The following is a 72,089-nucleotide window of genomic DNA, read 5'->3' on the forward strand; positions in this document are numbered from 1 at the left end:
CAAGTTTCAGCTTTCACAGGTTTGGTTCTTTTTCCTCTTTTACCCTCGCAGTCGTCGTAATTCCTCTATATTACTTAGTTGTTCTGTCTGAGTCTCCCCACCCTATCTCCAGTGGGTGGCGTCCCCGAGCTGATATGGCTTCGAAACGAAAGGGCACGGCAAAAATCTCGTATCAAAGAGCTGGTCGAGAAAATTAAGAGCGAAGCCAAAAAGTGGGACGCTCGGGCTGAGGGATGGCGCGCAAGGCATGTTCAAATGGTTGATATGCAGAATCTGTATAACCATGACCGTACTTTGTTCAATGGTACGCTGCTGTGGACACGTGAGAATCTGCGGGAATCCCGTGAGCGCACTTCATTGTTGGAGTCTAGGATACATCTTCTGGAAGAGGAATTACGAAAGGCTCGCTCCCTTCCTTTTCCGGGAGTTAAGGAGAGCATGTGTCTTACCAGAGAAAGGGACGATGCCGAGCCGAAGTTGGGGCTCTAAGCAAGCCCTTGCTGCGTCTCGCGCTGAAATAGCTCGCCAGGCTGAGTCTGAGAGAAATCTTGAAGTATGTATGTACAGACTTAGCAAAGGGGTATCAGAGATAAACAACGAAGTCAACCACCTTCGTCACATGGATTCGATGAAGCAGGTAGAATTAGATGCCAGTCAATTTACTCTCACCAACCTTCAACTAGATTATAAGAAATTATCCGCGGAATATGACCATCTTGATGAAGCGCGAGATGCGGTTGTTAATGAGTATGAAGAGGCTTCGGCTTGTGTCGAAGGTATAACCCTATTTCATCGAGTGTGATTGTGTCTTTTCTGTGCTAACTCCCTGGTGTTGTTTTTTCAGAGCTCGAGGGACAACTCCGCGTTGCAAATGAAAAATTTGAAAAGGCTCAATCTTCCTTAGCGCAGCAGGGAACAGACTAATCATTTTAAGAGTTTGGCGGCATCCCGCGAGGAGGCCGTTGGTGCTGCTTCTAAAGAAGTGAATCGTCTATCTTCGTTGTTATCCCAAGCCCACAGCGGACGACAGTTATTATGCATAAGGCTCGGTGTCAATTGGCTGAGGAGACAAACAAGATGCTGGAGAAGATTGAGCTTGGCCTTAAGACCGAGCATGGCCTCGTGAAGAGCTATCCGCGTCGTCCAGTACCTGCTCCTTGCCTGGCTCCTCGGGACCCTCATCTGGTGGGAGCGTCCCTTCAACTCTTCGGAACAACCCTGCTGATGGGGCGGCATCATCTAAGTAGAGACGCGCGGCATCATTATCCTTCCGTTAGATTTTGCTAGTATTTTGTAAAAAGAATATTTTTGATGTGTATTCCTTGTATTGGCCTTGCCGCTTTTTGTAACCAACCTTTATGAAATGGATCATTTTTTTGATATACCTGCAATATCAGTTTGTTGTTTATTTTAAGCATTGTGATGAAGGACACTAAAAACAAAAGAAGAGTTTTTTAAGTGTTTGGGTGCGATACCGAAGGGAGGTACCTTCGTGATCGTCTTGAGACCTGTCACCCCGCTGGCGAACCCTTGGCCAGAGGATTCCCAGACGGTGGGGGCCGAGGCAACGTTCTAGGATATGGGGTTAAAATATTTACATACACCCATTCCGTCGACCCGTTGCCTTAAGATTGGTTGGGTATCTCTTTCTGCTGGGTGCCTTCCCCCTGGTCTTACACTTATGGACACTGATGGGGGAGCCCTGAGAGATTGTAGATTAACTACTTTCCCCAATATTGTTGATAGGTTTTGTTTACTTGAATTTTAGAAAGCTTGTTTGATTGATAGGTTGAGGCCTGCAATTCCTCGTCCAGAGATAGAAACATGTAGAGCGGTCACGCTGCCTTCTTCTTCTGGTCTTCTTCACGCAGATGCAAAGCTGCGTTGCTCCTATGGGTAATATGTTTAAGCCACTTAGCATTCCAAGGATGCCGGAGGACCTCGCCTTTCAGATTGCGAAGGTAGTAGGAACCGTTTCCCGCAATGTCGTGTATTATAAAAGGTCCTCCCCACGTAGGTGCTAACTTTCCCCATCTCTTTTCTCGTTGATACTGTGGGATTGTTCTCAACACATACTGCCCCTCTACAAAATTTCGAAGCTTTACCTTTTTGTTGTACTCCCTTGCTAGTCTTCGTTGATAATTTTCCATCTTCTGCAATGCTGCTTCCCTTCTTCCTTCTAGATCGTCCAATCTCTCTAACATCATGTCTGTTGTGAGATTTTTCTCCCATGCTTCGGTCTTTGTGGTTGGCATGAGGATCTCTGTTGGGATGACTGCTTCAGCTCCATAAGTGAGGAGAAACGGGGATTCCCCAGTGGCAGATCTTCTTGTTGTTCTGTATGCCCATAACACATTATGCAACTGTTCACACCATCGCCCCTTATGTTCGTCTAATTTTTTTGAGGATAAGGGCGAGGGTCTTGTTAGTGGCTTCCGCCTGTCCATTGCTTTGAGGGTATATGGGGGTGGATTTGTTCTTCCTTATTTGAAAGTATCGAAGAGCATGTCTATGTTTTTCCCCTGTAATTGCTTACCATTATCGGACACGATTTCTGCTGGTATGCCGAACCTGCAAATGATGTTCTGGAATATGAAAGTAAACACATCCACGTCTCTGATCCTGGCTAAGGCTTTAGCTTCCACCCATTTACTGAAGTAGTCCGTGGCTACTATCAAAAATCGTCTTTTCCCTGACCCTTCGACGAAAGGCCCGACGATATCTATGCCCCATTTTGCAAATGGCCACGGGCTATCTACAGAATTTAACATTGTTGCCGGCGCGTGTATCTTTTTGGCGAAGCGCTGACATTCTTCACACCGTCGGGACATCCTTGCGGCATCCTGTATCATTGTGGGCCAGTAATATCCTTGCGTGCTTTTTGCTTTGTCGGCTAGTGATCTCATGCCGCTATGATTCCCTGCGTCACCATAATGGATCGTTTAGAATTCGATGCCCCTCTTTCCGGATAAGCATAGTAACGGTCCGAGGAAGGATTTCTTGTACAGGACCCCATCCCGGAGATCATATCTTCCTACTTTGGAGAGTATTTTCCTAGCTTGTTTATGATCCGCGGGTAAGCTTCCCTTTTCGAGAAACGCATGGATCACCATTCTCCAATCATCTTCGTTGCTGAAGTCTTCGTCTTGATTTGCTCTTGACAGGATATCTTCTTCGTCAAAATCGTTATGGATGTCTTCTCCTACCTGGTCTTCGATATTTTCTTCCACTGTATCTTGATTGGTAGCGAAGGAGAATTGAGATGCAATCGAAGGCTCGTATACCCTTGTTATTTTAATAGCTTCGACGCTTTTATCCTTCAGCATGGATGATATATATGCTAGGGCATCCGCGTGCCTGAGATCCCTTCTGCATAAGTGCCGGAACTTGATGTTCGGAATTTGTGATGCCAATGTTTGGACCAAGGCCATGTAAGCTGAGAGGGTGTCATCGTACACATTGTACTCGAGCCCTATTTACCGTATGACAAGCTGCGAATCACTTGTCAGTCTTACATCGGTTACCCCCATTTCTATTATTACACGGAGGGCATGTACGACTTCCTCGTATTCGACGATGTTGTTGGTATGCTCTTTGAATTCTAACCTGAGTGCCTGTACAATCCTTTCTCCGGTTGGGGTGGTGATGACAATTCCTATTCCTGCTCCTTCCTTATTCTTGGAACCGTCGACGAAAACTTCCCATTGTCTTTGACTCGCGGGTTCGAGGATATCCATTGGATCCTTGCTTTCTTCCTCGGCTTCTGGTATTCCCTTAATCTCTTCGTCATTGTCCAGGGGGAGGTCTGCTAAGAAATCCGCCAAAACTTGGGATTTTCGAGAATGTTGAATTTCATGAATGATGTTGAATTGGTCCAGGTGAGTGTTCCACTTGGCTATTCTGCCCACTTTTCCCGCGCTTTTTAGGATTGCTTCCAGTGGTGCTTTGCATGGGACCCGGACGAAGTGAGTTAGGAAGTAGGTTCTCATCTTTTGAGTAGCCCATATGATAGACGCATTTATGTGTCTAATATAGCTCATTTGTATATATTGTTAGTACTCGATATTGTACTTATTTGGTTATTTTATGTCTTTGTAGGTTTTTTGGAGAAATAAGCTTTTGCGGCGAAATTGGCTAAAAAGTGGTTTTTGCGCTCGTGGGAGAAAATTACTATACGGACTCTCACTTTGGATAAGGGGTAACCTAATTACTAAGGGGCACCCCATTTCAGGGCATGTACTAAAGGGACACCGGAACTGGATAGGGGGAGGTCATCTTCAAAGTTTCAAAACTGGATTTTGGCGGGAAAAAAGGCAGCAGCGTCAACAGTTTTGGATCAATGATTTGAGCGACCTAGGAGGCGATTAAATGGGAAAATTTGGTACCCACGGACTCTACAAGACATAAGGGACCTGTTAGAAGCGATTAGACCCATCTAATTGGGCTGGATAAGTCAGAAAATCCACAAAGTCAAGACAGTGCACACGTTTTCTGTTTAGGGTTTGAGATTAGTTTGAGAGATTTATGGGATATCTTGCGTGGGATATACATCAAAACAGGGGTAAAAGTCCTAGAAGATATTTGAGACGAGAGAATAGCTAGAAAAAGCCTGTAACGCAACAAGAAGAAGATTATTCTTCAAACAACCCGTAAAGAATAATGGAGATTTCCAAGGGGTTTGATCGAGTTTCAAGGGGATTTAAGCCTATAAATAGTTGGTTTTATGTCAGAGAAGGGGGATGGAGAGTTAGGGATCGATTGGGAGGCCAGCAGAGAGGCGCAGGAAGAGTTGCAGGAATTGTACCTGCTGCTGCTGCTGCCATTAACAAACCTTGAAGAACACGAAGAACGGACTGCTCAGAGCAGTCTTATTTTTGCAGCGTCAACAGCATCTGGGTGTCGTTGTTTTACTGCAGCTCACTGGTATCGTTTCTTTCTGGACGAATTTTGTGGGTCACAGAACCGCTGTTTTATATTTTCACTCTTTAATCATATTTTGAGCATCAAGTATGTATTTTGAGAACATGATTATATGAGTAGCTAAACCCCAATACTGGGATGATGGAGGAAACCATTCTTTATGCATGAGTAATTTTATTTAATTCTTTTATGACTATTTGCACTATTATGAATGGAATTATGAATTTTATTGATTATTTGTGATTTTGTCTGATGATGTATGCTTAATCCATGAGATTCTTGATGCATCATGCTTATGATTTACATATAATACTTACAAAATCTATTTTTGGCAAAGTAAGAGTCGATATTTGTTATCAAAATAAGCTTTAATTGTCTAGAATTAATAATTGAATCGCATGAGTATAAGAATTGGTGAAATCCTGAGTCCCGGTATCTCTTGATCCTGTGACAATTTTGTATATATTTTTGTTTATAAATCTATTCAAGACCGAGCATCGAATCCGTATTTACCGCAATCTTAATATTACAACAAAATGGCGCCGCCGACGCGGACTTGTATATAGATTTGTTTTTAGGTTTAATTTTTTTTTTATTATTATTTGTTCCTTTTTACGTTTCTTTTTGTGTTTTTGATTTACAGGCTCGAAGTGGAATACTAAGGACTTGGGAACAAAAAGCTTAAAGCTAAAAGCTAAAAGCTAAAAGAGAAGAAAAAAAGACATAATTTTCTTTTAGGACTTAATTTTTATTATTATTTTTTTTTGTATATAGTTTTTATTTATATTTTTTAGAATTTGTAAATAGGCTTTATTTTTCATAATTTTTGTAATTTTTGGACTTTTTATTTGGACATTATTCTGGACTTTGGACAATTTATTTTAATTTTAAACTCTACAGAAGGGTATCCTTAAATACAAACTGTTTGCAGGGAAGGACGACGATTAAGATATCGTCTCGGCCCCTCGGGTTCGCACACGGCATAGGAGTCGTGGCCCGAGTCGACGACAACGGTTCATCGCCCGTCTGGTACGGGAGGTAAGTCCATCGAAACACTCGCGAATCCCCTGTAAGCGAGTTACTGTATTCCTTAAGGTGATTCATTGATTGAGGACGAATTCGGACTGTCTTTATTTTCCTAGTAAAGGGCAAGGCCTGGCCAAATCAAGATAAGGACTCGGATTTCATCACCGTTTCCTTCTTGCCCGCCTTAGGAAAACGAAACCAAACGCAAACCTAAGCCTAAAATTTTGAATAGAACGAGACCAATAGGGTAACGAGCTTAATAGTAAACTCGTTCGAAAAATATTGGTTGCTCTTTAAGCACATTTCAAAGTTCATGATGGTTTCTGTGAGTTGAATGCGTGACTGCGCCGCCTTGTGATAGCGGTGAGGCCTTGGGTATCAAAGCTCCACTGAGCTTCCCTCGCCTCGATTCAACTTACATTAGCTCGGATTGATTCCAGAGGGGTGTGCTCAAATTGTAACGAATTCCTTTTCGAAGGAATAGAAGCTGGTCTAGAAAACAATCTAAGTGGAGCCATCATGCTTTTTGTTTGCTAGATTCTATAGGTTTGATTTGTCGAGTCGGACTTGTTGTGATTGCGTAGAATTCCCCTGCAATTAAGAATGTCGAACTGGTATGATAGAACCAATACATGAATATCGACCTGAATTTGAATATGGACATCATCAGTATTATGACCATAGTGAGAATAGTGACTGGGGACGCCAACCTTTTCAAGGTTATGGTTCATACCATGGTGAGCCCAATTACTATCCGCACGCGCATCAGTCATACGAGCAAGAAGATTATAATACTAGTTCTTCGTCTTTAGAGGATACAATCAAACTTTTGAAAAGTAGTCCTTATTATGATCCTTCAGTTCCTATTCCTTCTCTAGAAGAGACTCTCAGGAATTTAGCTAAGTCATCACGTCAGTTAGCTGAATCGACGTATAAATTAGATGAGGTGAATAATGTAGTTATGGACGAAAGAACTGCAACAACAACTGAATCTGTAGAAGATATCCTCAATAGATTAACTCAAAACTTAGATCCTACACTAAGGGAACTTTCTTTGGAAGAGACCCTTGAGAGGATAGCTGAGTCGACACGTAGACTTGAGTTAGAGACGAATGAAAGTATTGCTCGAAATAACTTGAATTGCCAATATAGTGTATCCAATAATACCCTTGAGAATGAAGATACTTTTTCACATAATCAAGATAACGAGGTTATAATTGGTAACACTACTTATTTAGATAAGGTTCAATCATCTTCGTACTATTATGATGATGAGGATAGTAGTGATGAAGAATCTGAAACATGTAGGCATAGTAATCAGGAATCTAGTAATCCAATTGAGCTTTATAGTGATTATATTATTTCTACTTCAAATCCAAATAATTTTTATGATTATTCACCTATTCAAAAGGACGAGGATTTGATTAGGGATACCACCGTTTTAGACGATGTAGTTTTTCCTTTTGATTACGAAGCCGATAGTGGTTTAGAGGAACGGGTTCATTTCGAAAATACTGTTTTAGAGTCTAGCGACTTAGAAACAATAGTCTTGGAAGAAGAAGATAGACCCGTAGAGATGAGTAAAGATGCACTACCTGATAATAACTTAGAAGAATCTCTTGAATATTTTAAGGACTCTGAAGATACGGAAATTCAAGAAAAAATTAGAGGTCTATCTAGAGAAACTGAAAACTCTAAGTTTGGGGGTGATTATCACTTCCCTAGTGCCTTACCTTTAACTCTCAGAAAGTCCCCACACTTAGGACTTGACATCAATGCCTCAACCATTTTACAAGATTACTTTCATACTCGTTTTCCTGAACCTAGTGATGTCCATAAGGAAGTTCAGTTGTTAGAAACCCATCCTCTGGTTGATGAGGTTAGACCAGGCTATGATACTAAGATCGACTTTGTTTTCCCACCAAATATTTTTCAAACAATTGTGGGAACGTATAAATTTCAAATGTGTCAATTATTAAGTTCTGAGACTAAACCTAATTACTTTAGGATATTAGAATCGACACATTTTCTTAAGAATGACCACTACTCTCACTGTGGTCAATTATGTAAGTCAAACCTGATTGACTTAGAGGATCCTCAATTATTTAGGTTATTATTTTGTGCTTCTAAGTTCTTATTTAAGTACTTACAGACTCTAGGACCTAATAATTCGGATCTCAATTTTGAGGAGTTGCAGCCTAAAGAAATATATTTAGACCCTTTTATAGAACCTGAACCTGAACCACAATTAGATATAGATATCTTAATCAGGAAACTAGGTAAGGGCATGCTAGTCTTGTACATTTTCTTGGTTCACTGCAGTTTCCTTTTGTCAGCTCTTTTTGGTGTTAAAGACCCACAGTTATTCCGGCTACTGTTATACGGTTCGAGTTGACTAATACTTTTCTTAGTCTGGCTGAAGACTTTAAACTTAGCACTTCTTGGGAGGTAACCCAATCTCATGCAACCAGGTAATATCCTTCCGTAACTCTTTCATTTCAAATGGTAACAGTTTCTCCTTGTTCATGCTTTTAATTTCATCTTTAGAACATTGAGGACAATGTTAGGTTTAAGTTTGGGGGTATGGGAGAAACTTTTTAGTATGAATAAATAAACTCCAGAGCTTAGAAATTTATGCCTATTGAGGATTGCACTAACTAATCTAAGTGGATGGAAGCATTTTGATTGTAGGAGTTTGAGGAACCAATCTGATTAGATGGAAACATCTAAAGAGTCTATTCATAAAAGCACAGAGCTCAGGTGTTAGAAATAACATGATAGTTTCACCATATCTCGTTGAGTCCTTTTCACTTCTATTTTTATTTTATTTTGTTTTTAAACTATGTTTCTCTAAGTGATAGGTGGGGCCCACGATTCAAGTTGTTACCAATGCTAGGGTGAATTAGAGTGATTGAGATGAAAAAAAAAAAAAAAAAAGTTGAAAAAAAAAAGTGAAAAAAAAAAGATGAAAAAAAAAAAAGATGAAAAAAAAATGGTAGTTACCAAAAAAAAAAAAAAAAAAAAAAAAAAAAAAAAAAAATTGAGACCAGACCATTTGACCAAAAGGAATAAATTCAATAAAGTCGACCACTGGTACCCTTGTATATGCCAGTTGTGTTGACCTAGAGTTAGGTTATCGACCACTGGTACCCTTGTATATGCCAGTGTGTTGATATTAGTCAGACTAGTATCTCAATCCATTAGGATAGGTTCATTTTGGCGGAGGCCTTCAGACAGATATGGGAAACGCCGTTCACTTAGTAAACATCAAAACCATCTATGTTTTCTATATCCATCTTCTTGATCTATCCATGTGATTAGTTTAGACTCCGAATATGATGTCCATAGTGCAACTATCTGAGTAGAGCTCTGTCACTGTATATGAATTTTAGTATGCTTGAGTGCAAACTCGTGTACAACAATTGGAATTTCGCATCAGGGTACTTCTTCCTGTAGTCAATAAGTATGCCAACCAAGGAGATTCTTTAGTGCCTTCCAAGGTTCTGCGTAGATAGCTAAGCTCTGGAGTATTAAGGTTTTGTGGGTACACCTCTGGTAAACCCCTCGGAGACAACACTCCTCCACTAGGGCCACCTAGTGGTTTAACGGCTTACTGCACGTGCTAAGTGTAGTCATTTTATTTTAGATTAGAGTTGCTCGAGGACTAGCAAATAATAAGTTTGGGGGTATTTGATAGACGCATTTATGTGTCTAATATAGCTCATTTGTATATATTGTTAGTACTCGATATTGTACTTATTTGGTTATTTTATGTCTTTGTAGGTTTTTTGGAGAAATAAGCTTTTGCGGCGAAATTGGCTAAAAAGTGGTTTTTGCGCTCGTGAGAGAAAATTACTATACGGACTCTCACTTTGGATAAGGGGTAACCTAATTACTAAGGGGCACCCCATTTCAGGGCATGTACTAAAGGGACACCGGAACTGGATAGGGGGAGGTCATCTTCAAAGTTTCAAAACTGGATTTTGGCGGGAAAAAAGGCAGCAGCGTCAACAGTTTTGGATCAATGATTTGAGCGACCTAGGAGGCGATTAAATGGGCAAATTTGGTACCCACGGACTCTACAAGACATAAGGGACCTGTTAGAAGCGATTAGACCCATCTAATTGGGCTGGATAAGTCAGAAAATCCACACAAAGTCAAGACAGTGCACACGGTTTCTGTTTAGGGTTTGAGATTAGTTTGAGAGATTTATGGGATATCTTGCGTGGGATATACATCAAAACAGTTGGGTAAAAGTCCTAGAAGATATTTGAGACGAGAGAATAGCTAGAAAAAGCCTGTAACGCAACAAGAAGAAGATTATTCTTCAAACAACCCGTAAAGAATAATGGAGATTTCCAAGGGGTTTGATCGAGTTTCAAGGGGATTTAAAGCCTATAAATAGTTGGTTTTATGTCAGAGAAGGGGGATGGATAGTTAGGGGTCGATTGGGAGGCCAGCAGAGAGGCGCAGGAAGAGTTGCAGGAATTGTACCTGCTGCTGCTGCTGCCATTAACAAACCTTGAAGAACACGAAGAACGGACTGCTCAGAGCAGTCTTATTTTCTGCAGCGTCAACAGCAGCATCTGGGTGTCGTTGTTTTACTGCAGCTCACTGGTATCGTTTCTTTCTGGACGAATTTTGTGGGTCACAGAACCGCTGTTTTATATTTTTCACTCTTTTAATCATATTTTGAGCATCAAGTATGTATTTTGAGAACATGATTATTATGAGTAGCTAAACCCCAATACTGGGATGATGGAGGAAACCATTATTTATGCATGAGTAATTTTATTTAATTCTTTTATGACTATTTGCACTATTATGAATGGAATTATGAATTTTATTGATTATTTGTGATTTTGTCTGATGATGTATGCTTAATCCATGAGATTCTTGATGCATCATGCTTATGATTTACATATAATACTTACAAAATCTATTTTTGGCAAAGTAAGAGTCGATATTTGTTATCAAAATAAGCTTTAATTGTCTAGAATTAATAATTGAATCGCATGCGTATAAGAATTGGTGAAATCCTGAGTCCCGGTATCTCTTGATCCTGTGACAATTTTGTATATATTTTTGTTTATAAATCTATTCAAGACCGAGCATCGAATCCGTATTTACCGCAATCTTAATACTACAACACCATACCAATGCTAGGATAAGCTGTTTGATCTTTGTGTAGTTCCTTTCCGCATAATTGAGGGTCTTACTGACGTAATAGATAGGCTGTTCTATCTTCGTATTGGTTTTGACCAACACTGCGCTGACGGCGTCTTCTGTTGCTGCTATGTATAATGCCAAAACCTCATCAGAATCCGGCTTCTGCAGGATCGGAATTGAAGCTAGGTGTTCTTTGATTTTTTGGAAGGCTTCTTCGCATTCTGCGGTCCATACAAACTTGCTCCCTTTTTTGAGAATATTGAAGAAATGTTTGCATTTGTCCGAGGATCGGGCAATAAATCTGCCCAAGGCTGCTATGGACCCATTGAGTTTCTGCACTTCTTTTAAATTCTTCGGGGATGGCATTTCTACTATGGCCTGAATCTTCACTGGGTCTACCTCAATGCCCCTTTTTGTTACCAGATACCCGAGGAATTTCCCCGAGGTGACGCCGAAAGTACATTTCTCTGGATTCACTTTCATGTGATGTTTTCTCAATGCTTCGAAGATATCTCTCAGATCCTGGTGGTGATCTTTACGCAGCTTACTTTTGACGAGCATATCGTCAACGTAGACTTCTAAGGTACTACCAATCCATGGCCTGAAGATAGCATCGACCATTACTTGGTATGTTGCCCCTGCGCTTCGAAGTCCGAAGGGCATTCTAGTGCAGCAATAAAGGCCATGTGGGCTGTAGAACGCTGTGTGTGGCTGATCTTCTTCTGCCAAGGCTACTTGGTTGTAGCCAGAATGTCCATCCATGAATGACAGTTCTTCATATCCTTCTACTGCTTCTACCAGCTGATCTATGCTTGGCAGGGGATAGCTGTCCTTTGGACATGCCTTGTTGAGGTTAGTAAAATCGATGCATATTCTAACCCCTCCATTTTTCTTAGGAACGACGACCATGTTAGAGATCCATGTAGGGTACTTGACTTCCTTGATAAATCCTGCGTCTAGTAGTTTCCGAAGTTCTTTTTCCACTGCCTTATGATACTCTGGTGCAACTTTTCTAATTTTCTTCCTGAACGGGGGTGTGCCTGGTATGATGCGTAGCTCGTGTTGGATTACTTTCGTGTCAATCCCCGGCATATCTCCTAGCTTCCAGGCGAATATATCCGCGTATTCTTTAAGTAATTTGGTTAGATAATCTTCTCTTCTTTCGTCCATTATGGTCCCTACTTTGATCATCTTCGGGTTTTCTTCCGTTCCTATGTTGATTTCTTTTACGGGCTCTACTGGCGTGAACACCGGCTTCGGGTCCCCGAGGACTGGGACGTTCTTTGATTGCTATTTGGTATGTTTCTGTCCTTCGTTGGCCGCTGAAGTACTTGTCTCTGTGCTTAGTACATTATCATCTTTTGTCAAGCCCTTTCCTGTAGTTTCGTTGAGGAACAGGTCTATGGCCTTCTCTTTTGAGGCTTCTTTATTTTTAATTCTTCGGGTTTTTCGCTGCTCTTCTTGTTCGTTGTTGATACGATCCTGAGTGGCTTGGCACTCTCTTGCAGAGACCCGATATCTCTTGATTTCCTTTACTCCCTCAGGTGTTGGGAATCTGAGATATTGGTAGTACGTTGCCGCCACTCCCTTGAGTTTATGTAACCATTTTTCGTCCAATAATGGCATTGTAGGGGGATGGGGCGTCCACCACGCTGAATCGTGTTTCTAATTTCATGGGTCCAGCGTCAACTTGCAACACGATGTCTCCCAATGGCTTTGTGGGTGCTCCATTGAATCCGTAGATGGTGTAATAAGAGGTCATTAGATGTTCTTCATGGAGATTCATTCGTTTGAATGCGTCGTAGAATAGAACGTTCACTGAGCTTCCCCCGTCTATGAGGATTTTTTTAAGGTTACATCCAGCCACTGGTAGTGTGAGGACCAGGGGGTCGTTATGGTCTTCCATATCTTCTTCGATATCTTCAGCATCGAAGATAATAGGTGAGTCCATCCACTCCTCGTGCTCGTCCACCTCTATCCCATCGATCTTATACAATTCGCAGCGGTCTTCGAACTGCTTCCGTAACCTCTTTCCTATTTGTGCTGTAAGTGAGGGCCCCGCGGCTTCAGAACACGAGATGGTGTTGACTGTGCGGTTCCCTTCTGGAAGTTGGACTGGCTTGGTTCGTTTGGATCTATCCTCGGCGATATCCTTTTGTACGTAATGTTTGAGCTCGCCAGCATCAATTAATTTTTGGATCATTATTTTGAGGTTTTTACATTTTTCGGTCTGGTGTCCGTTGAAGCAGTGATATTCACAGTAATCTTTAGACTTCTCGGTTCTCGGGGGCTGTTTTCCCTTAGACCATGGCCATTCCAGATTTTTCCTTCCTTTGATCTCTCGCAGGATCCGAGCATAGCTAGCGTTGAGCTTCGTGTAAACTTGATCCTCGAATTTTCGGTCGCCTGTTCATCGTTCATCCCTTTGTTCCTTCCTGTCTTCGTGAGGCTGCTCCACTGAGCAATTCCTTTTGTCCCCATTGGTTTGTTCTGCTGAATTGGTACGGTTAGACCTCTGCGTGTACGCCCTCGGGTTTTCACGCTGGATTTCTTCAAGACGAGCGTGATTTTCAATAATTATTCGAAGATCTCCCTCTGTCTTAGGCACGCTTCCATGAATCTCAACAAATAGTGGACTCATTCGGTCTAATCCCCACTTGTAGCATTTGATACTTACCACTGGGTCCACACTTCCTATGGCTTGGCAGATCTTGTGCCATCTGTTAGTGTATTCCCTCGTGGTTTCCTTGTAGCCAATTGCCAGTGAAAAGAGCTTATCCATTCCGGTGTTAACAGTCTTGTTGTACATGTAAGTTCTTAAGAACTTCTCTGCGAGTTGGTCGTAAGAGTGGATGGAGTCTGGCGGAAGATTATCAAACCAAGACAATGTCGATCCCTTCAGGCTTGGCAGGAAGTATCTACAGAGTACGGCATCGTTCTGACTCCATATAGCTAAGACACGGCTATAATACCGAATATGTGCAGCGGGATCACTGGATCCGTCATAGCATTCGAACGTCGGGACAGGGCATTTCAGCGGAATAGGGGTGTTGGCCAGGCGATGAGTTAGGGGCGTGGAGTTAGCCTCTCTCATGAACTCTTCTAACCTTCCCCCGCCTTGTCTACTTTTTAATTGCCTGATCTCGGCCATCATTTCATCACGTAGCTCTTCCATCGCGCGGTGATGCCCTACGCTCTTCTGCTCGTGATAGTCTGACTCTCCGTCATTGTAATCTGGGTCAGATGCGCTACTTCCCCTAGCCGTGTCTCCATTGGATGCTACGATGACTCTTCGGTCTCGATTTGGTTCTGGTGCCTTTGAATTTGCCTCATCAAGTTGCTGGCTGGTCTTCGTGCTTAGGGAAATCCGGTCTTTTAAATCTTGGTTTTCTCTGGCCAGCAGAACTACAACATCTGCGTAAACCTGCTGGCTCTTCTTCAATTCTTCAAGCTCAGCCATCAGTCGGTGATTGGTTTGACCCCTGATTAGGAGTCCCCGCTCGTGCTACTACGACCATGGTGCTTCCTTCTATGGTTTGTACTAAAGGTGGTGGAGGTTCAGCTTTGGTTGTTGGCAATTCCAAATCGGGCGGAGTGCCCACCGGCACAGTTTGATTCTGTTCATTTGTTGGTGGCATTCCGAAGGTTGGCGGGTGCGCGGGTTGATGTGTTCTGGATTCATCCACCCTTTCTTTTGGTTGGTGAAATTGATTCGTAACAAGAGTTTTGCTGGCTTCCGCAGCCTTTGGGGATGCCGCTGCCGTACTGTACTTCGCTGCCGCTGCTCTGAGGGCCGCGGATGCAACGGAGTTAGCGTTCATAGGCGAAGTGATTTCCGCAGTGTCCTGTTTCTGACTAGTTATTTTGGCTTTCTCTCATTTCTGCTTGCTCCGGGTGATGACCGGGGTTGTCCTTGGTGCTTCCTTTGACGAGGCTTTGGATTTTCCTGCTTCCTGCATCTTTTCAATCGTGCTGTCGTTTTCTTTCTGCACAAGGGAATTTCAAACAGCGAGAAACAGAAATGTCCGTGCGGATCGGGTTAGTTTACGAAATTTATTACTCCAAGACAGAAAAAAACTGCCCGAGGGCCACGGAGAACTTTTAAAAATGCGGGTTCATTGAAGGTATGTGGATACGTGAAAGGATCCCTTTGAAAATGCACGTAGATCCTTTTGAAAATTTTCAAAAACCCACCGGAAAGACAAGTCCGTACGAGATCTAAAAAATGTAAATTCATGGATCTAAGCAATAAATCTTTTAACCAGTTTGAATTGCTTCGACAGATACTGCCAGAGCTAATGAAGTAGAGCAATCATATGCTAATTTAATATGAAATCACAAGGAGCGTTAGGCGAATATAAAGTGCTGAAATGTAAATAAGACTGAGATTTACGTGGTTCAGCACTAAGGCCTACATCCACGGGGTTGTTGTTTCACTATATACTTGATGGTTACAGGGATAATCGAGTGACTTTGGAGTTTACATAGATCTGTATATTGTAAAGGACTAACTTACACTCACAATCTTTCTCTCTCCTTCTCTCCCTGATTTTTCCGATCCCTTCACTCTTGGTGGAGAGGGGGTATTTATAGGGTTAGAGTGTGGGACCCATTTCTGAGGGCCGTTGGAACCTTATCTTCTTGTGTTTTGTGTCCATCACGCGGAGGTCTTCGTTCCTTACTTGATCACGCAGAGCCATCCTCGTTCGTTCCACGGGTTGATCGACACGTATACTGCTCGGAGTGTTTAATGCGGGTAGTTGAGGCGCCTGCTCGTGTCAGACAAGTGTCTTCTGCCCCTGTCACGTCCATGTCAGTTAACTTTCTCTCCACCGTTGATCTTATCTTCTTTTGGGGATGAGATAAAGTAACTCTTCGGGAGTTATTCGGTGCTCCGCAGTACATCGTGTTTTCGGTGCATCTTATAACTTCTGCCCTTAGATTTGTTCGGGCAAAGATCCGACGTCGCCGGGATAGGCTTCTTGGCTATGGGCGTGTGTCATCGTGTTTTGATGACTTTGCCTGCATGCTCTCCACGTATCTTCCTATATACACGTGTTCGACAATGAAATATGTACACACAGTTGTAATATGTATAATCATAGGTCCAGTCGCAGTACAGTAGCAACTTTCAGTGGGATTTCTAGTTAAGATTTGACTGATCCCTTGGTATAGCTTATGCTGGGTCATTTTGTTTAATTAGTCTATACTGCTGGTCATCGGTAACTTAAATTAACCAAGTCCATGTTACCCAGTGGTCGAAACAAGCTCCATTGGCTTGGATGTTCAATGATTCCGAAACTTACTTTAAAAATTGTCAGTTTACAGTATTCCAAAATTGAATTTGTACAGCACTATAAAGGATTATATTTTTATTTTGTGCTCACCTCACTTCCATTTAAAATATTAAATATATTATGTCCTTGTGTGCCATAGGGTGTTCGTACATTTCTGTTGCAACTGATAATGTACACTTGCTCTCTAATTCAGTAGTTCCTCTTCAAGACTTTAATTAATGACTACTTATTGAGGTTGGGTTTATAGTTTAAAGAAGGTCACTTGAAGTTTCTGCCATTCACTGGGTAAGGCCGTAAGGGTAAGGTTGGCTCTAATAATTTGTTTATCTAGATTGTATGGACAGTATGGACTGTACGTTCACCAACTTATTTGATTTTATAGCAGAATGTATTATTCCGACATTTAGCAGATAATTTATTATTGTAAGGTGGCTAACTGTGCTCCAAATTAAGTAGTGTGTAACCTGTGAAATGTCATGGTAATGACTAGCATGTTACACAGGTGCTGGCAATAATAGCACTGTTTAGGGTGTTAAGGTAGGGACAGTTGTTGCGATGCATTTCATGCTATCCGATGTAAGAGGTAGTTTCTGCAAGAGATGATTACTACTCAAAGTAGTTCATATCATCTGGTAAGATAAGAGATAATTGCTACGGCGGGTAGTTCATATTATCTAATAAATATATGATGAACTACGGTCGTGCTTGATCCTTTCGAGCAACAGAGAGGATACGTAGGCAGCCGCTTTGCGGTTCAACACATCTCTACGAGGTTGTTCATATCGTCTGGGTAGGTTGGATTGCTGCTTGGCAGTTCATACCGTCCACTCGGAGATGATTGCAACCTTGACAATATATATCTCGTTAGTAGAAGTAGTTGCAGCACTGGTTGTTCATACTACCTAGTGAAGAGATGTTAGTTGTCTCTCTGAGATAATTCATACCATCCGATAACTGTACAACCCATAAAACAAGGGATGATTGTTACTGTTCGAGGTAATTCATATCATCTGTCTAGGCTTGTGAGATAAAAATGGTTATTATCATGAGAGGTAACTTACATGATATAAAAGGGATGGTTGCTGCATATGATAACAGTTCATACCATCGACCTAGAGATGATTGCTAACTCTTTGAGCAGTTCATATCATCTGAGAAAGATATTCGGTTGAGCTTGAAAGAGTATTGTGAACTGCCAGGCCAGAAATGGCACCCCACCTACGGGTGGCAACCCGGAAGACCGTTTGTTTGATAACGGTGGCTGGTATCGGACTACCCTGGCATTGAATTACCGTTTGTTTGATAACGCCGCGTTCTGTCGGGCCTTAATTGGCACCCCACCTACAGGTGGCAACCCGGAAGACCGTTTGTTTGATAACTGTGGCTGGTATCGGACTACTCTGGCAAGAGACATTGTGTCTTCACAATAAAGACGATGGAAATCAATTGTCGGTCTCGATGACCATGGAAACGAAAAATTTGTTCAGATGAACTCATTTGTGAATTTATTGGTCGGTTTAAATAACCCTGCGAAAAATTGGCTTCTTTAGTGGCGTATCAGAAAGTCGGAGCTTGCTAAGCGGGTAGTAACCCGACCTGTTAGAAGCGAAAATTTTCTGATCCGTCGGACCGTAGAAATGATACACGGCCTGGGTATGTAGTTGTAACCAGAAATTATTTTCTTTTTGGGTGACCAGAGTAATATACGGCTAGGTATTTCCCAACCGTAAACATACTACGGATGTTTTTCCTAACCGTTTTTTGGGTAACGGCCGGGAGTTTCTAACCGAGAACCTGTGCAAGTTTATTTGACAACAATTATATGCATTTACGGTTAGGTTATGTGAAGCATCGACCTAACCTAAAGTACCCAAAATTTTCAATATTGATGGTTTTTTCCTCATGGTTCTTAGATTGCAAATGGAAAGACTAACATTCATTCATACATGCAAAGTTATAAAAATTCATTCGTCCAAATCCGTAACCAAACAACGAAAATAGTAAATGACAAAGTCTTAGATAATAAAAAATCCATGAAGTAAAATACTAAAAAGCTACTGAATAGTCATTCACTTGATTCCTCCTTCGAATCCGAGCGCAAAAACGCATCCGGATCGTCGTCCTCTTTCTCATGTTCCACAACCTGTTTTACAACTCTAAGTTTTTTACCTCTTCCACTGCCACCTTGAATTGGAGTCTTTTTACCTCCACCACGTCCACCTTGAGCACTTGTTCTAATACATCCACCTCTTTCACCTCGATCACGGCCACCTTTTTCACATTTTTTACCTCCACGTCGACCGCATCGACCACCTTTTCCTTGCTTTGATTGAACTTGCTCACCGGAGGGAGTATCCGAGTCGTCGCTAGAAGAATGACACCTATCCCTCTTAGCTCTCCTTGGTCGGTCCTCTTTATAAGCATATAAACCCCCTTTCTCAGGGATTATTATTCCTTTAACTCGATTCCGGAGTAATCTTTGTTCAGGGATCGTACTTCTCACCCGAATTAATCATACGGGTCATGTCCTTGATCACACAATTAACTCGTTCAACCTATTTTTTTCATATCAAATACACATACTGTAATTATTCATAGATAATTAAAAAAAAAACACATATACAAACATAATTAGTAGTATACATACCACCATCTCCTCCCAATCACTTTCTTCATTCCTTGATGTCCTTGATTTTGAACTTTCTTCCTTCTTGAAGTGTCTCTTCGCTTCCGGATCCAAATTTTCCACATAAGGATGAGACCACTCTTGATACAATTCCATGTAATTCGCATCCGCTTCGGAAATGCCATGAGAAGATTCAAGAGCTCTTCTACTCATTTGGTTTACTTCTTCGGAATGAGCATTCCAAAGATCGATCGACAGTGCTGGTTCATAGGTCAATCTGACATCTTTGTACTTAAATTGGGAGTTGGCTACACTCAGTTTAAAATGAGAGTCTTCAGGTACTATTTTATGGACAATACTAATTTGGCGGAGCGTTCTACGAGGATCTAAAATGATGAACCCAGTTGAATGAAACAAAGGTCCCACATTGGTCGCCACATCAGAAAATACTCTATCACCAACTTCATCTTCTCCGTCCTCATCAAGTTTCAAATATGGATCAAAAACCACATCATCGATTATAAAAGCATTCAACCTTTTCCCCATTTCGACCATTTCCGTCTCTTTAGCCTTGTGTTGGGTCCCTCGAAAAGGGTAACTTCCTCCTATAGGTTTCTCTAGAGCCCAATTCTTATCCTGAGAAGGCCTTAAGCATATAAAATGGTCGTAATCCCATGACTACGGGGGAAAAAAAGAATTATAAATAAGATATCACACACGAACCAATATATAAAAAAAATAAACATTTGTTATATTAAAATAAAAAGATACCTGGATAAGAGCAACAAATCCCATAATTTGTGTTTCATTCCACCTAGAAGCTTTGCAAAGATTGTCCATCACACTAACAAGGAGGGCGGTGCTCCATGAGTACCTAGGTACCTCGTTTGTTTCCAGATGAGAGTCTTCAACCACTGCAAATAACAAGCATTTACCTTATTTCCTGATAAATCGGGAAAAAAGACGGTCCTAAGAGCGTGCAACAAGTAAGCTATAGATGTATGTCTAGCTATTTTTTCCTCCATAACCACCTCTCCACTAGTAGTCTTGCTGAAAAGGCGAGGGTACCCAAATATACCTTAAGCTAAAACTTTTCCTACCTATAAGTCCTTTCTCCGAAAGTGATTGTCTATTGATTGAGTCGAGACAACGCAACTAATCGGTTCACACTTCGTGTGATCGTCTATGGTTACGAGATCGAGACAATACAACAACGAAGTATGTTTACTTAATAAAATGGTTCGAACTTAACCAAGCACAATAGGATTGCTTATCAAGTAAATAAGAATTAATGTTTGTGTAATTTACTTTAATTACAATAAAACAAGATTCTGTTAACGAGGAAACCACAAATGCAGAAAAACCCTGGGACCTTGTCCAGAATTGAATACTCTCAGGATTAAGCCGCCACACAAAATTAAACCAACTTCGTATAGTTGAGACCAAGCAACTAAACCTATAGTTCACCTAGTTCCGTATGTATTCCCACACCTCCAACTTATGAATAAGTCACGTACTTGGAACAATTCCTTTGGTTCGTATTCCAAACATTAAAGGAACAACAAATCTGTTTGGCATCAACTCTATTCAACCAAGTGATGTGAGTCGGACAAATGCTCTTCTGTTTATCTTAACATAAACTCCTTCCCCAGGTTATTAGATCTATCTTATGTTCAATCACCGAAGTAATTGTTAAGATTTTGCAATCAATACTTTTAATCACAAAGAATTGTATTGATGCCTATATGCATAACTAATCAATCCAATCTACCACAAGGATAAACCGATTATAGTTGGATCCTCTTATACCGAAACAAGTATTGTGCACACCAAAGGTTATGAACCCCAAATAAAAAATCTGTAATATCTTCTTTGTCTTTAAATCTTTTTAGGTCTTCAATAAACACCTGCACACAACAACTTGAATCTCTTGTGATCAATCGCGCACAGAACGGAGTTTGTTAACAATGGATTATCACAAGATAATCTTTAGCATTAACAACAGTCTAAAGATCCCTGTCAAAACTTCGATCTAGTTTGAGTGAATTTTATATCAGAAGAGAAGATTCTCAAACATAAACAAAACTAGGTGCAATCAAAGTTAGATCCTCTTATACCGAAACAAGTATTTTTCACACCAAAGATTATGAACCCCAAATAAAAAATCTCTAATATATTCTTTGTCTTCAAATCTTCTTAGATCTTCAATAAACACCTGCACACAACAACTTGAATCTCTTGTGATCAATCGCGCACAAAACAGAGATTGTTAACAATGGATTATCATAAGATAATATTTAACATTAACAACATTCTAAAGATCCCTGTCGAAACTTCGATCTAGTTTGAGTGAATCTTATATCAGAAGAGAAGATTCTCAAACATAAATAAACTAGGTGCAATCAAAGTTCAACCACCGTTAGTCAATCAAATCAGTCGAAAACACAAGATAAACAACAATTATCTAGTTTCCCACCAACGGTACTCGTAGAGCTTCTCAATCCCAAAGAAGACTTTAAACTGAGCGGCCGTAAGAGATTTCGTCTAATTAGGTTACTCTCCTCTGCAAATGGGTGGCTACATCAGTAACAACACAACCGAGGAAGTTTGCTGTCACGAAGGATTAGTTTGCTAGAAATGCAAACTTCAAGTATTTATAGACAAGGAAGTTTGGACACCAAGGAATTTCCAAAACCGAAAATATTCTCAAAGATATTCAATATATTCCAAATTTGGTTTCCATAATTCCTGGAAACGCTCTATCCAAAATAATGACCGAAAATCTCTTTGGAAAATCTCGACTAGTAAATGCACATTACTAATTCTCATTTTCCTAAAATAAAATTAACAACCTTAATTAAAAGATCCTTAGCTTATTTATATTTCGATCCTCGGATTTTCTTCCTGCAGCTATTAAGGAATAACTTTGGAAAATAAAAGATAAACATTATTGCACGTGTTCAAAGTATGTCGACATCCTTACTTTGTAAGTCCTCTTTCATACTTACAACCTTTAAAACGATTTTCCACACTTCCAAACAAGTTTATCATTGGTTCATTTGACTTTCAAGAACTATGTGATTGATCAAGAAACACTCAATCACAAATCATGGGTTTAACGGTTCAACCAAAACAAGTTTCGTTCTACCTCCATGTGAGTATTGTGCATAGTCACACTAGCTTTCCAAAATTGGGATTACTAGGTACTAGGATCGGTTCCCCACATATATATGGTATCTAACTTATATGTGTTGCACATGTCCATAGGATCAGTTCCCCTTTTCCTAAAAACGTGTTGCACATGTCCATAGGATCTGCTTCCCTTTCTGCTACAAACTTGCTGCACCTCATACAAGGATTGATTCCCCTTTGTGATGTATTGCACCTATTCATAGGATCGGTTCCCCTTTACCCAGATTCGGTTCAACAAATCACAAACTCGATCATACCATCTCAGGTGATTACTTAAGATCCGTTTCACTAATAAAAGTCATACCAATACATAAGTCAGGCCTTTGTGAATAGTTTTACCAAGAACACAAACAAGTCGTGAGAGGTTATACTAAATCACACATATTGGATGTTCACAAGATATGCAATGAATAACAATCCCAATAACGCTTGGCGATTTCCTTTTCGATTCATAAACAAGTTTATGAACTTACTTCCTTAAAACACATGTAAAAACATTGTTTCCTATGATAAAATCCTCACCTCATACCCATACATAATCACGATAGTATTTAAACGATTATGTCGATGTCTTATCTACAAAGTTTAATGGTTAAGCAATAAACTTCATATTGTATTCCTTAATACTATGTCTATCTATAGTGTTCATGCTTCGCAGTTTCGTTTTCAATATGCACGACTTGAAAGATACGTTAGGAAATGAAACAGTTCAAGTCAAAATCACTAACCTCAAGTAGAAGGATGATGTTGTCGTTGTAGCTTCTTACTTCTTCACTTCTTCAAGTCTTCGCAATACTTGTAATGTCTCATATCCTAATACTTTCAAGCTAACATATATGAAGTTGACTCTAGTACATAGTCAAGCGACTCTTAAAATGAGTTTGGATTCACTAAAATATGACAACCAATCTTGATATACCAACGCTTGGTGGGTTCAACCAAGCTATGCTCTAACAATCTCCCCTTTTGTCAATTTTAATGACATAACTCTTACAATCATATGGATAAACAAATTACAATAATTCATTACACATACGCTTTATCCCGAATTCAACAACAGAATAACCTGCATTCATTCAATCCTTAAATGCCGCTGTTGACATTATAATAACAAAGCTAATACTCCCCCTAAAGGTGAGACGGGTAGATTTCATCAATCCGCACGTCTTTATTATACCAATTAATATGATATGCTACTCCCCCTTAGTCTATGCTTTCACTCTTTCGTTAGATAAACGTTTAAGCACAAATGCTATTTTCCTTAGTAATACCAATCAATATAAAATCAATACCAGTCTCACTTGTTTACTCCATATATTTCTCTCCCTTTTTGTCACAAAATGACAAAGAAACGAAAAAATAAAGGACAACACGAAAAGAATCTTACAAATCTCAAAATAGACTTGCAAACCTATAGAGTTAAGCACGAGGGTTCCACACACCACTTTTGATAACCAATATCAAAAACGAAACTATAAAGTAATTTGTTTTGATATGTTATCAAGGAAACAATTGCCTGAAGCAATTTTCCCAATTTAGTTTAGCAAACCAAAAATCAACTAAGCAACTTAGTTCCTTTGCTAAACCGATTGTACAAATACAACCGCTTCATTCGATAAGACCAAAATAAAGATTAATCTATTTCTCTCATCAGGTTCTAATTATCCATATAACTTAGACCTTTAAGTTTTAAACAAGACAAGTACTAGGTTAGTTAACTAGCATTTCTTGTTAAGGAATTCGATTAGACTTGAATAACCGAAACCTCCACTTTGATAAGTTTAACTAAGATAAACTTAGATGCTCTTACCCGGAATCGAATTGGGCTAAACAATCCATCCCGTAAACCTTTTCTTTTGTTAATCCATAAATAATTCATACAAACCAAATAAATCAACTTGCAAAATTATTCACCTCAATCGGAAGCAATTGAATCAACATAAGCATTAAAACACCGCAATTGCACCGAAATTTTTATAAGCCTAAACAATTGATACCACACAATAAAGAAAGATAATAATAGTTTTTCTTAACCGAAACCAATTGAATCACACACACATCGATATACACATAATGGAATAAAACATCAATTGTACCGAAATTTTGTTAAGCAAAAGCAAAATATATATGAAAGAAAAATCAGGCTTTCCTTAAATAGGAAACAATTAACTAACAACATTTTTACCTCAAATTTCACATCCACTTCTCCAATATGTTTGCATCTTCTTCCAGGGAGAATTGATATAGAAATATCATTATGTTGTCATTCTTATGCAAAAAAAAATAACAACAACAACCAACCTTTACAAGAGAAAGGTTGAAAATCGGTTTTAACAATTGCAAGCAAAGGTTGAAAACCGTCGAAACACATATGCTTTTATGTTAAACCAAAACCGATTTAACATATTATGACTTTTTCACATATTGTTTCTACCAGAACCCCTCATGATCCTTTGATAAAGCCTACCAACATGGGATAGAACTTAATCCTGCTAAATCAATAAGTCACCCAAACCATAAGAGTTTACAATATTATGAGATCGAATATCAAGGTAATAAAACCAAAATCAAACATCCCATAAAAATCCATAGCAATAACAAAGCATTCAAGCACAGGCTATGTGAATTAAAAACCATCACAAGAAAAATTATAAATCAACTAATTTTATTCATAATAGTTTTTATTCATAATAGACCTAATACAATCACTGAAAGAAATCAAAAATTGATGTCTATTTCCTTTTTCTAAACTCAGCCTTTTAGATCATCCTTCAGGATTGAAACCGGATCAAAGGATTTCACCGGATTCCAATCATCTTCTATAATTATTAGTCTTGATTCAAGACTAATAACATTGTCATTGACTTCCTTAACTTCCTTTCGCAAATCCTTTTCCATGTTCCTTACTCACATAAAATTAGATCTAATTTTAGTGAAATATTCTTGAGGAGATTATCATTTAGAGAAGAGATCTCTTCATTAGGAATATCCTGTTGAAGTTTTGTAGATGAATCAGAATCCCCATTAGAAGATTCGAGACAAAGTTTCTTGTTGGGAAACAATATAGTCCAGACTTTTTCGGTTTTGCGAGAGCTGCAACTAGAGGTAGAAATACTGTCAAATCTCTATGAAAATGAAATAAGAGGTTTTCCCTCTTATAAGTTCTAAAAAATTTTCTCAAAATCTTTGAGAATATTATTTCACTTAAATTCTTAACCGCAAATCAATTTTTAGAAATATATTTTTTTCAAAAATATTTACATCTATATCCTCGTTGTATACTTTTAAGGGTAACAAGTACGGATCCATGATAACCAGTTAGATGGTCACCTTTTGGTTGTTGAATTTCTTCCCTTGAAAATTTCAACATTCTTACATGGTTGAGGAGACATTATGTTTGAACTTTTAGGTTCAACTTTTAATCTTGATGTAAGATCATGATGTTCGAAGAACTTATTCTCCCGTTTTGAAGAGATCTTTGATCTGCACTTAGATCTTGATTTTTCGGTTTTATACAGTCTTTCTCTCTGCTTAGTATCAGGACATTACCTTTGAAAATGCCCTTTTTGCATGCACAAGAAGCACTCACCAGAATTGTTGCGTTTTCTGGATCTAGATTTCACAGACTTATTTAGAATTACCTCCTTGTCTCTTGATACATTCATACCATATGAAGATTTATTAAAGCGATTGAGTCTATTTCTCATTTTCTGATTTTATGATTTTAACTTCCTTATCTCATCTTGACAAGACTTAATATCGAGAATGAGTTTAGATACTTGTACCTTTTCAGAGCATTGAATAACCTTGATTTTCTTTGGTCGCTTGTTATATTTTTCTTTATCATTCAGAAGACTCACTTTTAGTTGATCAAGAGGTGATTTTATTTCAATGATGTCAGATTCAAGAAGGTGAATTCTTTTGTCTTTACATGGAAATAATTCTTTGAAAATCGATGGAGTAAACTCTTCTTCAGTATCTAGAGTCGGAAAGACTTCAGAGTCATAGACTTCTGCAATAGTTGCAACGTGATCTATCTCATTAACTTGATCATTCTCATTAGGACAATAATCAAGTGTGGAGTGTAAGCATTTCTTTTCCACGATGTGTCCTTGGTTGGACAGTATGGAGAGATATGGCCGAACCCTCTACATTTGTAGCATTGAGGAATAATATCATCATCATCCCGGGTGTCTTCACGTTTATGTGGAGGAATAGTTTTTCCTTTTGACAAATATGATTCTCTTTTTCGATGTCTCAACAGTTTCTTGAATCATTGAGTAATAAGAGACAAAATATGATTTAGTTCAGCTTTATTTTCAGCAGTTAAATCTTCCTGATCTTCGGAATCTTCCGAGTATTGAGCCGAAACCCCTTTTATGGTTTTATAGGCCAGATTGTCCTTTTGTTTAGACAAATATTCTTGATCAAATATCTTCAGTTTTCCAACTAGGGAACTTCTAGATAGGGACGAAAGATCATTAGCTTCAGTGATTGCATGTTTTTTAGAATCGTATCTAGATGGCAACGATCTGAGAATTTTGCATATTATATCCTTTTCAAGGATAGTCTTTCCAAGAGAGAAAGAGGCATTAATTATCTCAGAGAGTTTAAGATGAAACTCTTTAAAGGTTTCGTTGTCATCCATCCGAAGGGTTTCCCAATCGGACGTAAGAGTTTGAAGTCTAGCTTCTTTCTCTGAAGTGTTTCCTTCGAAAACGATCTAAAGGTTATCCCAAGCTTCTTTTGAAGTTCGACATGTTGATACATGATGTTGTAGATCACGGCTTACATCATGTATTATAGCATTCAAACCATCTGAATTCTGCCTTGCAAGTACCTTTTGTTCGTTTGAAAACTCCACTAAGCGTTTAAACTCAGTTTCCGAATTTTCTACCATTGGGTAAATAAACCATCAAAGCCTAATAGCCATGTATTAAAGTCTCGTGATTAAAAAAAAGATTTCATAGAAGATTTCCACCATAGATAGTTTGTTCCGTCAAATCCTGGCGGTACGTTAATTGAAGTCGATTCATGAGAACTTGAGTTCATTCTTATAGGTTGGATCGCACCAAACACAGATTGTTAGATATTTTCGTGTTTGCCTGCTCTGATACCAATTGGAAAGGCGAGGGTACCCAAATGTACCTCAAGCTAAAACTTTTCCTACCTATAAGTCCTTTCTCTGAAAGTGATTGTCTATGGACTGAGTCGAGACAATGCAACTAATCGGTACACACTTCGTATGATCGTCTATGGATACGAGATCGAGACAATATAACAACGAAGTATGTTTACTTGATAAAAAGGTTTGGACTTAACCAAACACAATAGGATTGCTTATCAAGTAAATAGGAATTAACATTTGTGTAATTTACTTTAATTATAATAAAACAATTATAATGAGGAAATATAAAGTAAATGACACAGAAAGATTTTGTTAACGAGGAAACCGCAAATACAGAAAAACCCCGGGACCTTGTCCAGAATTGAATACTCTCAGGATTAAGCCGCTACACAAAATTAAACCAACGTCGTATAGTTGAGACCAAGCAACTAAACCTATAGTTCACCTAGTTCCGTCTGTATTCCCACGCCTCCAACTTATGAATAAATCACGTACTTGGAAAAATTCCATTGGTTCGTAGTTCAACCTGTAAAAGAACAACAAATCTGTTTGGTATCAACTCTATTCAACCAAGTGATGTGAGTCGTACAAAGGCTCTTCTGTTTATCTTAACATAAACACCTTCCTAGGATTCTTAGATCTATCTTATGTTCAATCGCCGAAGTAATTGTTAAGATTTTGCAATCAATAATTTTAATCATAAAGAATCGTATTGATGCCGATCTACACAACTAATCAATCCAATCTACCACAAGGATAAACCGATTATAGTTGGATCCTCTTATACTGAAACAAGTATTGTGCACACCAAATATTATGAACCCCAAATCAGAAATCTTCAATATCTTCTTTGTCTTCAAATCTTCTTAGATCTTCAATAAACACCTGCACACAATACCTTGAATCTCTTGTGATCAATCACGCATAGAACAGAGTCTGTTAACAATGGATTATCACAAGATCGTCTTTAGCACTAACAACAATCTAAAGATCCCAGTCGAAATTTCGATCTAGTTTGAGTGAATCTTATATCAGAAGAGTAGATTCTCAACCATAAACAAACTAGGTGCAATCAAAGTTCAACAACCGTTAGTTAATCAAACCAGTCGAAAGCACAAGATAAACCGTAATTATATAGTTTCCCACCAACGGTAATCGTAGAGCTTCTCAATCCCAAAAAAGACTTTAAACTGAGCAGCCGTAAGAAATTTCGTCTAATTAGGTTACTCTCCTCTCCAAATAGGAGGCTACACCAGTAACAACACAACCGAGGAAGTTTGCTGTCACGAAGGATTAGTTTGCTAGAAATGCAAACTTCAAGTATTTATAGACAAGGAAGTTTGGACACCAAGGAATTTCCAAAACCGAAAATATTCTCAAAAATATTCAATATATTCCAAATTCGGTTTCCATAATTCCTGGAAACGCTCTATCCAAAATAATGACCAAAAATATCTTTGGAAAATCTCGACTAGTAAATGCACATTACTAATTCTCATTTTCCTAAAATAAAATTAACAACCTTAATTAAAAGATTCTTAGCTTATTTATATTTCGATCCTGAGATTTTCTTCCTGCAACTATTAAGGAATAACTTTGAAAAATAAAAGATAAACATTACTGCACGTGTTCAAAGTATGTCGACATCCTTACTTTGTAAGTCCTCTTTCATACTTACAACCTTTAAAACGATTTGTCACACTTCCAAACAAGTTTATCATTGGTTCATTTGACTTTCAAGAACTATGTGATTGATCAAGAAACACTCAATCACAAATCATGGGTTTAACGGTTCAACCAAAACAAGTTTCGTTCTACCTCCATGTGAGTATTGTGCATAGTCACACTAGCTTTCCAAAATTCGGATTACTAGGTACTAGGATCGGTTCTCCACATATATATGGTATCTAACTTATATGTGTTGCATATGTCCATAGGATCGGTTCCCCTTTTCCTAAAAACGTGTTGCACATGTCCATAGGATCGGCTTCCCTTTCTGCTACAAACTTGCTGCACCTCATACAAGGATCGATTCCCCTTTGTGATTTATTGCACCTATTCATAGGATCGGTTCCCCTTTACCCAGATTCGGTTCAGCAAATCACAAACTCGAACGTACCATCTCAGGTGATTACTTAAGATCCGTTTCACTAATAAAAGTCATACCAATACATAAGTCAGGCCTTTGTGAATAGTTTTACCAAGAACACAAACAAGTCGTGAGCGGTTATACTAAATCACACATATTGGATGTTCACAAGATATGTAATGAATAAAAATCCCAATAACGCCTGTCGATTTCCTTTTCGCTTCATAAACAAGTTTATGAACTTACTTCCTTAAAACACATGTAAAAACATTGATTCCTATGGTAAAATCCCCACCTCATACCCATACATAATCAAGATAGCATTTAAACGATTATGTCGATGTCTTATCTACAAAGTTTAATGGTTAAGCAATAAAATTCATATTGTATTCGTTAATACTATGTCTATCTATAGTGTTCATGCTTCGCAGTTTCGTTTTCAATATGCACGACTTGAAAGATACGTTAGGAAATGAAACAGTTCAAGTCAAATATCATTAACCTCAAGTAGAAGGATGATGTTGTCGTTGTAGCTTCTTACTTCTTCACTTCTTCAAGTCTTCGCAATACTTGTAATGTCTCATATCCTAATACTTTCAAGCTAACCTATATGAAGTTGACTCTAGTACATAATCAAGCGACTCTTAAAATGAGTTTTGATTCATTAGAATATGACAACCAATCTTGTCATACCAACGCTTGGTGGGTTCAACCGAGCTATGCTCTAATACTTGCGGTCAGAATCCTCAAACTTCTCCCTCAGACGAACCATGTTAATCTTCCTTGCCATGTTAACTGTTTCACAAAGTTCACCCGGTAGACTAAATTCTTTTTTAGATCTAGGCACGGATCCGCCACCTATCTCAAACTCTTCTTCCGCTTCATCTTTGCCCCACCAAGACAGTCTTTCGCCTAGACGTAAAGTTGATCAAAAGGGATAGAATTGTTGAAACCCTCAAACACAGCCTTTCCTTCCAAAACAAGACCGGTGATTTTCTTTGCATCATCCGGAGTCATTGTCATCTCGCCGAACGGGAGTAGAAAAGTCATGGTTTCGAGCCAGAATCTTTCTCTAAACCCACAAACTGTCATAACATCATAGGTCTTCCGTAAAGCCTCGATTCCAGACCATAACCCCGAAGCTTTTACCAAAGCTACCACATTTGGATTCTCTCTGTCCAACGACCAAAACTTTCCTTATTAGCGCTTTAGTTTAGGGACCGCTTTATCGGGAAACTGCAAAGAATATAAAATTTTGATTTTTATAATTAAATATCCATAATAAAATGAAAATAACATATATTAAGTTTGATTTATTACCTTTGCGTGACAAACCTTATCAGCCCATGATGACTGGTAACCAAACAAGACGGATATATCTTTTGGCTCACCCCAAGGTCTCCCATTCTTCTTGGGAGGTAAAAACACCATAGCATCAATGATTTGTCTTGTCGTTTCTTTTGGTGCATACTTATTCTTTTCCTTCTTGTCCTCATCAACTACATATTTACCTTTATCAATAGCAACACCACTTGTTTCGGCCAAGCTTTCTTCTTCTTCTTCATTTGGGTCTCCATCATTTCTTCTAGAAGTGCCAACTCCAGCTTCAGTTCCTCCAGTAGCAACAAATCCACCTTCACTTCCTCCACCAACACATATCACGTGAAGATAATGTGATGCCCTTTGTAATGGTTGGGTTTACACGTGTCATCACATGTCAATCTACCAGAAAATTATAATCAAAGAACCAGATTTCATCCCTTTTGGAGCGGTCTTCTTCTTCAGCTTAACTTCATATAAATTACAGAATAAAAGCCTCAATTTTCTCTTATAAATAATCTCAAAAATCCCCAAAAAATCTTCAATGAACGCACGCATAAATATATGAGCCAAAGTGTTACAAACTCTCTAGGTAGCAGTAGTAGCAACATCAGTTACAAGATAAGTTTCAAAAAAACCTAATTTCATGTTTTATCTGTGAATATGGAATCCATGATCCAAAGTTCTGTCCTTGAATTTATTCCAGGTGCAAATATATACCATGTAATGGTATATGGCAACTATTGTGCTCAAAAACAAAAGATACAAATAGAAATTTTTTTTTGAAGTGTTCAATTCCAACCTGTACATACTTAGAATGGTTTGACGATGCCATTGATCCTGTCAAATGCAAGATGGTGAAGTTACCACTAGAGAATGGTTGTTACACTTGCAGAGTAGTTGGTCACTGCTTCAAAAATTGCCCACTGCAAAATCAAACCTGCAACAAAGATCAACTCAAATCAAATATGGAAATGAAGTTTTGCAAAAATGAACACAACAAGAACATAACATACTTCACTTGCACATATTGTGATGGTTTTAAGTGGGTTTCAGATGAAGTCTTCATTGCTGCCAAAAACTTGTTAATTCAAGATTACATCTAAATGTCATATGTAAGGAACTTGACAAACTGAAAATGTAATCTGCAATATGAAAATGTAAGAATAACTAAATACTTCATTCATGATTATATCCCGAAGTCTACAAATATACTAATTAACAGAAACATTGTCTTAACCCAAAAACAAAAGACTGCAAACACAAACAGGAAAGAGTATAATAATAATAATAATAAAAAAACATATCCAACTTAGGGAATATCCATGTAACACCCCTTTTTTTTTATCATGGTGCATGCTCAAAGATGCACCATGGCTTGAGATGAAGCTTCATCTCAAGTTTCTGTGACGTAAGAGGTATATTGGCGTAGTGCCAATATTGCGCCAATTGTGGCGCAATGTGAAAGCATATTGTCCAAAGGCCAATATTGCGTCAAATGACACATTATGTTGGGCATATTGGCCTAGGTCCAATATTGCACCACTAATGGTGCATCACGTGATTTTTCCAAGAGCCAATGTCGCGTCATCATGATGCATTGGGCCAGTTGGGAGGATGACATTGAGCAAAATAACGCTACCATAGCGCAATACGCAGGTTATTGGCCTACGGAAAATAATGCATCACAATGATGCACCAGGACAGAGCAGGATGGACGAATAAATATACAACCATCATGGATGTAAATATTGGAATTGGCCTAAGGCAAATATCGCAGCACAATAGTGCATCATGCCGGAGCAGGCTGGCCGAGGCAATGTACAACCATCATTGCTGGACACTGGAGTTGGTCTTTGGGACAAAGTTGGAAATACAACAATCATGGCACTTCAAAGATCTTAGCCATGGAAACGACCATGAATAGTGAAGCAAGCACCTCAAAAACGTGACTCGGTGAGTGTGAAAATGGTCCTCTGGTTTAAGTTGTAAAAATTTCCTTAAGATATATATAGGGAGATGGGTAGTTGGTTGAAGGTACATATGCAGACTATGCACAAGTAAGATTCAGCTTAGTCGGAAGAGCATAAATGATGCTTAGGCCTCATTTATAGCTGCGTAGTCTTTCCAATATGGCATATGATGCGAAGGAATCACTATGCCATGCGGCAAATTAGGTGACCTTTGTGCATTTTTAGGGAACGGCCAATACAGACCAAGCCATTATTGCTTTTCCACGGCCTTGCAACACGAAGTTGGCTTAAGTTGATTGTCCCCTCGTGGATGAACTAAGGTCGGTGCTTGATCCTTTTAGAGTATAGAGGGGTACGTAGGAAGTCACAATGAGTTACATCATTGTCGGTCTATCGCTTTGTCTCTCATATCCTCTAATTGCGAGATGATTATGGCATATTGGCCTCACATATCATTTGTCTCGGTATTGCGATGCAAGAGATGGTTGTGGCTAAACATGGTGAGGCAAGTTGCATTCTATTCCTTGGATGCTCATACTTCTTATAAAGGCGTTCGACGTAAGCATGCATAAATGGCGCATTAGGCATGACCGAAAAAAGTAAGCTATATCGGTATGCAAGTAGCAGATCTTGCATAAGCCTAAGAAAAATAAGACATTATCCTGATTAATGAACCCTTGGCACGAGCAAGATTAGTGCATGCTTTCATAAATGTTGAAACTAAGTAAGGAAGATGGATCTAGGCCTATGCGCAAGTTGGAAGAGTGTGGAAGCTAAGTTGGTTGCATCATGCTTAACGAGCATGCATGCAAGGGAAGATGATCGTGTATTTTCCTGGTGCGAAGAGGATTTTTAAGGCCCGGTTATTAGCATCAGAGTGGCACATCAATTTTCTGGTCTGTCACACTCCATTCACTTGCATCATTTCCTAGCCTTTTTGTTTCTCTTTCCTTGTTTTATATATTGAGGGATAGATACAGTGCCAAAAAATTCTGAGAAATGCTAGGTCATGTAGAAATTGAAGTAGAAGATGGTGCTCTAGTTATTTGACTGCTAGGTCGTGTTGAATATTGACCAATAAATGATGCAGTTCCCTTCTTCTTGTTTGACTTTGTGCACCTTTAACTTTGGTGGTTTGAGTTTTCTGTGTGTTGGTTAAGATGAATTTCTCTGCATAACATTCTATACTTGCCTTCATGCACACTGATATGGTATATTGACTTTCTTTGCAGCTAAAAAGTCATCCTTGATTTTATCAGGGTATGAAATAACAATTTTAATCCCATTCTTTAACTAATCAAGCACGAAATCCTTTATTAATGAAGATCAACAAATCTATTCTTATTTTTGTGTTTCCCCTTACACACTTGTGTTCCAAACCCACTTTTCTTAAAACAAAAGTCTTCTCACCCTCCTTCTTGCTAGCATACATAAACCATTTACAATCATATTATTTTTTAAACCTACGCCTACCCTTATTTCTCCAGGAAGGATTCCTACTCAATTTATATTGACACCTATGAGAAATACAATATCCTCTAAGATGTTAGTAGCTCTTTGTTTCAGAATCTATTTTTTACCTCCATCTTGGTAAAATCAACTAGAGTAAATACCTCACTTTCAGGGAATAAATCTACTTCACGTTCATCCTTTATGTACTCACCAAAAACATCTTCAAGTTGATCCATGTATGCAGGTTATTCATCTACATCCTTATTTGCACATTCTGGATTACCATCAAAACCACACAATAACCCTAAATAACCAACAAATCAATAATAAAAATAAACGAAATAAGTTGTAAATGAAATATACCTTCTTCTTTGTCTTCTTCTTCCTCTTCATCATCTATCCGATACTCATTGTCTTTATCAGTTTCAAATATTGGAGGAGCTTCTGGATCCTCAATTGGGTGGCATTAATCTATATTGAGGTTCTCTAACTGGAAATTCTATACATCTTCAACAAACTTAACTATCTTTGTAGCTTTGACCCAATAGGAAACATCAAACATATCATCATCAAGGTCAATATCTTGGGTTGGTTTTGACTGACTACTACCAGCCTGACAATGTTGGAAATTGGGTACCTCTTCAGCTTGTTTTAAAAGATCACTGAAACTCAGCTTTCTTGATGCACCTTGTGGTGATTTTTCCATAGTTTTTAGCCTTGGGGATCTTTTCGGTGTATTTTTTAGAAACTGTCTTTTTTGATGTATTCTTCGGAGTCCCAAACACTGAATCCTCCATCCCCATCCACAAACATATATACCCTTCATCATTCACCTGAGAATCCTTCCAAAATTTATCAAAATCATCATTCTTTATTAATGGCTCTAGCAGATATGGATCCTTAAACCAAAATAAAGAAATATTATTTTTAACATCCAAAGACAAACTCATATACACCATATACTCAAGCTTCCTCAAGTATGATTCATGTCGATGGAAATTAGGAAATACCAATGTCTCATTCCTTGACTCCACATATACACTAAGTGAACACTTGAGATATAAACACAAGTAACCCTAAAATTAAAACCTAAATAACTCAAATAAACCCTAATTAAGCAATAATTCATAAAAACAAACACTCAATCATGAAAAGTATACCCTACTTAAACCAAAAATTCATGAATTTCAAATATATCCTAATTACAAAAGGGGGAAAAAGCAGAAACCCTAGAAACACAAATCAATTGATCAATTAACTATCATAACATGGTTTTCATCCATACTAAGTTACAAGTTTTAAGAATCGTACCTAGATTTAGAGTATTTCATCCCTGATTTGTGCCTCATCTTCACAACATCAAATGTGTCTCTGAAACCCTAAATATTCATAACTTGTCTTCCAAAAATACCACTGTTTTTCATTAACATCTACGTCTTTAAGAATAACGATTCTTCTCTAATAATCAGTTCAATCTCTAACCCTAGTTTTGAGAGAAAAGAAAGAACGAAAAAAAAACTGAGAGAGAAAAAGAGACTGAAAGAATGAGAGGAAATAACACCTACCCGTCTTTTATTTGGGTAAGATTATGCAAAAATTCCAGATGAACCGTCATTTCAAACTAGTTAAAAACCGCACAGACTCACACCCCACAAACGGACCCCCTGTTTTTCCCCAACAGGACGGGACCCACCTACTTTTTGGACGGTCTGTCCAGAACTACTCAAGATTATGATGGTAACCTCTTGAGGCGAGTTTGATTTTTTCGGTGCCTCTGACCAATATCTGGTGGTCCAGCTGTGAAATCTAACAGAAAGGACATTTAATAAAAGGTTTAACATTTTTGGACGGTTTATTTATTTGGGGTTCGGAAATTGGTCATTTTCTTAATTTATCAAAAATGCCCTCACCTTCTATAAGGATACTAATTTATTTATTTTGGTAATTCCTTTTTTTTTAGTAATTCCATAAATGCCTATTTTATATCTGATAAGCTTTTAAAAAAAACGTCGTCAAATTATTTCGTTTTACATGTCAGAGTCAGTTATTTATATTTACTCGGTTTGTCTGCATTTTTATTTTTGTACTTTTTTGAAGCAAGAACTTTTTATTATATGTGCTTGCATTTATGCTGCAACAATATCTTTCCATGGATTGTAATATTGTAATGACTACAATGCGCCTTGCAAAAAAAACAAAATGATTCTTTACCTCCCGTCATTAGGGGCGACCCCGAAAGATTTAGGGGCGATTAATAAGATAAAATAGGGTCACCCAAAATTAAAATAAAGCCACCCTTTATCTCAATTTTTTTGAAATGTCTAAAATACCCTCCATAATCAGTAGACAATGCTACAATCAGTAGTTTTATTGATGTATGTTGGTTTATGTTACGAAAATTATAATTGGTGGTTAAAAGAGTAATTTCGTGATGTTAATTTGCTACCGATTATGGTAGTATCCCCAAATTCAAATTTTTCAAAAATCAATGGAATTTTGAATTTCTCTATTTGCACAATTGGTAGTTTCGTGATGTTTATTATCTACCGATTGTACAATCGGTAGTCTCGTGATGTTCTTTTATTTACTGATTAAGGTAGTAGCCCCAAATTCAAAATTTTCAAAAACCAATAAAAAGGGAAGCACAAGCCAAAAGGACAGCACAAGCCAAGAGGAATGCTGAACAAAAGAGGGCTCGTACCTGTGGTGGTGGTAGTGGTCGTGAAAATACTAAACGGGGCCATGGTAGTGGTCGTGTTCGTGGTCGTGAATGAATGCATTTCTAATTTATTTCTTTATGTGGTAGACAGATGTTATGGTTAACTGTTGGACAAATGTTTTTTTCAGGTTTGTGGGACATATGTTTTCTTATTTTGGAAAAATGTTGTATTTCTAGTTGTTGAATCAATGGTTTGTTTAGCTATGTTAAGTTTCAATAGTTCAGCCGGCATGGTATTGAGTGAATGTTTTGTTAAGTTACAGTCCGGACTAAACCAGGGCCGGCAAGGTTGTGAACTGCCAGACTGCGCGCCTTGACAGCAGAAATAGTGTAGTTATCAGGGTCGGCAAGGTAAGAAAATTAATACCTTGTCGACGGTATAACAATCGGCAATGTATTAAATTATAGACCCTGCCGACTATATGCAGCATAAAATGAACTTCTCCTTATGCCTAAAATCATAAGGTCGGCAGGGTAAGAAAATTACGACCTAGCCAACTGTATAAAAATTGACACTCTAATGTCCAAATACTGTGCCGACTATATGTAGCAGAAAATGAACTTCTCCTGATGCCTAAAATCATAAGGTCGGCAGGATAAGAAAATTACGACCTAGCCGACTGTACAAAAACGACACTCTAATATCCAAATACCATGCCGACTATACGTAGCAGAAAATGAACTTCTCCTGATGCCTAAAATCATAAGGTCGGCAAGGTAAGAAAATTATGACCTTGCCGATGGTTTGTTAGTCGGCATATGGGGAAACACACACCTCGCCGGCGAGTTCAAAACTCAAATTTTTGCAAGTACAACTGCATTGATTGACTATCATAACGGCCAAATTTGGGCACCATCCTATAAATACACTAGTTCTCTCTACAAAACAATACACACCTATTTGCATATACTATCCAAATCTCATATCATCATATACTCCATCTAACTCTCCTAATACCTCTACATACAACAATGGAATCATTTGATTCAAATGAACATCTATCCATCACCAAAGCATGGTATGCGGAAACTCGAGTTAGAAATCAGTCCTCTGTAAGGGTGGATGTCGTAACCTTTTGGGCAAGGGTATACAACAAATACATGCAAGAGTTTGAGAATCCTAATGGAAGAAGTGTTCAACAAATCCATGATAGGCACCTAGGCATGGAAAATGCGAAACTTGCTTTTTTAACTATCCAAAAACGGATTTTGAAACGCTACTCACTGTAGCTACTCCATTGAACGATTTTTAAGTATTTTTGTGGTTTATTTTACGTAATCCATGTTATTTGATCTTCCTACTAAACATCACTAACAAAGTAAATTCGTGTTTTGTTTTTGTAGCATGAAGTCGTCAAAGCGCGCTACTTGGAGGAAAAGTAGGAAGCATTCACATTTGATGCAAGCTATCACTTCATGGTATCCAAGATTTCGGAGTATGCCCCGGAGATGATGGTGGGTGAATCAGGCTCGGATTCCTCCGACGAAGATTGATGGTTTTAGAAGTTTTTGTGTAGGTTTTGTGGGTACATCTTTATGTAAACCCTCACGAGATAATAACTCGTCCACTAGGGTCGCCTAGGGGTTCAAAGGCTTGATGCACATGCTAAGTGCATTCGTTATTCCAACGATAAGGAGTTAGATTTTATGTTTCAATCAATTTAGTAACAAAAATTGCATGAATAAAGTGAATTGCAGCTTTCAAGAATCTGTCTTTTTTTTTTTGGTATAGTCAAATGTCGGCAAAGTAGTAAGATTACTACAATGTCGACTATAACTTAGTCGTCAAGATGAGAAGTTAAATAGATGCCGACTAAAGGATATCCGGCAAGGTACGAAATCAATAAAATGCCAACTATTGAAACATGTACAAAAATACTACAGTCGGCATCTTCGTCATTCATAGACATTGCCGGCCAAATCTAGTCGGCACTTCCTTCATTAGTCGACCATACCGGCCATAGTTAGTCGGCATTGTCTTAAATCGTCGACCTTGCCGACATTTCACATTTTCAGAACTGAAATTGTTGACTGAACTCATGAGACAAAAGTTTTAATATATCCAATTAATCAATCTAAACTCAATTAATTAAGCTAATCAGATTTTTAAACAAGGATATATTAGCCATTTAGAAAATACAAGGTTAAGGGATGTCATATTTTACTTCAAAATGATCCAGATTTTGTCTCATTAGGTATATCCCAATTAATCTGGGTATACCCCAATTTGGGCAAGTTAGTTTATGGCCATATTACATTCTAAAACTAATTTTTAAATCCCTGATTTAATCAAATCTAACCTAATCATGCAATCAAAAACAAACAAAAATGGTGGGTATTACAATTTTTAATCAATTACAGTTGTTATTGGTTAAGATAATCGTCGTTGAATGAGAATGAAAGTGAAAGAAGAGGCGTTGGATGAGAATGAAAGTGAAAGAATAGGCGATGAAGGAGAAGAAAAAAAGAAGAGGAAAAGGAACTGGAAAAGAGATGGGTTTTTTTCTTTTTAGGTTTTTGATTTTAATTAGATTTAATTTTTTATTTTGATTTTAATTAGGCTTAGGATAGGGTATTTGGTTAGTTTTCAAAGGGTACTTATGTATTTTTGCTATATATTAGGTCCCCTCGTACACATTTAGGACATTTGAATTCATAAGAGCCCTCAAATCCAAATCTTTTGAGCCCCTATAATAAGTGTGTTTTTTTTTCTTTCTTTTATTAAGCACTACTGATTTTGACGTGGTGTTACGGTACATCAAAGTTTTGAACTAGCTCTATGGATTTGACATCGTGCAAACTCTTTATAAAAAGTCTTTGAAAAGTCCAGTGCATGGTTTGACCATATGAGAAATTTATATTTGAATTGGGTGTTGGTGTCTTCTTTTTTTTGGTAGAAAAATGAGTAATATTAAAGAAACAATTAAGACAAATTACACATAGTTTGGGTTGGGTTGCAATCACTGATTTGTATCCTTTCTCTATTGAGAGTTCCGAAAATGTAAGTAGGAGGAGTTCCATGATAGCCACAAGCTACTGTTGTTTTGGGTATCTGACCCAAATCAATAGCTGCCTGGTTTTCTCCTTTAGTTACAATACATAAAAGAAAGTGTTTTCCACCGATGTTTGCATTTATTATTGCTCGTTTTCTTGCTTCTGGCCTAGCTACAGCTTGCCAAGATATGTTTCTTTGTGTTCCGCTTATCATCCGATGTAGGTTATTGCAGTTTGTTTCAGTTTGGATGCTAGTTGCCTCCGGATGAATTCCCCAACTCCAAGCTTCCACCACCGAAAGCACCTCCCCCTTCCTCATTGGTCTAAGTGTGAGCTTTTTTCCTTGTGATCAAACTGCACACACCCAAACAATCACGTAAAACAACAGAGAAAGTAAATATTTTAGAATTTTTGTCCCAATAAGAGGCAACATTTATTTTAATTGTCCCTGACATGGGGGCAATCTAGGTCTTTGTTTCATTAACTGTTTTGGTTGTCGTTGTTTGGTTGGTGTTGAATTCTCCTATATCAAAGATTTTCTGCCCAATGTCGCAGAGCTCTAATGTAAACTTGTCTAGGTTCCTGTTGAGTCCCTTGGAAAACTTTGTCACACATATATACCACACCGTTGAGGCACAAAATGCATTTCAAGGACCTGTTTCTGAATTCCAACCTGCGGGCATTATGCCAGCCAGTTATCCAATCTTTTATTGATTGAATAACATAACCTAGTGGGAATGGGTTTAAGGGAGAAGCAAACCACACGCTTATCGCGAAGGGACAGTTAACAAGGACATGCTCAAGGGTTTCTCCAGGCTATGAACACATTGTACATAAATTTGGAATATCTATAAACCTTGCCTTACTATCATTTGTAGGTACCATATCCTGTATACATTTATAAACAAATAAAACAGTTCTCGACGACGATTCAATTGACTATATTTTCTCTCAGTTAGAGTTAGGAATGGTCTCAAAAAAAACCTCCTCAGTACTTCAGCTAAAATCCTCTCTTTCCTCTATATAGATAGATCGGGCGAAAAGCATGAGTCAGCTCGGTAAATTCCCAATCAATTCCTGATTCTTTCTACTCTGATTATGTTTTTTTATACCTTCTAATCTACTATTTGTTATATATACAGTTTACTTAGATTACTTAAATGTTAGTTTAAATTGCATTTAAAATATTCATCACGGAATTTGTTTTGGTCGTTTCAAATATTATTTCTCATATTCTTAATACTATGCATTGCTAATCTCTCTGTCTCTCCATCATGTGTATGCAGATTATTTATGCTTTAATGAAGTTTTTTTTTGTTTGTTGTGATTAAGGTGTTTACTGAGTTGGTCTTCAAGCGTTTGCTTTTCAGATATGTTCGTGATGGTATTCATGGTTTCTCTGGTTTTTGGTGGTATGTAAATCAGCTCCGATTCAACTCTCTTCACTAGATAAGAGATCTATCCCACGTTCAAAACGGCTTCAAAAAAATCAAAATTCAAAAAGTTAGCATTAAATGGAAAGTTAGTTACCTTTTCTTTTTGGTTTGTTAATATCCATCTTTTACTCTTTCCCTACCTATTCAAAATATGGAATATCTTTATTCCATGATTCTAGACATATTTTAAAGAATTCAAGTATCCTGAATATACATTCAAACTCTAAACCATATATCAACTCGTCTGTAATACACTTTCATAATCACATTGGAAATTTCAATTCAATCTGTAAAATAGAAGCAGAAAACTCAAACCAGGTTGGTGATTTGGTTAATAAGTTTCAACCGGCGACTCTGGAATTGTGGTGATTTGGTAAATAAGTTTCAACAAGCGACTCTGGAATTGGGAGATACTAGTGAAATAGTTGTCTTTCAATATGAAATGGTTAATGAAGAAGATGAATCGAAATGAGAGCCATGTACTATTGGAATGATTTTATCATATAAGGAAGAATGAGTTATGACACTATGGAGAAGTATATCAAATTTTCCCTGGCCATTTATAACTCAGTAGGAGTTAATAATCATTGAGATTAAACCAAATCTGATGATATTCAAGTTTAGAAGATGGGATCTTCTTAATACGGTCATAGATGAAAGACCATGGAGTGTTAACAGACACCTGTTGGTAGTACATGACTATATTCCTGACATGGTATATACTAAGAAGCACTGGGCTTATCAAAAGTTCTTGATCCATCTCAAATACATGTTGCCTGAGCATATGATTGTTTACTCAGTAACAAATATGGGTGAGATAATGGAGAAGGTGACAGCAATATAACCCAAAGATGCAATTCAAATTGGAAGTGATCTTGTCAAAGTCTGTGTCAGTATAGATTTCTCAATTCCACTGAGCAGAAGAGTGAAAACAATCACTAATGATGGTATTTCAAGATGGCAAAAATTCTTTTATGAGAGACAGCCAAGAAGTATATGCCCAATATGCTATGTCACTAAGCACTCAAAAGATTCTTGTAAGGATGCTGCAAATTATCTAGCTAAGGCTCGTGAAAAGCCTTACTTCTTTGTCAAGGTCAACAACTCGAGGAAAAATATTATAAATACTAAATATACTGCTACTCGTGCTACTAAAAAAGCTCAAAAAAGTTTGCGAAAACAACAGTTTTCATTCCTCCAAAGGATGGGATAGTAATAAACATGGATTTCCTACTCAACTGAGGGTGCTGAAGATAACAGACTTGGCAAAAGACACTGAACTTCTGAAGACATCAATAATGCTGAAAGTTCATCAGCAAAAACCATCTCTCCATCACAGACACTCAACCATCTCAACTAGTCATAACTGGAGCAAAACAATCATATGCAGATCCTTTCTTGGAATATTCAAGGCTTCAGAAAAGATAATACTAGAAATCATCTCAGTGACTTGATTAGGACTCAAAATCCTGACATAATATTCTTATGTTAAACTACTATACATGTACCCAAATTATGAGTTTATTGAAACTGAGGGTCTCTCTGGAGGCCTTATTCTACTCCAGAAAAATGGCGTTCAATGTGATATTGTTGATAAAAGCAATAACATATTTAATCTTCTTATTCAAGCTGATCCTAGTAAGCCTGAGTTCCTTCTTACTTTTATGTATCGATATACCAATTACAATTAAAAGAAGAAAAGAATATATCCACCAAATTAGTAGTGCTAACTCTAGCTCTTGGATTGTACTAGGGGACCTGATTTTCATTTAGCTGACACTGACAATCAAACATCTTCTTATACAGATTGGTGGTGTGGATGGTGGTTTTTGGTTTAGGGCGAAAACAGTAAAAGTCTGTCTACCTGACTCAGCATCAAAAGTAGTTGACTTTGATATGTCCATATTCCACAAGGAATTAAAAAATATATCAAAATATGATGAGTGCATATGCTTATCTTTCTGTATGTGTATAGATATATTTATGAGTTTCGCCCGTCTGGATTCAGAAAATATATGTACACATATACAAATTGTATTTACTAAAAACTCAGTATTTGCATGTACGAAAACTATCAGAATAATAATGCGTATTGCAGTATTCCTAGGTATTCTATAATTTTATGGTATTGAAACTCAAGCTCCTAGATGAATTATTCAATACTTTAAAGCCTAATGATTTTTTACGTTATGTTGTGTTCCCAGTTGAACCCTTAATGATGACATGACATGACGATTAATGATTAACTCTTAGCTGAGTAGCATGAATCTCCCAAAGTGTCTTAATTAAGATATGCATGAAAGTACATGCGCGAGTTGTGCCAACAAGACCAGAGCTGCGCTATTCGCAAGAGTATAAAATTAGTAATTTTGTGTTAACGTACAAAATTCATCTAAATTGATTAATTTTGTGTCAATTCACAAAATTCAATTTTTAATCTAATTTCGTGTCAATTCGCGGAAAATTAGGTTTTATGTCCTAAAACGGAGCATGCGTAATATATTAATCCTTATTGGTCGAGAGAAAACCCATGCAAGCTATGAATTAGCCCGCCAATGTACGGTAGGAGTAAAATCCTACCAGGAGTCGAAAATTGGGGAAAAGAGGAAATTGCGACTAAACCCGGCGGTAGCAAAAGGAGCATAACTGCGCCACTTGACCGGACGGTTTTCCCTAACTGACGCCTACCTTGGCAGACTGATCATGTCCCCAGTCGTTCACCTGGATCTCCTCTTTTCTTTCGACCAATCGAATCTTTTTAAAGCAGCAGGCTCCATATTATCTATTGAAGGGACCTCTATTATTTCAGCCAATCAGATCGCTTATAGCTTACCTGCTCCACTCCATCCAATCTAACTAGTCTATATCCTCCTATGACCGGACAAGCATGTCTCATGGTGATCACATGTCACCAATCTTCTATTCTGACCAATCAGAACACTCGAAGCTGACCTGACAACTTGGTTTCACACCGACCAATCATTTCTCTTCAACTTGGTCGGACGATAGCCAAAAGGTCATCATGGCTAAAAACTGATAGAATTCTTCCTGAGTTTTTACTGTCAGGATGTTTTCACCTCCTAAACGAGCTCAAAACCTAAATATTCCCTCGTCAAAAGATAGGAAATTCTTTTCTGATAAGAATGGGGGGGTGCATCATCAAAATCTGAGTTCGTATGAGAATTCTACATCAGTTTTAGTACGGGTCTCACATCTGAATTTTCTGATTACGAAATTTCACGAACTAACATAAACTTCCGCAAATCCTCTCAACCATCCAACTTGGCTAGCCGATTTAATCGGCTTAGATATAATTTGAGTCGACCAATGAGATGTCATAATGGCTACCGGTCGTCCTTATCATATGAGGACCAGTCATCTCGTCCATTTATACAAACAGCTCCTGGAAGCTGCCTAAAGATAGCTGGTCATACTACTTTTTAATACAATGATATTTCAAAAATATCGATTTCAGGAATAATTTAATTATTTAACCTAAAAGCACCATATGCGATTTTCTGAGCACTGACTCGCAGCAAGTCCCATTCTTATGACTTAACTTACTCGAGACATATGGGCCTCATCCAAGTAAATCAAATTATACGAGTAGGCTTTTACATGGAATCCTTAGTAATATAAATCATGCCAGTCATGACTAAGTGCAATTTTCTGCCAAAATACTCGAGACATTAAAAAAGTCACAACTGGGAGATGTTCATTAGGGTATTTGTCTGGAGGTTTACAGTGTGCGGTGTGCAATACGCCCATTAATATAAAGTGTCTGGAATAGTGGATAGGTGACCGGTAGAGGAGTAGTGGGAGTACAAACCATCCAGTCTTCCCATAACCATAAGATACGGTTTTTCGCCATTCACCCATGATCTCCACTACGTACTTCATAACTCCCACTTCCAACGAGATAAGTGTGTTCGAATATGACTTGTATAAATAGGTTTTTTAATATATTTCAACCAACAACATTGGTTATCAATGCAAGTATTCAGAAACCACCCAGAATTTACAGCTTACACTTTGCATGCAGATTCTATATTCTGATACAAGTCATAGAAACTACAATTTACATAATTCACTATTCTGATCTCAACACCTTCTCTGCCTCCCTCCCTAAGACCAACCCTTCTCCTTCATTTTGAGACCGAAGCAAGGCTGGAACGACCATTTCTTGGTTTAGAACAGAATTGTACATATTGATCTCTTGAATCTAAATTACTCCTATGCAGTACATTTGTTTAGGGTCTAGACTCGTTTCTCATCGACACACCCAATTTACTATTTTCAGCAGGATCAGTTTTTACCCTACTACAAATTAGCGACCATAGTGGGAGATTAATCTCTCGGTTGTAAAAATCAATTTCTCAATTTTCATTTCAATTTTCATTTCAATTTTATTAATTTCAAAATGGCGGATCTTAGGACTGGGTCAGTAACCAATCCGGTTGCAATTGGCGCCGATAATACTCGTGGCGCTAATACTCCTGCTGCTGACACCAATGTACCGCCTACTGGCGCTATCAATACATGCCACGACGTTACATCTTCTACCACAAACACCATTGGTGCTGGTAACACCTCCTTTGGTGTGACAACTCCGGTCACCAGAGCCAGAGCTGCTTCTACCCTTACTAATGTTTATTTGAGTGTGACACCTCCAGTCATCACCAGAGCTACTATCACCCCAGGGTCAAGTTGGGAGGCTGAAGGAACCCGAGGAAACCAACCTCCTATACCATTGTCAATCTAATGGAGAGATATGAAGTTTTTGCTAAGGCTCAGACATACATGGATACAACTCAAAAGGAGGTACTAACTTTTCTCAAGACACTGACAGAGCAGATACCACCAGAGCCGCCGCAACCCCAAATGAAGTAGGCAAGGAACACTTTCATGACTCCTGGTGCAAGCACTTCAACATGACGTGCCTTTATAGATGAAGAAGCTAATGTTGTCCTTGAACGTCAATCAGATAGGAATCAACAATCTAATTTCATCATGCGTGAAGATCTGGAACGACTTCTTCAAAATCGAGACAAGGAAAACCTGGAAACCATTCATCAACACCAACCTCCTTACCCATCTGATGTGCAAAGAGTTCCTCTTCCAAGAGGATATTCCTCTCCCAGTTTACTCTTCATGACGGTACTGGTAATGCTCGTGAACACATGTCACGTTTCCTGGAATCACTAGGATAGCATGACTACAATCACGTCTTCCACCTAAATGATTTCTCAAAATCACTCATTGGAAGGGCTTACACTTGGTATAACAACATCGCTCCAAACAGCATAGCCAATTGGTGTGAGATGGTTAGTGCTTTCTACAGAAAACATTTCTTTGTTTCTGAGAAAATCACTTTATCATACCTGAGAAGGATATTTCAACGAATCAATGAGCATCCAAATGATTATGTCAAGAGATTCAGAATTTAGGCGTTAGATTGTCACGATCCAAATGTGACTGAACAACAACTGGCGGAATTGTGCATCAATGGCACCTGTCTACCGTGCTTTGCTGGGGAACCTGCGCTTCCAGATATTTTCTGAGCTTCATGAAGCCGCTAAACGCATATCTACAACAAAAACAGCCTTGCTAGAAAGAACCAGGCCTTCCAGGAATAAAGAGCCCCATGAGACTCGTAGAAGCATACGTCTCATCAACGAGCAATAGAACCTTCGACCTTCTGTAAGCAGTTTTACATAATGAGCAAGAGGAAATCCACCACTTCAGATAGGGGTGCACAGGAACCGAGCCGGACCGATGGACCGAACCGGAACCGATGGAACCGTACCTGATTTTGGACCGAACCGAGGTACAGGGTACAGGTACCGGTCCAAAATATAGGAACCGAGCTCTGGGGGTACAGGTACACGGTCCAATACAAGAACCGTCCCGTACCGGACCGAATTCCCGAACGATTATGACCGTTAGATTTAGGGGATAAGGGATCGTGTCAGTCGTTGGATTATAGGGGGGTATATAAGCTAACATTAACTGGTTACTTGGTTAGGGTTTCAGTTCTGTTTTTCGCCTCTTCTGTGTCTGAGTTCTGAGAAGGAGAAGAACTTCTTCTATCTTCTCTGTTAACCTTCACTTCAAAAGACTAAACAACTTGGAGATTGTCTTCGTAGTATTTTCCCTCACTGTGTTTCTTCTCATCGTTCTCATCCACTCATACAGGTTCAATTTCATTTCCTTACCAACTATTATATACCCAGCCATGGAAATGGAGAAATTAGTAACCCCAAACATTTACCATTGATTCTTGTTCTGATTCTAAAATCCCGCAACTCATTATTCAATTTGTGGATCTCAAACCTGCTGGAACCAGATTTAGGTAAGTGTTTTTTCTTTTCTTTTTAATTATTATTTTTTTGATTGAAACCATTTTTGTTTCATTTTTCATTTCTAGGGTTTTTTTCAAATCTCTAACTATGTCTGATATAAAATTATTGTTTTGAGATATGGGTGTTGAATTTGACTAATATATTAAGTGTTAATCTCTAAATTATTGTTTTTAGAGAACATGTTCTAAATTTGGATACCAATTTTAGTACTAATATATTAAGTGTTAAATTTTCTACATGTATGAATGTTTTTGGTTTAAAAATCAGCTAGCCTATTTGGATCTTATTTGCTTCCCAGTTTGCTTGGTGTGTACTAACAGTTCGTTGAGGCTTATGAGGTCTTTGCCCCAATTGATCTATATATTTGCCTTAAACCTGCAGCAAAGTCGTAAGCTAGTAAGGTATCATGAACGTTTGCAAATTGTTAAACTTAGAATTGCGTAGTTGTTTGTTGACGGTTAATGGATGCAAACTTTATTAGTCAGTACACGCCAGGGTGGTATGAAATATAATGCAAATTAGTAATGCATATATTTGAAGTAAATAAACTGTGGGGGTATAAATTATTCTGTTAAATGAACTTGGTTCATGTTGTTTACGGTTATATGCATTTGATCAAGTGTTATAAATATGCATGTTTGGTGTTTGAAAATGAAACATGAACTTCGTATGTGGTGTGTTAAGAGCACTGATAGATCTTTGAAAAAGATCTATGTATTAACAATGGTTGGACACCACAAAATTAATGTTTGAACCATAGCTTGGTTACTGCAGCATTTGTGGTTTGATGATGTCTTGGTGATCCAAGGAATAAAACTAAGACTATGAATCAGGTCATAGTAGTTGATGTTGTTATCATTAGATTTTTGAATCTAATAGATAAGGCCAAATTAATTTGGCAAGTCTTTTAGTAGGGATTTATTTTTGAAGGAATTCTTTGTAGGGCATCCATCATTGTGTCAACTGCTTAACTCTTTCAGTCTTGTTGCCAAATTCTCTCTAAACACTTTTATAGGTTCATCACATCTACTGTCACCATCCTGTCCACCAACAACGCAACCTTGGATTTACTAAAATACATGTTTTTTTATGTATAATAATTTGATATCATCTTAACTTGGCTTTGGTACAACAGGAAGTGATTTTGGTGGTTTGTGGTTCCCAAACGCAGTCTGCAAACAAGAGCATTTCACAAGATAACATTATTATTTGAGTAAGAAAATCTAGTCTTTCTTTTGTTTCCACACTTGGTTTACACCTAGTGGGTATATTGTTAGTAGTTAGAAATATAAACAGTACTAGTCTTGTATCAGTCTTCATCATTAATAATGAAATCCCATTTCCTTTATGGTATCATCAGTTAGGAATAGATTGCATGCCTATTCTCAAAACAATGAAATCATATCATACAAATATGATTTACATGCCTTCTGTTAGGGGTGTTTCCCAATTGTCTATAGTTGACACCAAAATAGCAGTTTACATGCCTTTTTCTTATGGAACAGAATTCTTCTGTGAATCACTGAATCTGTGATTGATATTAACGGATTGTTGTTTTCTCTAGCGAGTAGCGGCTTAAAGGATTTTCTTCATCTCCCAGCAAACCTTCATAGCGAGTAGCGGCTTAAAGGATTCACTGCAATCACCGTAAGGATTCACTGCAATCACCGTAATAGACTAATAGTTGTTTTTTAGTTTTGTGAATGCTGATAAAATGGTAACATGGGTGTTGAATTTGACTCTGAGTATTTAGTTTACCATTCTTTTGATTGAGTTAGTTTAAAGGTTATTTTAAAATGTTTTTTAATTACTGAGAGGACGAATCTGTGAACCATACATGTTTGTACAACCACCCAAATGAGAAATAAAAAAACAGGTAACTCCATTACTTATTACATGTAATTCTGGAAATGTGTTGTCTATTATAATTCTAATTCCACTGTAATTCAGTTGAGTTCTTATTTCATTTCTTGTTTGATTTCATTTCTTGTTTCATTTATTGTTTCATTTCTTGTTTCATTTCAGTCATAAGCTGGCATGGATGCATCAAGTCAAGCTCATGAAATAGCTACTCCTACACCTACAACTGCTACACCTACCACTGCCACAGATACAGTTGTTGGATCCTCAATGCAACCAACAAATGAAGCAGCACAGCCAGAGACAGCAGCAGTAGATGTAGAAGCTACTTCTACTCAAAAGGGTGGTAGTAAGATAACTTCTAACGTTTGGAATTATTTCAAGAGGTTAAATGTTCAAGATGCTGCATGCAATTACTGCAAGAAGGTGATAAAGGCTCATACTGGAAAGAATGGTACAAGTGGAATGTGGAAGCACTTCAACAGATGCAAGCAGAATCCTAACAAGCCAAGGCCAAAAGGACAACAAACTCTGACATTAAATCCTGCAGCACTGGGTGAGGATGAAGGTCAGTTAGTCTGTACTAATTTCAGTCAGGATAAATGTAAAATGGCAGTTGTTGAATTTATTATAATTGATGAGATGTCATTTAGAGCAGTTGAGGGTGAAGGTTTTAGGAGAATGATGCATGTCTTAGAGCCTAGATTTGTTGTGCCAAGTAGAATGACTATTTATAGATGTTTATTAGACATGTATGTATTAGAGAAAGAAAAGTTGAAAAATTACTTCAAGTCAACCAAGCAGAGGGTTAGTTTGACAACAGACACATGGACTTCACCAAACAATTTCAACTACATCTGTGTAACAGTTCACTTTATTGATCAGCAGTGGAAGTATCAAAAGAGAATTATTATGTTTTGTGAGGTTAGTGGTCACAAAGGAATTGACATTGGTGAGATGTTAGAGAAGTGTTTGTCAGACTGGGAGCTTAAAGATGTGTTTACTGTCACTTTGGATAATGTGAGTGCCAACAAGGTAGCAATGGATTATTTGAAGACTAGTATTGTTTCAAAGACAGGGGCAGAAGAGAGAGCTAAGTACTTGCATGTAAGTATATGTATATGAATATGAGTCATATGACTTATTTATTTATTTTACTTTCTACTTATTTATTAAAATATCTAATACTTGTTTGAATTCACCTTTTCAGGTAAGGTGTGCAGCTCATGTACTTGCACTTGTGGTAAAAGATGCTGTGAGGGTCTACAACAAATCAATTGCAAGAATCAGGTCAGTTGTCAAGTATATAAAAGGTTCTCCATCTAGGTTGGCTAAGCTTAAGCGTTGTGCAAAATTAGTTGGAATAGAGTCTAAGGTAACATTGATATTAGATGTTAAGACTAGGTGGAATAGCACATTCTTGATGCTACAGGCTGCAGAAGTGTTTGAAAAAGCATTTATTAGGTTAGAAAGGTATGACAAGGAATATCGGAAGTTGTTTTATTACCCAAAACAGAGTGAGAAAGATCTACCTGATGCTAATGATTTTGATATTGATGTTAATGTTGGTGAAGAAGAAGAAGAATTTAGTGAAGAAGAACAAGAAGAAGTTGAGGTGACAGGGAAGAAGAAGGCACAAAAGAAGAAGAAGAAGGTAGTAGTGAGGAAACCTGCTCCATGTGAAGAGGACTGGATCTTTGCCAGAGGACTTGTCAAATGTTTGAAAGTATTCTTTGATGCCACTGTTGCATTTTCAGCCTCGACTAAGGTAACAACAAACACTTTCTTATGGCAATTAGTTATCATATATGAGCAACTAGTTGAGTTTAGAGATAATGTAGATGAAGATCCTTTTATTGCTACTATGGCTGGAAAAATGTTTAAGAAGTATAACAAATATTGGGGTGATTATGCAAAGATGAACCCTACAATCTTTTTTGCCATGTTGTTAGATCCTAGAGAGAAAGAAAAAGGACTACAATTTGCTCTTGATCTCTTGTATGGGAAGATTTCTTCTAAGGTTGAATCTGTTATGAAGCTTGTTAAGTTGGATTTTAAGATTCTATTTGAAGAATATAAGGATGTTTATTCAGTTCATGAGGAGTCAAGTAGTTCTATCCAGGGACAAGCCAAAGCAGTGGTAAGTAAACCAGTGACAGGGCCAAGTCGTATGAAAGAGTTGATGTCAAGGAGTAAGAGGTTCAAGAAAGGCCCAAATGATGATGAGGGAAAAACAGAGTTGGATAAATATTACATTGACGAGTATGAACAAGGTGAAGGAGAAGATGATGAGGAGGAGTTTGACTTATTGGGTTGGTGGAAGACCAACAGTACAAAGTATAAGATACTTGGACATATGGCTAAGGACATATTAGCCATTCCTGTGTCTTCTGTTGCCTCTGAGTCTGCTTTTAGCACAGGAAAGCGAGTCTTAAGTCCTTGTAGAAGCTCTTTATCTACAAGGACAGTTGAGGCATTGCTTTGCACACAAAGCTGGCTAAGGAAGCCAATACAACTTGATCTTCTATCTGATTACATACCAGATGATGATGTTGAAATTGAAGAAGGTAACATATTACATTATTACTTGTGTTTGGCAGTAATAGATATAGTCTAATGGTTACTAACTGCTATTATTTTTTTTTTGCAGCGTTACTTGGTCCTATCAACAATGATGACACCACAAGTGTTGCTGACATGGATTAGAAGATCAATATTCAAGGCTACTACAGCACTGCTAGACTGCTAGTTGTTCTTTTATCAGATTTTCTCATTTTCAAGACTTAGTGTGTGTCTGTGACTACTGCTACTTCTTTTTTAAGATTTTCAAGACATTGTTTGTTTGGTTTGCCATTAATATTGCTACTTATTAGTTGTTGCTTTGAGATATTGAAAAATAGGTAAAAAAGTAAAAAAACATGGCAGTAGGGTTTTTTTTTTTTTTTTTTCCCCCTGAAATGGAACCGGAACCGGTACTGGTACCGACCGACCGGCCGGTCCAAAATGGAACCGGAACCGAGGTACTCGGTACCGGGACCGGTCCATTTTTTTGGTACCGAAGGGTGTAAGGTACAGGTACTCGGTCTCGGCAAGAATCGAGCCGAACCGTACCGTGTGCACCCTTAACTTCAGAGATGTGACCTGCGTGTGCATCCCCACCAGCATCTCTAACTCCAGTACCATAGGCGCGACTTCCGCAATGAGAAAACCAGTCCAACTTACAACATATCTGGCTCGGCGGAAACAACGTCAAGAAAAGACACGCTTTCAGGATTTCCTCTCTCATGGAAGAAGTAGTTAAATTACTGGAGGGGATTGCGCCTAGGGACTGAAGGGGTACACACGGACTTTCTCCATGTCAGGAACTTCATCATAGCACAACCCATCAATTAATTCGCTCGCATATAAGAACTTCACTACAAAGGAACGATCCAAAGATGATAAAGGCAAAAGAGGTATGGTTGGGGACTACTCAACACTACTCATCCCAAAGATGCTGAATTTAGAGAGACGCGTGCACGTTATCATTGTCATTTCAAGATTCCCAAAGACGTAGACATACTCAAGAGAGCAGACATATTGTCAAAACCCGGTGATGCGCCTGACCGTTTATGAAGCACAACGCAGACGCGAAGACGGCTCCATGATCGGAAGCTCATACGATCCTCATCAACATCGGATTCAACTCCTTCCATAAAGTTATCGTCAACTATAGGTTGATTGATCATGTTCATGAATCCTACCTTACCATTTTGAGATTGTCATTGAGATTAAGGAAGCCTAATAAGTTTTACATGCCTCAGTCGACATCAAGGAAACTATCGGCTCCATCACCAACTTCTCCCGCGTCTCTTACTCCCTACCCTGGTGTTGCCTGTTACAAATCGAGTCATCATCTCATGCTATTATTCTCGCTCGATGCGCCTGTCCATATTACCGATGCTATCTCTAAGGAACGAAACGAGCTCTATCACTATATGTGGACTGTCCTGCTTGCCTATTACAGCAGTGAAAACAAGCAATATTGTCTTCTTTCGGAATATCATCACTTGGCATATGTGAAGCAACTTCCTGGAGAGGATGCAAGATCGTAAATCCAAAGGTTCCACACACAAGTAAGCATTACTGAACAACTCGCTTTACAACCAGCTATTCTTCATCCCATCAAGACCTGGGAACTTGATCCGTCTATCAATCCAATTGTGACTGGTGATGTGAAATGGAAGGTTTATCCCTTTCAATATTTTATGTTTACAAACTATTTCAAAGCAAGGTCTCGAAAAAACTCAAAATCTTTGAAAACCAATTGCCTACTTGTTCAAAACCAGAAAATTAAACCATAAAATAAGCATCTTCTGTCTTTCAAAACACCTAAGAGAGAAGGTTCTAAGAATAGAATAAAGCATTCAAAGGAAATCATCTAGCAGCAACTCGTCCATTTTAGAGAAAACATCATTATCTTCTAGAGAACAGCCTGCTTCGCCTTCATCTCTTGAGACAACTTCTCAAATTCTGCTTCTTTCTGATTAATGGAGTCCATAGAATGGGATACGCCTATTTTGGATCGCAACTTCTTGGCATCAGAAAGTCCTCACAAAACCAAAAGACATTGAATCTGAAGTCCGAACACATGTCCAGATGATATTCCCAATTTGCGATCATTCCTTCAGAAGCAGCATGCCTGGTCATACCATGCATCTTATTCCCTGAAGATAAAGCTTCCTCTATGCACTTTGCTACCACAACACCGCTCCTGGATTTTTTAATTATAGAAATATGACCGTACCTCTGCCATATTCGAGTATACAATTCAACACAATTAGCCGGCATGCTGAATCCTCCGACTAGCACATGATATACAAGAGGAGCATCAAATGGAGGGTTGAAGATGGCGCCTGCAATAGAATGAACAAATATTGCCTTTTCGTTCCCGAGGGAACTACCATTGGGAATATTCACGTCCACGGTCATGATACTGATACCTTCATCTTCCCTAGAAGGTGCAGTCACATCCTCAACATCATTGGTCGCTTTCATCCCTGGATTATCTCTCGGTCCTTCCTGCAACACATCATCCCAAATAATGGAATTTCTCATTTTCTTCTGGAGGTGTCTTGAACGCGTTGTCATCCCGGCTACCTGCAGCTAGCGCAAGTCTAACAAACGCATTCATCTTCCCAGAGCACTAAAATTATGGAAAAAGTTGAGCAATATTAGTTCAAAGATAGCCACATAATTCAGCCAGTCAAATGAAAACGTGTACATACTTGTACATTCAAAAAAATTAAAGATCACTATAGATGTTTGGGTACTACCTGCAAGCCTTTTGACCTAGTCTCTCTTTCCTGGGAACCGATCTCGAGTTTACCTCTACCCTGCCTATGTCTCACACGGTTTTCTTCCTAAAATACTAAGAAAGTCATGCAGACGCTGAAATGTATGTTAATGAATTTCAAGACAAGAAGAGACATGGAACTCTACCTGAGTTGGTTCATCAGAAGCTTCACGTTTACTGAAAGGGAGGGGTTTCGACCTGGGTGGTTCTCTATAATATCGGAAGAAGGCTTGCCACGTGATACCGTTACGAATGCCTACAAGAATTAGTGAAGATCAAGAAACTCATTGCGCTAGAATTCTTTATATTCCGAGGTTACCATCGGTCTTCTGCTGAAGAGCAAGAATAGAAGGATTTTTTCTTCCGTGTAAGCACTCATTCCACGATGAAAGATCCCATGAAGAGCAAGATGGACTTACCTACCTTGTCCATGATGGTCAGCTGTGGTGAAAGTGGTCTTGTTGATCGAAACAAGATAGGAAGGAGCAAATCTCCCTTTATACATGACAGTCCAAGTCCGTGGAGGAGAAGAACTTTCCCCTTTGTTTGCACACATGGACCTGGATGTACCCAACCAAGCTTAATTCCCTATCCGGTCAATCCTCCTTCTGTATCTGTGACTAGCCGACGTCAATATGCTAGGAGGATGATTGTTGTTTTCCTCTAGGATGAGTGTTGCTTGCTTCTGAACCGACGATTCGTTGGTCATGGCCCAAGCCGACTGCTCTCTCCCTGGTAACATCTGTCTACTTTATCTTATGAGTTTTATTTTCATTTGTCACCGTCTAGTGCTTATCTTGTAACAAGGTCGACGTTACGTGCTAAGCAGGGGACTTAATGTCGGTGGTGGTTTTTGGTTTAGGGCGAAAACCGTAAAAGTCTATCTACCTGACCCGACATCAAAAGTAGTAGACTTTGATATGTTTATATTCCGCAAGGAATTAAAAAAATATATCAAAATATGACGAGTGTCTATTCCTCTCTTCATGTATGTGTATAGCTATATTTATGAGTTTTTCCGAGATGGATTCAGAAAATATATGTATACATATACAAATTGTATTTACTGAAAAACTCAGTATCTACATATACGAAAATTATCAGAATAATAATGCATATTGTAATATTCCTAGGTATTCTATAATTTTATCGTATTGAAACTCAAGCCCTGGATGAATTATTCACTAGTATAGAGCCTGATGAGTATTTACTTTATGTTGCGTTCCCAGCTGAACCCTTAATGATGACATAACATGATGATTAATGCCTGGAAAAATAGTGTGAAAGGATGACCTACTTTTCAGCTTGTTAATAAGCTCAAATATATATCAGAAGAGATCTTTCCATCTGGAATAGAGAACAGTTTGGTGACATAAATCAGAAAGTTGACAATCTTCAAAAAGAGCTGGATTCACTTCAAAATCAAGTACAAAACTCTAATACTCATTCTAAGATTATCAACATAAATCAAGAGTTAAGCAAATTGCACAAGTTCAAGTGTGAATTCTATCAACAAAAATAAAGAGATCACTTCATCAAGGATGTGGATAACAACAGTAAGTATTTTTACTCTAAAATCAACAGAAGGAACATTAGGAACAACATTGATTCAATCAAGGATCAGAATAATAACTAGTTACAAACAAGAGAAGAAATTGATCAACATCTCGCTTATCATTTCAAGATCATAAGTACTTTTGTGGTCCCAACTCTGGATGAAAGTCTATACAATGTGATACCTATAATCATCAATGTTGAAGATAATGCAATTCTTATAAGGCTATCTTCTCATGAAGAAATTCATTCTACTATCAAAAGCATGGAAAACTGGAGTGTACCTGAACCTAAAGGATTTCAAGCAGATTTCTGCTCAATGGTTACCAGATTCTTTCAAACCAAGCACTTTCTTAAGCAAATCAACCAGATTTACATCTTCCTTATTACTGAGAAGAAGAAAGTTGTATGTGTTGCTGATTATAGACCAATAGGTCTATGTAATACTTCCTATAAGATAATTTCCATGATTTTGGTCAACAGAATGAAGCCGTTAATGGAGAATATTATTTCTCCATTTCAGGCTGCTTATGTTTTTGGAAGATTAATTAGTGACAAGACAGTAATTGCTCAGGAAATCATACATTCAATGAAGATGAAGAGAGGTCAAATAAGATGGTTGGATCTAAAGCTAAATATGTCAAAATATTTTGACAGGCTAGAATGGGGATTCTTGGTTAAGGTTCTTCATTATTTTGGTTTATGTGATGACTTTTGTGACTTGGTGTTTCAGTATATAAGCACAACATTTTTATCAGTCATGTTAAATGGGTCTCCTTACGAAGCATTCAATCCATCTAGAGGCATTAGGCAGGGTGATCCTGTCGCACCCTACTTATCATTCAATCCATCTAGAGGTATTAGGCAGGGTGATCCTGTCGCACCCTACTTATTCATTCTTGCCATGTAATTATTATTAAGGCATCTCATTGCTTCTCAACAGGATAACAGTGTCAAAGGTATTAAAGTGTTTAACACCTTTCATTAATTATCTCAATAAGGAAGATGAAATGGTCTGGATGCCTGTTAAGAATGGAGTCTTCTCTTAAGAGTATTTATAACATGCTCACAAAGTGCCAAAGTCAAGTTCAAATTAATGGGAGTACTATTAACACTTCAGTCGGGAAGAATTCATGGAGTTGAAATGTTGCCCATAGAATAAAGTTTTTTGCCTAGAAATATAGAATCGAGCTCCGTTTGATCTCCCAGAATTGGAAGTTGAATTAGTTGCAGAGTGCTTAATTCTACTAGGAATAATTAAGTTTGCATCTTGTAATGACGGCATTGATTTTAGATGTGGTATATGTGGACTCGGTGAAGAAACCATGGAACACTTAATTTTCGAGTGTTCCCATACAAGATCAATTTGGAGAGGTATCAATATTGATATTGATTCTGTTACAATAACTTGCAACAGTGTCTCAGAATGGGTCTTAAGTTGGTTTTCTGCTAGGAACTATGCCACTGATGAAAAGGCTTTACACTCTTATGCTAGGAATCTGGGTGTTGTGTAAGGATCGATGTGAATTTTTCCCCATGGAGTATCTCTTAACCATTACTCTTCTTTGCATAAAGTTAATTATCATCTTGTCGCTCATTTGTATAGCTCAGGAACATCACCTATAGCATTTTCTGATAACTGCATATCTAGATGGACTCCACCTATAGAAGGTGTTTTGAAATTTAATGTTCATGCTGCAAATGATCATGACACTAACCAACTTGGGACTGGTATTGTTTTACATGATCACACGGGACAGTGTAAGGGTGTCAGGGGAGAATAGGCAGATGGGGTATTAAATCTTGAGATGGGAAAATGCACGGCGATACGAGAAGCTTTGAGTTGGGCAAAGAGATTGCAATCCTCAAGGGTTCATGTGGAAGCTGATGCAAAGCTTGTTGTGACGGATCAGAAAAAAAATTCGCTTCCAAAGGGTCGGGTTACGACCCGCTTGGCAAGCCCTGACTTCTCGATATGCCACTAAAGAAACCAAATTTACGAAGGGTCACTTAAACCGACAATTGATTCCCATCATTTTTACTGTGAAGACGCAATGTCTCTTGCCCGAGTAGTCCGATACCAACCACCGTTATCAAACAAACGGTCTTCCGGGTTGGCACCCGTAGGTGGGGTGCCAATTAAGGCCTGACAGAACGCGTTGTTATCAAACAAACGGTGATTCAATGCCAGGGTAGTCCGATACCAGCCACCGTTATCAAACAAACGGTCTTCCGGGTTGCTACCCGTAGGTGGGGCGCCATTTCTAGCCTGGCAATTCACAGTACTCTTTCAAGCTCAACCGACTATCTTTCTCAGATCATATGAACTTCTCAAAGAGCTAGCAATCATCTCAAGGTCGATGGTATGAACTGCCATCATATGCAGCAACCATCATTCTCATATCATGTAAGTTACCTCTCATGATAATAACCATTGTTAACTCACAAGCCTAGACAGATGATATGAATTACCTCGAGCAGTAATAATCATCTCTTGTCTTATGAATTGTAAAGTTATCAATAGTATGAATTATCTCCAAGGGACAACTATCATCTCTTTACTAGGTAGTATGAACAACCAGTGCTGCAACTACCTCTACCAACGAGATATATATTGCCAAGGTTGCAATCATCTCCGAGTGGATGGTATGAACTGCCAAGCAGCAACCAACCCTTCCCAGACAATATGAGCAACCTGTAGATTTGTGTTGAACCGCAAAGTGGCTGCCTACGTACCCTCTTCGTTGCTCGAAGGGATCAAGCACGACCGTAGTTCGTCACTAATTTATTTAGATAATATGAAGTACTTTTAAGAGTAGCAATTATCTCTTAGATGAAATGAACTGCTACTGTACAGTAACCATCTCTAACATTAAATAGCAGTATAGATATTATGAAATTCCCCAACAACAACTATCTCATACTTGTCACATCACCAACAGTTTCGCAGCACATCCATGTTAAGTACATAACTTAAAATACAAAAGTCATATAAGTGGATATTTCAAGACATGAGTCTGTGCTAACACTGGAAAAGCAAAGAAGTGGTAAACCAATTTCAAAGCTACAGCAACACAAGGTACAACATCTTAAAGTCAAGGGGGAAAATGTAATGTAAACCATAGTTCAAACTTCTTCCCACAATCAACTGCAACCACCACCAGTTCATTTATCCTTTACCGGAACATTTTCACAAATCATTAGAAACCTAAATCTAACATTTAAGGAATTTTGCTAGTTAATTAGCTAGCCCCTCATAGCCTAATAGTTTCTCAAAGTGCCACCAATGACTATGAAACAAATTATTGTCCACTACTAGGTCCAAAAGGAATATACTGGGCAACATCAAAATGAGATATGCCGGGATTTTCTAGAAAACCAAACTTAGCCAGTCTAGAATGTAATACAAACAAAAATGGTATCACCCTGTTTAAGAACTATGTGCCATCATTTACTGATACACCGAATCCAACAAAATACTGAAATAACAAGGTTTTCACAATATAAATCTTAGCCTAGCAATAAGAATATCACATTTCTCATCTACTAGAATCAAATTGGTTACCAACCAAAATAGTCGCAGGGCAATAGAAGCTAGGAAAATAACATTTTAGAAGTTGTCAAGAACCAACAGATGGACAGACATAATTCTCAATCTTCATTTACAAATAGCTACCATCATTGATATTACATTACTAAGTATGTAATAAAGATCCATGCAGAATCTTGTACATCCTTGTTCAATTTATATACTCAAAATCAAGTCCAAAGTAATTTATAAAAGAGCTACTTTGACTGTAAGAAGGAAGTTATAGTTCATACTAAACTTGAGCAGGGTCGAGTCAGATTGATGTTTTTGTCTGCCACTAAGCAGCAATAATATAACCAATACGATTGGGAAATAATCATGCTAAGACACAAGTAAAAATATACACTCCCATGTCCATGGATTCATCATTGTAAATGGTATTTAGCCCCCGTAACTATTATTACCAAAACAATCCCAACAAATTATAGACATCTCGTCGTAGCATCTTTATGATCGTAGTTCAAGTACACATGATAAGCACACAAATAATTTAAGAACCCATCTACTTTAAACTTAAGTTCAGCACCAATGTCTTTCCAATCTAGATCGAGTTCTCAAAATTAATCCAATTAACATAACCAACACGAACTCATACTGATAAACAAGTCACTATTGCTAATGCACAGAAGTTGGCACTTTCACATTCCATAGGCCTAACAGAACTAATTTCATTAGATTCACATACATATTAGTTTTGAACTAAACAAACCAACACCCTTAATTTCTTAATTAGTTCACAAGTAGGTCGGAACACCATTCATAACTCCAATATTTAACAAATGCCACAATAGCTAGCTAGTACTGTACATGCAATTTAATGTAGACATAAACCCTGTGATCAAAAGCAAATTTAGTCAGCCGTAAATCCAATAGGTTACTGTATCCTTTTGAAACATTTTATACCAAAGTAATTGGACTTGTGTTCTAAATTTTGTTACCGAATTTAATTCCAATCTATAAACTACAATCACGACTCACAATTCAAACAGAAACATCCATGGCTTGGGGTACTTACCATGATCCATTTCTTTTGAAATTTTAACAGATGAATCATAACAAAAATGGGTTTATCATATCCAAAAATCATAGAAGTGTATGTAGCCTAAGTTCCTCTTTTCAACCTCAAGATCTCTACCATGTTGTATAAATCCTGTCCAAAAACTTCTCTGTACTACAGACGTTTATACAACTTCCCCATGTCCGATCATCTTGAAATTGTAGACGAGTATTCCTGACATATCCATAAATAACATATCCAAAATTCACTGAGTTCTAACGGTTCATTAAAGAGATTCATACACTACAACATTACTGGTTTCAATACCGAAATACAGAACTCAGCTGGAATTCCCTTGTTCTTTCAGGTACCTAAAATTATCCAATCCTTGTGAAATTTTTACAGCATGTCACCTATACTGTAATGAACAACATACTAAAATTTCAACTCAATCGGATATACAGAAAATGAGATGCACCCATTGTGAGTAGGTGTTCAGGATTTTAATCCTGCTGAAGGCAGTCATGATAAGTTTGTTGATTTCGGTACTCAAAGTTGTCTGTGATCTTCCTAAAATTTTTACCATACTCTCATGAGATAATGAAGAACGACATACTTAAAATTCATAACATTCCAACGGTGGGTTTTAAATATATCATTAAAACTAAAACTAAGATTCTAGGGTTCACAAAGTTGAATTATAATCAAATCATGCAATTCATCACCAAGAGCTTGTTAAACACAAATTAAGCAATATATCAAAGTTCCCAATCAACATGTTGATTTAAAGAGTGGTTTGTATTAGAAACCCTAAATCATGAAGAACCCTAATTTCAAACTTCTCAAATCAAGGCATTTATACATGAAATTCATGTTCCTTACGAATTACCTATTGTTCTTCGCATGCATACCAACAACAACAATTCCTTTGACGATTCTCTAACTCCCCCCTATTCTCACCAATCTCTAGAAAGGTTTACCCACGATTTTGGTTTGAGAAAGTTGAACCCAATAATCATTCGAGAGAAAGAAGAGAATAGAGGAAAGGAGAAGTTTCACATTCATACAACTCTTCATGCTATAATTTCACAATCATTCCAAGCTCTTCTCTTCTCTAGTTCTAAGGTTTCTCTTCTCTGTAAGAGAAAGAATTAACACTTCCTAGAAAAATGAAGAAGAAACAAAGCAACGCTGAATTGGGGCCCTAGAAAATAATCAGGGGCCTCGGCCATTTTATTTCCACCCCCAAAATACAATGATAATACTGTTTTACCCTTAACTAACCTAAAACTCAAAATTCTATTAACCCTTGACTCTAAATTCTAACTCATTTTCATTTTTAAACCCAAAATTTTGTTAATCTCATGTAATTTGATTTTAACTATTTTTATTCAAATTTCTTGTTTGCAGTTTTTTTTTCTTTTTTTTTTTCCTGAGACTCACATGAAAAGTCGTTAGGTAGTGACTTTTTCAATAACGACTTCTAACAGTCGTTAAACTTTCAAAAACGACCCTAAGAGTCGTTACTTTTTAAAATTTGTTTCTTGACGACTCTAAACTGTCGTTAATGTTTATAAAAGAGTCGTTATCTTCTTCAAAGAGCCATTAAAATACATTAAAGAAGTTAAAGACTCTTTTATAAGCATTAACGACAGTTTAGAGTCGTCAAGAAAAAACTTTCAAAAGGTAACGACTCTTAGAGTCGTTTTTGAAAGTTTAACGACTGTTAAGAGACGTTATTAAAAAACGTCACTAACTAACGACATTTCATGTGAGTCTCAGAAAAACCAAAATAAAAAAAAAATTGCAAACAAGAAATTTGAAGGAAAAAAAGTTAAAATCAAATTAAGTGAGATTAACATTAATTAAGTAAAATTATCACTATTTAAATAAGGGTAGATTAGCCATTACCTAAAATATTTGAATAAGGGGTATTGAAATTAGGTTTGGGTGACCTTTTCTGTCTTCTAGTATGAGGCCCCTAATTAGTTTTCGGGGGCCCAATTAAGCTTTCTTGAAAGGTTTTGAGTTTTCTATTTTCTAACATTTGATTAAACGAGTGACCAGTTTACCCTTGACTCACTTCACACAAATTCGCCACATGCATAGTGACGTGGAGGGCTGCATGCACATCTATTTTGGCACCCTTTCATATGCTGGAGGCTATCAAGTGCCTTATAAAAACCCTATTTTGTAACTTGGGAAGACTCAGAGTATTAAAAACATTCTAACTTGGGGTCCTTGAGTTATTTTAAGTGAAATATTTATACTTTCAAACTCTAATGGGTTGAATAAAACCGGAGAAAAGCTTTGGGGCCTTACACTTGTTATCCAGTCAATAAATGGGATCTCATTACTTATTCAATGGGAGAACAGAAACCTAATTAAAGAGATTAAGCATTTGGCTTTGAGTTTTACACATTGTGTTTTTTCTTTCACTAGTCGTGATAATAACCAAGTAGCTGATCACATCTCTAAAACAGTTAGAGAAACAACTACTGGAGTAGAATCAATAAACAATTCCACAATTGCCATTTGTGATCTTCTAGCAAAAGATCAGGAAAACATTTCAATTTGAAAGCAATAAAATTTCTAGTTTGTCAAAAAAAAAAAAGAGTTAGAAATGGTCTCTTGTTTTCCAATGGAAATATACAGGGATTTTGTTGAAAAGTTTTCGTCTATCCTTTGGGTTCATCTATTCCAGTCCTTTTTGGTAATATTCGGAGTGACCATTAAGATGGCATTCACTATATAAGAGTCAAAAATGCTTTGCAATAGGCTAATATTCCAAGAACTAGAGTTGGGATGGAGAAGATGACTGATTAGAAAGACATTTTGAGGCAGCGGTGTTGAAGCTAGTTATCTGTTCAAGGGAATCCAACTGTGTTCAATAATATGTGTGGATTACCACCCCCACTTCCCAAAAATAGTGAGGTTTAATTTGGGTTAAACCTTTCAGGATGCATACCCACATCCAAGACCCTTTTTGAGTAATGTTTGGATATAGGGAATGTCTGCGATTCCTAAAGTGTTTTGCTTTAAGCATATTTGCCCAAACTTCATCCTGGTTTGCTAGTAAGTTCCAAGCTAATCTCCCTAATTGCGCCATGTTGTTATCCTCCCTAAACTATCTTCATTAGTGAATTTACAAACATCTATCCAAGATTTAGGATAAAACCCTTTTTTACCTTCCTTCTTTCCCCACCAAAAATATCTTTGTAGGGAAATTAGTTGGTTGGTAATATCTTTTAAGATCTTGAAACATCTCATTTGATAAACGGGAAGAGTTTCAAGAATATATTTGATAACTATTATTCTTGCCGCTTGGAAAAGTGTTGTTCCTTTCCAATTCTACAATCTACTTTTAAATCTAGAAACCATTGAACCAAAACGTTTGATATTAGAATCGTAAATGAAGAGAGGAGTGCCCAAATAGGGATATGTATGTTTATCTTTTGAATATTCAGAAATTTCATTATCATTTTACCAAACTTGTTAGGGAACTTTTAACTGGAAAAAATTCCAGACTTTTAGAAATTTATCATTTGCCCTGAAGCAGCACTAAAAGTATTGATGACTTCTAATATGTTTTTAGCATCTACAAGAGTAGCCTTAGATAAAATGCAATCGTCTGCGAATAATAAATGTGATATGGGAATGCAATTCATAGATACACCAATCCCTATAATTGTACCTTCAGATTCTTTTTTCTTCAAGAGTCTGGTGAAACCTTTCATACAAATCAGAAAAGGATAAGAGGATAACGGGTCCCCTTGCCTAATTCCTTTGGAAGGGTAGAAAAAATTTCCCGAAGACCCATTACACAGCACTGCAATGTCCCGGGTACTAATGCAATGCTTAATAAGAGTGCACCAAGTCTCAGAAATCCTAATTTAGTCATAACTTCTATAAGAAACGACCAACTGACCCTATTAAAGGCTTTACTCATGTCAAGTTTAATTCCCATCAATCCAACTTTTGATTTACATTTTTGCATTGAGTGTACAACCTCCTGTGCTATTATGGCGTTATCTGTTATCTTCCTATTTGGCATAAAAGTCGACCGGTAAGGGGAGATAATTCTGGATAGAATTGGTCTCGACCTATTTGCTAGAATTTTAGACATTATTTTATAAGTTGTATTGCAAAGACTAATCGGTCTAAAGTCCGAAGGACTAAACAGATTGTCTTTCTTAGGAATCAGAGCAATAAAAATAGTGTTAATTTCTTTAAGAATGTGTTTGTTTCGAAAGAAATGGTGAACCATGTCTACAATGTCATTTCCAATTACCGGCCATTGATGGGTGAAGAATTTCACATTAAAACCATCAGGGCCCGGTGATTTGTTAACAACAAGAGATTTTACCACCATCGAGATTTCTGAAGGAGTAGGAATTGCTATGTGTTTAGAGTTTCCCTCAGCTAAAACCTCTACAGAGAAGAGGTCTGTTATTGGGATATGATTCAGGGAAGAAGGTCCATTCAAGAATTTTTTTGAAATGGCTAGTGAATGAGTCTGAGATTCATTTGTGAGTGGTGTGCGTCACTCCACTACTGTCCTCTATGGAGGAGATTATGTTTTTTCTTCTTCTATTGAGAGTGCAAGAGTGAAAAAACCTAGTATCCCTATCTCCAAATTGCAAGTTATTCTCCTTAGACTTCTCTTTCTAGATCTTTTCCTCTTGGTCATATAAACATTCTAGCTCTTCTATATGTTTCGCTACTAGGCCATCCTTACTACCATCCTGATTTGAGGCATGAATTTCATAAATCGTTTCTAAGGAGAGTCTGATTTTCTCTTGAACCCAACCAAAAACGTCCTTTTTTCCATTTTTTTTCTTGACTAGTTTTAACTTAGAAGTGACTCTATAGGGTGGAGAACCTAAGACAGTAGTTTCCCAGCAATCCGTAATTATTTGAAGATCTTCAGGAAAGTATAACCAGGGGCTAAATAATTTTTAAGGGATGGCATGGTTTAGAGACATTAGCTTAGTATTAAGAAAAATGGGAATGATCTGGCGCCATAGCTGGGAGATGGGTGACTGAGGCATGCTGATAACGCATTATCCGCTCGGCATTGGCTAAGGCTCTGTCCAGCCTTGCCTTGATTAGATTGGGAGTTTTCTGTATGTTAGATCAGGTGTAAGTGAATATTAAGTCGATAAAATCCAGATCATCTATGATTGCTTTGATGTTTTGGATTGGAGCATCATCAAATGGTTTCCACCCTTGTTTCTATGAATCTGCTAAAGTGACATTTAAATCTCCTATTATTATCCAAGGTTCATCTATCGTTTCTGTTATTTCCTCTATAAATAACCAGTCTTTTATTCTTTCGCCTTTCTTTGGGTTTTCATAGAGGAGGGTGAACACGTTTTCCTGCTATATACCATTCTCTATTATTGTTACTATTGTGTGAATCAGTCTCCTAGTTTTCTTATTTATCTCAACCTGCATATGGTCTCCCCAAGCTAAACCTAGACCTCCTGACCGTCCTACCGAAGATACCAGAGAGTAGTTATTATAAGATTTTTTTTACCTTTTCATCGTTACACCTAGTTTATGTTATGTAGATTTGCATATGTCATACATTTGAATACGCTTTCAAGTATAATATATATAAGTTAAATAAATCTGATAAAACAAAAACAAAAAAATAGTTTGTGACTGTTTTGGTAACTTGGGAATGAATTCTCTTTCATAGCGATGGTCTCCATATTTAGAAACATTTTAACATTAAACATCATATGAGAGAGGATTCATACCCAAAGTATGAAAACAGGCTCCATTTTATCATAACAATAATGTGAAAATATATTAAAGTTCGAGGTGATTTTTTCTCCGAAATTTAAATAACTAGTAGATGGTTGACTTTGTTCTTCTAGTCGATATCCTCTACATAGTGGATGTACATAGGAACTTGATGAGTCTTTATAGTGTTCACATCTACAATTTGCAATTCATTTTTCCTACAATTATAATAAATTTCTTATTTTCAAATGGGTAAAAACATTTGAACACGTGTTAAAGTTTTTATATCTGTTATTGTATTTCGCATCCTTCATTATCCCACATATATCCACAAATACGGGTATATAGTATAATGATACAGATCATACCGGAAGATACAGATTGGATATCCGGTGATACAGAGTGTGCACGTAACAAACAAATTTTATTGGTTATTGAATAAAAATCATTAAATATATATTAAATTTATTTTTTGACACAATAACTCTGTTGTCAAAAGCATTGAGAATGAACAATTTCATTACAGGATTTCTTAATATTTTGCTTTCTCTTAATGCACATAATATCTTATTTAAGGGGTCGTCAAATATCAGTGTTCTTTTGAGGTTTAAAATGAAACTTAATATAATGGATTCATTCTTCATATACTCTTTAAAGGAGTGTGCACAAATTTAGACTCGAAACGATGGCCTAGTGTAACCAAGAATTTGGGTGGCTGTTTTAGAATTAGGTTTCATGTATAATTTTAACATTTAGAAAAACCTAAACAAACTCTAAAATCTGACCAAGTCTGATGGTACGATTCACAACCCTTCACACCCCCGTCCACGTCACTATGATTGTAGGATCATGGGACCAAGTGATGTGTAATTGCGAAGGCGTTAAATAAAGTAGCACAGAATCATTCCATGCTCCAGTATAAGCCATTGTTCTTACAACGGTGAGCCAAAGATTAAAAAAACAATTGGTTGATATTTTCAGTGAAAAATGGTTTCGCGTTAAAGCAAATTTTTGAACGCTGGACCATTTGGCGCTACGTTTTGTGATTCACCGATGAATCTACTACTTGTGAAGAACTCCGTTGTGAGCCATGAGTTTTCTGTGACTTTTTCTAGGATGTGAACCCTGCCGTGAAGAGTCATCGGACTTACAAAGTGTTTTCACTTGGTAGTTAATTTTTATGTTTCTAGAAGTCGATCTCAATTTTTATTGCCAACTTCACTTGTGATTTTTTTTTCCTCTAGAATTTGACATCCAGAGAGTGTATCCAAGCACCCTCTAACTGTGACCCTTCTGAAGTTGAGAAACTCCAGTCCTTTTGTTCTTTGTGCATCATAAAAAAAAGGATTTTTTTTTATGCACGCGAGTGTTACCTGGTATATGTTATGGTATACAAGTGCTTTAGGTATTTGTATAACAAAGTTTTTGAACTCTTTTACGCAGGAGTTGATTTCGGTGGGGCTATCTCTAGTCTCCTTGTTTATGAGGTTTATTCAGACTCGGGATCTTCGGCTTCCGGATCATCTTTGCTGAAATTCAAAAGTCAGAATCTTCCTTTAAAGATCATTCGTAGAGCCCTGAGGATTAGCGTCGCCTCTCCACGTCCCTTTAACCACATACATGTATTCAACCCCTCAACTCTACTCGTGTCAATTCATTATAACCTCCCTTATGATGTAATGATGGAGTATGCGAATGTTTTCTTTTCAGGAACCATGCGTACTGGTATCGTTAGTGGCGGAGCTGGAAAATCAAGGTTGGGGTGGCTTGAAAACTTAATTGCATTGCTGGGGGTGGCTTAAGTCTATGGTTTAAGCATGATTTTTTTTGGCCAAACTTAAAACCATGGTAAAAATTAGGTTTTTTCTGGACTTTGGGTCTGTATGTAGTTCCGCCACTGGGTATCGTACACTTTATACATTGTAGAAAATACCAATAAGTCCTATAAATAATATATTAGAGAGAGTTTAGTTCACTTGACCTAGTCAACTGTCTGTTTGGTCCATTTTTAAAATATATATCATTATTTGGTCCTAAAAATTATAGTTTGGTCCTAGGGTGACGCCATGCATTATGTAGTTATCCTTTGGTAGGGATAGAAATACCCTTTGGGCCCATAATAATTCAATTATCAAGAGAAAATAAATCATTTTCAGATTAACTTTCTCTCACCTCTTTTTTTCTTTTTCATATATACTTTTCTCTGTTTTTTTTTCTGCTGCTGCATAGAAAATTTGAAGATTTCTAGGGTTTTAATTTGCAGAGATGGTGTGAAACAAGAAATTATGTTGATACTGTTGAAGTTCATGTGAAACAAGATGAAGATTTCTAGGTTTTAAGTTCAGATCTGAAATCAGGCTCACTGTGAAGGATGAATTGATTGATGTTTTGTTGCTCGCGTTGAAGATGATGATCTTTGTCTTGTTGCTCGTGTTGAAGATCTTGATTTTTGATGTTGAAGATCTTGATTTTGATGATGATCTTGATTTTTTGATGTTTGTTGCTCGTGTTGAAGATCTTGAATTTTTGTGTTTTTCTGCTGGTGTTGAAGAATGATGAAGACGACGAAGATGAAGTTCTGTTGCTGTTAAAGATGACGAATAATTTCTTTCTACTGTTTTTTGAAGATGATGAAGACGATGAAGTTAATCAAACATAATGAACTCAAATATGTTGTTTTTGAAGAATGATGAGGACGACGAAGTTCATCAAACAGAATGAACTCGTGTTGATGAGATGAACTCGTGTTGATGAAGATGAACTCGTGTTTTTATGGATTGTTTTTGTACTTTTTTTTTTAGATCTTGAATTGTTAGGCGTTCATCTTAAAGAATGAGCTCAATTCTAGGTTTGAATTAGTTAGTTTGATAGGTGTTCATTTTCTCGAATGAACTCTGTTTTCTTATAGGTTCTTGTTAGAGCATTGGTCGGTCAAACTCGCATGCGTTGATATCTCAAGCATGTTTGTCAATGTTAGTGATCAAAATATAAGTCTTGATTTCTAGTCTATTATATCTAAGTCTCGGAATAGGATAGAAATTGTAGTTGAGCTCAAGGACTTCATGGCGATTCATCATACAAGTAGGAGAACTACTCAAGGAACCGGTAAAACTTCTCGACAAAAAGGTATGTGAATACTTAAACTTGTGTATCACTCAAAAGTCTATCTACTCTATATCCTACTCTTTGAGACAAGAAGTCGTATGCTATATATATAGACTTGGTTTATACACATTTGGTATTTCGAGCCGAGTATACCTTGCCTATATATATCTCGAAATATGTGTTAGTAAGATTTTCGCTTCGATCAAGTTTATCTTTACCATGTGACGGAAGTCATGATATGTTTCAATCATCTTGAAAATTGCTTTGACGAGAAATGGTGTAACAACTACATAACGTCCTCTAAGAATGTTTCAATGATTGAAATGAGAGTTTAGATTACATAACCAATGGTGGACATAAGCATTGTTGTGGAAACATATTTATGTATAAGTCATTTTCCTTGAACCAAAGTTTTCGAACTTTGTTGATCAAGAGAACCGGAAGAATGGCGTGAGCCAAGTCCGTGAACTCAGTCCGCGAACTGTCGAAGTTATCACACCCAAGAATTTCTGTTGGAGTCGAAAAACTATATGTGTGAAGCTAAGTCCGCGAACTCAGTCCACGAACCCAGTCCTCGAACCGGCGAAGTTCTCATACCCGAGAATTTCTGCTGGAGTTTGTAAACTCTGCCTGGTAACTTAAGTCCGCGAACCTAGTCTGCGAACTTGAGAAGGTTATATATCTTAAGATGATTTCTGAACTTAAACTTAAAAAGAATAAGGAATGTAGTTTGCAAACCGTGGCTATAAAATTTCATCAACCGATTCAAGTGAATCAAATCATCTTTGCTTCAATTGTGTCTTGTGTAGTACATGAGATTTCCTTGCAATTGACCAACTCTCTAACTAGTTCATCTTGAAGTCATTTGAACTAGTTATGGTGAAGAAGAACATGGTTGATGTGAAATGCTCATATGGCTAACCTTTTAGTTAACTATTGTTGAATCAACAAGTGCATATGTTTGGGTACGGTTAATAAACCTAGAAACGTGCGTTGTCAAGTGTGTGTAACAATCTAAGTTTTCGATCTAACGGTTGAGAAATATTAGCTTGAATCTAAATCAGGTTTTCATCTAACGGTGGATATTGATTGCTTTGTTACCAAGGTAACTTAATTGCAAACCCTAATTTGAAAGACTATATAAATGAGACATCTAGTATTGTGCAAAACTAATCCCCACACCTTACGTGTGATACCAGTTTGCATGCTAGAGTCGTTTCTCCTTTAAACTTTGGTTTTCTTCTTCTAAAACCAGGTTAACGACTTAAAGACTTCATTGGGATTGTGAAGCCAGACCGATACTACTTTTATCGTAGTTGTGTGATCTGATCTTGCATCTTCTATCGTACGAGTACAATCAGATTGATTGGATTGAGATTGATATCTCCGATAGGCAAGATATAAAAAGTAGTCACAAATATCTTCGTCTCATCGTTTGTGATTCCGAAACATCTTGTTTCGCTACCATACGATTAAGATTGTGGTGAAGTGATTGATTACTCTAGGCTGTTTTTCGGGAATATAAGACCGGATTATCAATTGGTTTCTGTTCACCTTGATTATTATCAAAATATGGAACAAAACCTTTAGGGTTTATCTGTGGGAGACAGATTGATCCTTTGATATACTTGTCTGTGCGAGACAGATTTGTTTATTGTCAAAGCCTGCGATTTTGGGTCGTAGCAACTTTTAGTTGTGGGTGAGATCTGCTAAGGGAATCAAGTGTGCAGTATACTGTTGGGAACAGAGGTGTATGGATTACAATTGTACCTTGGATCGGTGGGATACTGATTGTGGTTCAACTACAGTCCAGTCCGAAGTTAGCTTGGAGTAGGCTAGTGTATGTAGCGGCTTAATACAATGTGTGTTCAATCTAGACTAGGTCCCGGGGTTTTTCTACATTTGCGGTTTCCTCGTTAACAAAATTTCTGGCGTCTGTGTTATTTCAATTTTTGCATTATATTGTTTTATCTTTATAATTGAAATAATACAGGTAGTGCGTTAGATCATCAATTAGAGTAATCCAACCTTTGGTTGTCGATTGTCATTGATTGATCCTTGGATATTGGTCTTTGGTACCATCCAAGTTATTTCTTGTGTTTGATTAAAGACTCGCTGATTTCTATTAGCTTGAGTAAATCAAAACAAGAGAGAAATATTAACTCCTTGATATACTTTTACCTAGATTGAGTCTG

This window comes from Papaver somniferum, chromosome 11 (genome assembly GCF_003573695.1).
Source record: "Papaver somniferum cultivar HN1 chromosome 11, ASM357369v1, whole genome shotgun sequence".
NCBI lineage: Eukaryota > Viridiplantae > Streptophyta > Magnoliopsida > Ranunculales > Papaveraceae > Papaver > Papaver somniferum.